A 70,093-nucleotide genomic window follows, 5' to 3' on the forward strand; every position below is an offset into this window, starting at 1 on the left:
ACAGTAGTTGTCAGATTTTGAGGACCTGCTCTGGGTCATGCTCTTGGTGACTTCCTCTCATTGAGGGGATACTCTGCCGGTTTGATGGACGAGGAACCTGAGATCCAGAGATCTTGAGCACCTTCTCCAGATTACCCCAAAAGGGAGTGGAGGGGTTGGGATCTGAACCAGAATCTCTCTCCCATGCCTGAATTCTCTTCCAGTGTCATCAATGTCTCTGAGGAAGCCTGAAACCAGTGCGAGTCCCCAGCTTCGCAGGGGACAGACTGACCCACCATCCCGCTCACAGCTCCCACCCAGAAACAGGCTATTTTCCACATGAACTTGAGATAAACTCGTCAGTCATTCCTCCTGATGTGAACTAGAGTACACGACTACCATAGAGAAAGGCTGAGTGCCAAAGAATTGATGCTTTCGAACTGTGTTGCTGCAGGAGACTCTTGCAAGTCCCTTGGGCTGCAAGGAGATCCAACCAGTCCATCCTAAAGGAGATCAGTCCTGAGTGTTCATTGGAAGGACTGATGCTGAAGCTGAAGCTCCAATACTTTGGCCACCTGGTCCAAAGAGCCGACTCCTTGGCAAAGACCCTGATGCTGGGAAAGATGGAGGGCAGGAGGAGAAGGGGATGACAGAGGATGAGATGGTTGGATGGCATCACTGACGCAATGGACATGAGTTGAGCAAACTGCGGGAGTTGGTGATGGACAGGGAAGCCTGGCGTGCTGTAGTCCACGGGGTCGCAAAGAATCACACGACTTAGCAACTGAACAGCTGCCATAGAAAACTGGGAAAGTGCTGGGAGCAGAGACGCACATGGTGAGCCTCGCGCTCCGAGCAGGCCCGAGAGAAGTGCCAGGGCCGCACTGCCGTGGGCCTTCTGACGTCCGTCTGCACCTTCCACGTGGCCCCTTCATGCTCTGCTGTCTTCCCGCAGAACAAGTGAAGAGGCGCTGCCCCACATTTCTTGTGTTCCTTCTGGAAAACAGAGGAGCCCGCGTTTGATGGGCACAGTGGCCAGCACGGAGGTGAGGCTGGATCAGAGCCACAAAGAGCCTGCCCCGTGCCCACCCCTCCCAGAAGGAGGAACGCCCTGCACTGACCCGCCCACTGCCAGTCACTGTCCTCGTCTTCTCTTGACTTCTGGAAGTTTCCAAACCATTTCCTTTCTTTACGGGCAGTGCCCGGTTCTGTCCCACGGCAGCGTCCTCTGTATCACTTCCTGCAATGGTGTCTGTCTGCCTGGAGCCTGGAGCCCAGGTCAAGCCAGTGGGTGAATGCTCCAGCCACTCTGGGGCCTTGTCTGTAGCCTCAATGTGCACACACACACACACACACACACACACACACACACACGCCCAGCTGGGCTCAGGCCCGGGACCAAGGATGCAGCAGCTCCGGAGGAGAGCCTCCCCACAACGGGTGCGGGCCCCATGGTTCACACTGCCTGCTGCCCCCCGAGGGCTTACCTGGCACTGCCTGCCCCCCGCCCGCCCAGCCAGAGCCCGCCCGTCCCGTCCTCTAATGAGACAGCCTCCCCCCAGTGACGGCCCATGTGCGTGTACAGATCAATTTGTCTCCACTGAGGGGAGAGAATTGCAAAGCAAACCAATTATGCGCGTTCCACTGCACTCGGGGCACGCAGACCAAGGGGTCGGAGGGATTTGCTTCCTCCCTCTCTCGGGATGACCGCTGACCGCCCCAGGGAGAAACGTGATGCTCCAGGTCCTGGGGAAGAGCTGCCCAGCTCCTCTTCCCTCGGATGGTCAGGTGGTCCCACACGCAGATGCTGACAGAGGACCAGCCATCACTCGGAAAGTGTCTGCATCATTTCCTGGGGCGGCCCTAACAGAGCACCGCAAACTGGACAGCAAGGAGGTCAAACCAGTCCATCCTAAAGGAAATCAACCCTGAATATTCATTGAAAGGACTGGTGCTGACGCTGAAGCTCCGATAATCTGGTCATCTGATGCGAAGAACCAATTCATTGGAAAAGACCCTGATGCTGTGCAAGACTGAGGGCAGGAGGAGAAGGGGATGACAGAGGAGGAGATAGTTGGATGGCATCACTGACTCGATGGACATGAGTTTGAGCAAGCTCCGGGAGTTGGTGATGGACCAGGAAGCCTGACGTGCTGAGGTCCACGGGGTCTCAAAGAGTCGGACACGACTGAGCGACTGAACAACGAACAAAACCAACAGAAACTCCTCTCTCTCGGGCTGGAGGCCAGGAGCCTGAGGCCTGGGTGAGGGCAGGGTTGGACCAACTCAGAGGCTGTCAGGAGAGGTCCTCCCAGGCTCCTCCAGCTCCGGGGGGCCCGTGGTCCCTCAGTTCACGGCTGCCTCCCTCCCTCTCTGCCTTTGTCGTCACGTGGCCTCTCCCTGTGCCGGCATCTCTCTTCCTCTTAGAAGGACGCCGGTCACTGGATTAGGACCCAGCCAGTCCTGCACGACCCCACCTTAACCTGACTGCACCTGCGAGGACCCTCGTTCCAGATAAGTACCTGGGGCTCGGACGTCAGCTAACCCTCCCACCACCCACGAGAGCCAGCATCCTCCACCCGTGGACACTCCAGGGAGGGAGGCCAGGTGAACGCTGGGGCCTTGCAGGCGTCACCTCCGCTGGGCTCTCCAGGAGGGCCGCGTGACCAGGGGTGCAGCCAGGCCGGGCGCTCGGGGCCACAGGGAGACCCGCACAGCTGACTCCAAGCCCTCGGACGCCTCCAAGTACCTGACGTTGCCCTGCAGTCCCCGCTGCCGCCGCTGCACAGGCCGGGGGCCCCTCGGGGTCTGGTAGCTGCCCGCAGCACTCAGCTGGGAGCCCAACGCGTGGGGGCTGCTGACAGCAAAGGTCAACGCCAGAAGACGCGTTGGACACTGGGCCCAACTGCAGCTCAACTGGACACTGCGACTAGAGCCCAGGCCTCAGTTTCCCCCCATCCTACAGCCTGAGTGATGGGAAGGACCAGGTCTGAGGCCTCCCGCCATCTCCAGCTCGGGGGCCCCCCAGCCCTGGGCGGGAGCTCAACCCACCCCCTCACCCATCCTGGGATCAGGGCACCTGGAGGCTGCTGCTGCTGAGGGCTCAAGCTGCCTGGTGTTCAGGTCTGCCCAGGTCCCAGCAGAAAGAACGTGCCCCCGACGCTTGTGCACGCAGAGGGCTTCTGCCCCAAGGCCATGAGGCCACGGGGGACTGGGGTGAGGAGGGGGGCTGTCCATGCTTTTCTCCATCTCGTTCCGAAACAGCCCGTGAGGACAATGTTATTATCATCCCATTTTCTGGATGAGTAGGTGGAGGTGGAGAGTCCCTTGTGTCACTTGCCTGGGGCTGCTCGTCCGGGAGGCCATGGGGCTGGCCCGACCATGGCCTTGGAGTCCAACTGGGAGGCTGCAGACACGAGACTCAGCAGCCTCTTCCGCTGTCTCTCCATCAGCAGGAAGCTGGGCGCCCCGCAGGCCTCTCCACTCTGACACTGCACCGTGGCCTCAGCCGCCTCCCTGGAGACCCGCCTCCAGCGTGCTCATCCTTGGAGCCTCTCGCAGAGCCTGCTTCTGGGGCTGGAGGCAGCTGACAAGAGGCCTCCCTCTTTGCTGCAGACGCCTGGCACGGAATCTGCCCCCAACCCCTCTCAGAATGCATATTATCAGGGAGGTAGTCAGAGAAGAAAAACTGTAGAGTCAGCGGGGAGGGAGAAAGCCACTCTGGCTAGGTGGTGGTGAAGCTCCGGAAGGAGGCAGGCCCTGCACTGGGTCAGGGTTTCACAGGCCGCCCCCCGCCCATTTCTATTGACTGTTCTTCAGGAGTCCTGATTGGGTGCAGACGTAGCTAGCCTCAGACATCTCCTGGCCCTTGTCTGCATGGTCCTCCTCCCTGAATCCTGCACCTGGGAAACCAGAGCACCTTGTAAGCATCAGCCATGGGGGCTGAGCTCCAGACTCCCAGACCCCCATCCTTGGCGCCCGCAGTTCGGTTCGTCACCGCCGACGCTGGTGGAGCGGGATCACGGGTCTCGGTGGTGCTGGTGGCCCGCACCATCCCGTGGGCTGGACGGAGGCCTGTCATCCCAACACCACTGCCATCTTGGTAAGACGTCATGGTTCTGGCTCAGCTGGCAGAGACGCGGACGGGCTGAGACAGACTTTGATTCTCTTTATTGAATTGGGCGCTATTGGATTTATGAAACGCAACTTTCCGATGACAAAAAAAAATTATCTGTGGGTCCCAATAAAGATGAACGCAGCTCAGAGCTCGCTGCAAAGGCAATTTTGGCCACTCATCCAGCTCAGGGGCTGTTATCGCCCCCGGGGATGGTGTCATCTGCAGGGTTGGGATATAAAGTGCCCTTTTGGATTTTTCTTAAGCTTGCATTAGAAAATTGTGGATAAATTTAATCTTGGCTAAAAGGTAAAGATAGTCCACAGCCAAAGGGCAAGGCCAGAATCACATGGCAATTGCTGCGCTTTATGTCCAATCATACGCAAACTAAGAGGGGAAAATAGGGTTCTCCAGACTAATCAATTACATTTGAGTAATTGATCGTATTTTATTATTGATGAAAGCCCGTAATATGTGAGTTAGAAGAAAGTAAGTTCTCGAAAGATTAGATTTGTATACGAAAATGGAAGGGAAAAAAATGACTCTCATAAAACCATCTGAGAGTGGTTTATGGCTTAATGCAGAGTGGGGCATGGAGACTGGCCCCAGATTGCTCTCCCCTCTCCCCATGGACTGCCCACCTGAGGAGGAAGGAGCTAAATGTTCAGCAGAGGGGAGGGTGGTGAGCCCACAGGAGCGGCCGGGAGGTGGAAGTGTCCTCATGGGGAGATGTGACCCAAGAAATGGGTGCCCTTAGAGGAAGTGCTTTTTCATAATGAAAACATTGAGACAGCGATGGCCTTCCTGTAAGGGGGTGACCGTCCCACCCTTCAAGGCATTAAAGCAAACTTTGTAAGACTGGCCATCAGAGATGTGGAGGGCAGGTTCTGCTTGAGCAGAGTTGTCTCTAGAAGACCCCCAAGGTCATTTCCAATCGAGAGTCTAGGACTCTATTTATGTGGCAGCCTGGATGGGAGGGGTGGTCTGGGGGAGAATGGACCCGTGTATGTATGGCTGGGTCCCTCCACTGCTCACCTGAAGCTCACCACGCTGTTAATAGGCTATATCCCAGGACAAAATTAGAAGTTTTCAAAAGGGGTCTAGGATTTAGAGTGGAGAAGGAAATGGCAACTCACTCCAGTATTCTTGCCTGGAGAACCCCGAGGACAGAGGAGCCTGGTGGGCTGCCGTCTACGGGGTCGTACAGAGTGGGACACAACTGAAGTGACTTAGCATGCATGCATGCATTGGAGAAGGAAATGGCAACCCACTCCAGTGTTCTGGAGAATCCCAGGGACGGGGGAGCCTGGTGGGCTGCCGTTTATGGGGTCGCACAGAGTCGGACACGACTGAAGTGACTTAGCAGCATCAGCAGGATTTTGAGAGGGCCACCAACCCGGGCTATGGGTGGGCTGCAAGGGGCCGTGAGCAAGTGTGCACTCCTGGCATCAGTGAAGGCCCCCCACAGCCCTGAGCCTTGCTCAGCCCCTGCCCCTGTTCCCAAGGCGAGTCCCCCACACCCTCTCCTTCCCAGCACCCCCCCCACTGACCCCACAGCTTCTCCTGCTTCACAAGGAAAATAGAGGCTCTGCCATTCCCTGGGCTTGAGGCTGCCCCCCGCAACACACACACACCCCCCGAGCCTGGGCGGAACCAAGAGCCCTCAGCACCCGCGTCTCCGACCCCCTGGCCCTGCCCTGTCCCCCCCTCCTCCCAGTCCCTAAGGCAGCAGCCGACAGGCCAAGAGGGCTCGGGAAACGCTTGGTGTGGAATCAGGCCATGTCTCCTCCTCCTCCTCCTCCGGGGAGACGAGGCCCCTCGGATGACCCGGCTCCATCCTCTGGCGAGCGCCAGCATCCATCTAGTCGGCCCGGGAAAGCCTGGCCAGCGCCCCAGGGCACCCCCAGCCCTGCCCACCCCCCGCCACTCCCCAGGCACGTCCGGCTTTCAGCCTGTTTCCCACTCACTCATCCCTTTTTCTACGAGCATCACGGATGCACTGGCCTCTCCCAGGGGCCTAGCTCATGGTCAGCAGGCGCCGGAGGACGTGCGACAGGCGTCACCCGACCAAGGATGGGTGTGCCCCAGACCCCCTCCCACAGACCGTGAATCCCCTCAGCGCTGCACGTCCACCAGTGAGCACTGCCCACTGCCCGTCACTCCATCCCTCAGGGCTCCTTCCCGCAAGCCTTCTCTCTGCCCTTTGTGAAAAACAGAGGCAAAATCCAGATACCATCAAATTCACCATTTTAAAGTGTATGGTGGCTTTTATTACATTGTTCCCAGAGTCGTACAAGCATCACCACCGTCTAATTCCAGGACATTAGCATCACCCCTGAAAGCAGACCCCCCACCTCCACCCCCCAGCCCTTGGTACCCTTGTTTCCATCTGCTGTCTGGTAGGTGATCTGTTCAAGTTACCAACTTCTTCTTAGGTTAAGTTTTATCATTTATACTTATTTTGATTTATTTTATACATTTAATTTGTATGTTTTTCAGGACGTCACCTCTTTTTCTCCAGGTCAGTTTTATGGCCATCAAGTTACGTGAAACTTCCGGTAAAAAAAATTATTTTTAATCTCTTCCAATTTTTTAGTTATAGTCTTTTTCTTGCTTTCAGTCATGTTTATCTTACTCTCTGTATCTCTTAATCAGGTTTGTGAGAAATTTATGTGTTTGCTTGGTCTTTTTAAAGAATGTGCTCTGAAAAAAAAACAACTCAGAATCCGCTCTGAGATTTGTGTATACTTTCTACTCTTCTGATTTCTTTTCTTTATCTTTTTTCTCTATCATTTTCCCCTTCTTATATTCTGGGTTTTGCTTTTTTTTTTTTTGATTATACATTCTTCATGTGATAAATTAATTCCTATATTTTTAGTCTTTCCTCTTCAAGGATGAATGTACCTAAAGCTTACATTTTTCTCAGCTCTGTGTCCCATTGAGATGCTTTCCTTGTCCCCTCTCTTAGATGAGTTATTAATTTCAGTTTTCGTTTCCATTTTCCTCTAAGCATGTAGTACAGAGTCTAATAGCTTTCCAAAATCCTTTTCCTTTCTATGGTAACAGGGCTCTCCGTTTTCATTGGGCACATCCCCACCCAGGATAAAAACTACAGCTCCCAGCAACCCCTAGGCTAGGCAACCATGTGACTGACTTCTGGCCAATGGGATGTGAGCGGAAGTGATGCAGAATGTTGGGGACCAGGTGGATGAGGGCGGCCCCTGGGGTGGTCGAGCATCAAGACCATGGTGCCCGAGATCTCGTGGACTGTCCTGCTGTCTGACCACCACCCAGCCCAGACTTTTAAGTCACTTTTCTGTTGGTTCTCTGCCGTGCAGCTAAATCCATTCTCGACGATAAAGCATAATTTAAAGAGTGTGCCTCTTACTTTCCAAGGAGTGAAGGGTTGGGGTTTGTGGGGGCGGGGAGGGGCGGTGTTATCAAAATTTTATATATTAGTTATAATTTTTCTAGAACATGGCTAGAGAAAATCTCAGCCTTTCGATTTTTTCTAAAGTTTTACTCTGTGACTAAGTACATTATCAATTTTCATTAACAGTCAGCGGCTCTTGAACGTATAATCTCTACGTGAAGCATGAAATGTTTTGTATACATCTGTTAGATTGTGTTTGCTGATATGTGATCCCATTTCTCTAACGCTTGGTTTCTTTATTTATCATCTGCTAGCTTGGTCTGATTCTGAAATGGTACATTGCAATTCCTGTTGGAATTCATTACGTTCTCGTATTTTTAAATACCTTGGTTTTATACAGTTAGCTGCCAAGTTGATTAGAATACAGATTTGATTATTTTATCTTACTCATAAATTGTTCTTTTAATCCTTCAAAATGTCTCTTTCCCATTTAATGTTTTTGATTTTCAGTTCCACCTTCTCTAGACTAAAAATGATGCCCTTGCTCTCCTTTTATCTGCATTTCTTGGCAACCTTTCAACATCTCTTTATTCTCAAGTATTCTTTACCACTCACTTGAAAGATGCCTCTTTAACAGAATGTAAAAAAAAGAGTATACACACACACACACACACACACACACACACACTGAATCACTCTATACACCTGAAACTAACACATCATTTTAAATCAACTATACTTCAATTAAAAAAACTTTTTAAAGAATAAAGGAAATAAAATACATACAGCCGTTTTACAACCCAGATTGGTGGTCTCTGCTCTTTAGCAGGGAACTCAGCCCAGGTACAGTGCTGGGGTCTGCATTTCACGCCTTTCACGTTCTCTGTGCTGTTTCTTTCCCTCGCTGTGGGATCTTTGGCTTTTTCCACTTTCTGCAGCTGTCCACCCCACATCCTTTCTCCCCATCAGCTTCTGTGAATGATCTGGGCTCCGCTTCCCACCAGGGGTCACCTTCCTTCTCCTGCCTCCACATCGAACTCCTGGTTCTGCATTAGCAGACAAAAGCAAGACCCACCAATGACCCCCAAGTGCAAGTTCTGCTCCCTTTGGAGCCTCTGCTGGGGCCCCAACGCCATGCAGGAGAGGCAGGACCAGCTCTCACGGCCAGGAGCTACCGAGTTAGCCCTGCGATGACCTACTCGGGTCTCCTTATTCTCACTGAAATCCCAGGTCCCCATGGAGCCGACCTCAGTTTCGGTCTCACAGTGACCACAGTAGGAAGACTCCTGCTTTCAGGCTCCACTATGTCGGGGCTCTCTGTCTCAAGTGGGTGATGTATTCCCTTGATCCTCCCCAAATCGGGGAGCCTCTTTCTCTGTGACCCATGAATTCTATCTGTAGAGAGCGTAAAAGAGGGGCAAATAGCACAGACCCACCCCAAACCCCGGCTGTGTGACTGTGAGTAAGTTACTTAACCTCTCTGGGCCTATAAAACAGGGAGGATTCTGATACTCATCAGTGAGAGGTGACGAATGAAGCTCATACACGTAAAGCAGTTTGAGCAGCACCAGCACAGGGAAAGCTTTCTGTGGGCGTCGCTATTATTCTGATCACTGATTACAAGTATCCATGTCGTGTCATGTCGCAAAGAGTACGGCTGAGTACAATTACTCACTGTGGGAGAAATGTCAAGATTGCTGGGAGAGATGTCAACAACCGCAGGCATGCAGAAGATATCATCCTAATGGCAGAAAGTGAAGAGAAACTAAAGAGCCTCTAGGTGAAGGTGAAAGAGGAGAGTGAAAAAGCTGGCTTAAAACTCAACATTCAGAAAATGAAGATCATGGCATCCAGTTCCATCATTTCATGGCAAATAGATGGGAAAACAATGGAAACAGTGATAAACTTTATTTTCTAGGGCTCTAAAATCACCACAGACAGTGACTGCAGCCGTGAAATTAGAAGATGCTCACTCCTCAGAAGAAAAGCTATGACCAACCTAGACAGAGTGTTAAAAGCTTAGACATCATTTTGCTGACAAAGGTCCATAGAAGTCAAAGCTTTAGTTTTTCTAGTAGTCATGTATGGATGTGAGAATTGGGCCATAAAGAAGGCTGAATGCCCAAGAAGTGATGCTTTTGAACTGTGGTGTTGGAGAAGACTCTTGAGAGTCCCTTGGACTGCAAGGAGATCCAACCAGTCCATCCTAAAGGAGATCAGTCCTGGGTGTTCATTGGAAGGACTGATGTTGAAGCTGAAGCTCCTATCCTTTGGCCACGGGATGCAAAGAGTTCACTCATTTGAAAAAACCCTGCTGCTAGGAAGGATTGAGGGCAGGAGGAGAAGGGGATGATGGGATGAGATGGTTGGATGGCATCACCGACTCAATGGACATGGGTTTGAGCAAACTCTGGGAGATGGTGAAGGACAGGGAAGCCTGGTTTGCCGTGGTTCATGGGGTCGCAAAGAGTCGGACACGACTGAGCGACTGAACAGCAATAATTGGGGTGCAGGAGTGCCAAGCAGGGTCCTTGCCACTTAGCACTCTGTAGACATTGGCCCACATCTCCTAGTGTCTCAGAGTAACAAATGGGAAGTCCAAGTCCAATCTGATGCCTTTTCTTTTTATAAAAAATGTATATGACTGCACCATTCTTTTTTTTTAATATATTTATATGGCTGTGCTGGATCTTAGCTATAGCACGTGGGAACTTCGCTGCCACGTGTGGCGTCTAAGTTGCAGCATTCAGGATATGGCTCCCTGGCCAGGAATTGAACCCAAGCCCCCTGCACTGGGGGCACACCACTGGACCACCAGAGAAGTCCCTGCTTTTTTCTTTGTAAGATTTTTTTGGTCCTCTGTGGAAGCTTGCAAGACTTTCACTTTTCCCTGAGAGTTCAGAAAATACATCTGATTATATCTGGTGTGTTTTCTCCATCAGTCCTGCCTTGGACCTATGAGCTCTTTCAGTCTGCCGTCACAAATCCATCATTAGTTCCATTTTTTTCCTACTACTTGGTTTTTCCCCTAGTATTTGCACACAGGGCTGATGGGTCTGTCCTCAACATCTCTTTTCCTGTGGCTTTCTCTCGGTGATATATTTGTCCTTGGCCTTTCCAGACACTAATTCACAACCATTCTCTGCTGGCCCTCAGCTGCATGGCCTCAGGATGAATAAAAGCTAATAATCTGACCTTGTATCCTTAACAGGTTATTTCTCAGCACAAAAGCAACAGACAAAAAAGGAAAATCTTAAACTGTTTTCCGTCATCACATGGCCAGTGGAGGGGTGGTGTTGTCTGAGGTTAGTGGGTATGCATTTGGAATAAAGCAAATGATTGATTATAACAAGTACACACTTGATCTCTCCCATCGTTGTGGAAACTCAGGCTTCTCAGAGTAGCACGGGGGGCCAAGTAATCCTGAACTTGGATTGGAGTCATGCACATGAACCCATCTGTGCTTCCCCTACAAAGGAACCCTGTTTTCAGCTCTGTCCTCTTCAGGGTCTGGAAGCTGTGATCACCGCCCCCACTGCCCCCCACCCACCCCCAACACGGAGAAGAGGGCAGTGAGCAGTTGGGTGCAGAGTTGACATTTTGCAAACACCGTTTCCCACGTTAGAAACCAGGAGACTTGAAAAGGTGGGAGGGACCCCGGCTCAGGGCGAGGCCAGAGGGCGAGGGCGTGGCCGAGGACCCCCAGGCTCTTTAAAGGACAGAGGAGCCACTGTGGGCTCTCTGCTGTCCGCAGACGGTGTGGGCGCCAGTCGGGGGCTGGGGTGTCTCTCAGATGTCAGTCTCCCTGCCCCTGTCCTCACCTCCAGTGCCTGAAGCGTGAACTGTCTCCGCCTCTCAGACTGACCCGGGAGGTGGCCGTGATCAGCGGAGCCGGTGAGAGGTGTGGGGAGAGCGGGAACCCTGCACGGGGCCCTGCAGGAGGGACTCAGCTGGCACCACCCATACACCACAAGGTTCTGAACTCATCACACAAGCTCTCGGGTGACACCCATATCTATGCGGCAAGGATGGGGTGCCCGGTACACAGTGGGGTCGGATAAACGCTGATCTTCGGGACCGCTGGCCCGTGGCTGAATGTGGGGCAGAGGGACTCCAAGAGCCGTGGTGTTTGGCCAGAGCTCCGGATCACCCCCAGGACGCACACACATGCCTCGCCTGCAAACCGTGAAACGCTGCTCAGGGCCCAGACTGTGTGACGGGAGGAGGCCCGCGCCCCCTCCTACACCTACCCCTGCAAAAAGCATCACCGCCTGGCACCGGGAGCATGCCTGTTCCTGTCGGCTTTGGTCCAGGCTGGCAGGAAGTGATCCCACAATGCTGATGGGCAAGGGCAGGGGAGTGCGGGGGGCGGGGGGGGGGGGGCAGGCTGATATTCAGCTGAAATGAAGCCACTGCTCTGGCAGGATACCAGTCCCCACTTCTGTGTGGGGTCATCCTTGCCCAGGACAGGGACTAGGGATGCAGAGGGACCCCCAAGAACACAGCCAGGAGCCAGCCTCCTTTTAGGGATTGAATTGGGTCCCTCCCACCACCCCCCACTCCCCGGAATTTATATGTTGGAGTCCTAAGCTCCAGTGCCTGTGAACGCAATTATATCTGGAGACAGCAGGGATCAAATCAAATGGGGCCCTCAGGGTGGGCCCCCATCCAATAAGACATATAAACAGAGGACATTGGGATAGAGAGACAGACAGGGGTGGAGGGAGCAGGATGAAAAGACACGGGATGGGGACAGCCGTCTAGACGCCAAGGACACAGGCCTGGAGCAGAAGGAGCCTGCCGACACCCTGACTCGGACTCCCAGCCTCCAAGACCAGGAGACGAGTGCGCGTGGTCTGCAGGGCTTTGCTATGTAGCCCTCGCTGACCAGCACGCCCTCTCTACGGGCCTCCTCTGTTCGGCCTTCTCACTTCCTGTCTGACAGATACCAGGACAGACAGACGCACCGAACTTCAGAGGTGGACGAAGACAGGGCCCTGCGGGGACCTAAGATGCTTTCATCACAGGATGAGGAGGGGGTTGAGGAGGGACCCTCCCTGCTGGAGTCAGGTGACTGCTGGGCGATACTTTTTGCCAGCTCACCTGCCCTGGAGACTATGATCACCCTGGCACCTGCTGGGGGTCAGACAATGCCCCGCTCCCCAACCAGGCTCCCCCCAAGCTTTCCCCCACCTCCCACCTGCATCGACATCCTCCCAGACACACAGCTGTCAGTCTCAGCTCCCAGCCCAGCACCACCCTCTCCGTGTGGCCTCGGGGCATCCCGTCCCCTGCTGAACCTCGGCTTTCCATCTATAGCGTCGAGGCCCCTCTGGATTCAAGGCCTCCCTTTCTGGGAATGGGCTGAGCACAGAAGGGTTGGCAGGGCTGCCCTGGGACGGCCGCCTGGGGGCCAGAGGCGCCTGTGCCTGGGACCCTGGAGGCGGGCAGGACAGGCGGGCCTCTTTCCTCCAGTGGCCACGCCGGGCTGTGTGCACAGAGCCTCTCATCGCGGTGGGAGGGGAAGAGAAACACTTTAATGAGATGGAGGCGGCTTCATGGGACGCCTCTGGAAGACGGATCAAGAGCAGGAGACGACGTGGCCCGCGTGTCCGGCAGGGCCGGGAAGCCTAGTACTTGAGCAGCCAGCGAGGCTGGTGCTGGCCCAGCGACGTGAAGTAGGACCACCACCAGGGCTTGCTGCCGCCTGTCGTGGGCTGTCTCCGGGCCCCCAGGGGATCCTGGTCGGGCTCCTGGGGCTCCTCTCCGGGCCAACCCCTCCGGGACCCAGGAAGGAACTTCTGGGGTCCAGTCCTCAGCGGCTGGAGAATGAAGTCCACGCGGCCAGCCCTCTTCATCCGGGCGGGGATGATGACTTTCTTGATGACCTTGGAGTAGCCGGGGGCTTGAGCGATGACGATGTGGGCCCCGGGGGGCAGCAGTCTCCAGTAGTCACCATCTGGGGCTGCAGACACATGGAAGAAGAGCGGCTCTCGGACCTGGGCTCACACAGCCTTGAGACGGAGGGCACTGGGGGCCAGGGGGAATCCACCTGGAGGGCAGCAGACTCCAAGGGTGCACTCGCCTCTGCGTGGGCCTGGAATGTGCTTCCTACCACCTCCCTCTGTCAAACTCCTATTCATCCCTCAAAGCCCTGCCTAGGCACAACTCCTCTCTGAAGCCTTCACAGTCCATCCCACTCCACACACTGCCCCCACCCCACACACAATTAACAAGCCCTCCTTTTTCTGGACTGTTTCCTCCAGGAGCACACATGACAGGGTATTTTTCAAACCAGCTTTGAAATCCCTGAGGGCACCCAGAGCCCACGAGGACACACAGCTTATCAGTGGGATAGAAGCTCTGGGATATGAACTAACAGGCTCCCTCCACAATGGTGGTGTCTGCCCAACCGTCGCTTCTCGAGGAACGCAGAATCCACATCGACGGTCATTAGCAGTCAGGACCTGCGTGTGTCCCTACCCACTGGGCTCAATGCTGCAGGAGACACAGCTCGAGGTGGACACGGACCCCCAGGGCCACCCAGCCCCGCCCTCCCCTCAGGCCAGCAGTGGACAGATGGAGCAGGGGCCCACACTCAGAGCCCCGCGGGAGCCCCCAGGAAATGCTCACCAGTGGTGATGTCGTGGCGGATGCCCTTGACTAAGATCCGGGCGTTCTTGACCGGCTTGCCAAATTTGTCCATCACCATGCCTTTGATGCCCCGGTGTACCTGAGCGGACCAAGGACAGGCTGGGGATACGGTTCGCACCCACCTAAGGGCCCGGCAGCCCGCCCAGCCTGTCTCCAGGGAAACCCTCGTCTGTGAAGTGAGGGTGAGCAGTGAGAGCCCACCGCCGGGGTCCTCCCCCAGTGACAATCAACCCCATTCCGCGTGTGCGAATGGCCCACAGTGCCAGCTCGGGGGAGTCTGGCCGATAACGTCGCCTGAGCCCTGAGCGGCAGACCCCTCGTGCCCACCTGTGAACACATCTGAGCCTCCTGCCTGGGTAACAAGGGCCGGTGTGGCCAGGGTCCCGAAGGCAGCGGGAGGACACGGGCCCGAAGGTTGGGACCCTGATGTCGGTCCCAGCCAGGCACCAACTGGCTCTCTGACCTCGGGCAAGCTACCTGGGTGTCTCGGCCCCGCTCCCCATCTGTATCAGAGGGTTGCTATGCCCGCCTCGGGCAGTGAGGATTAGTACAGTAAGAATTAGCGCGAGCTGCAGGCAGGGCAGCCCCACCCTCTCGGGGGGCTGGTCCTAAGCACGGGCGGTGTCCAAGCAGACGCCCCGCAGCTCATGCACACGTCACCATCCGGCCAAGAAGCCACACTTGGCAAAGAAAGCACCTCCCAGAGCCTCTGCACAGTTCTCCTAAAACGATGTGCAACGAACAAGCTGAGCACCCTGGCTCTATCAGTTGGAAACAACCAGAGGTCGACCCTCCTCAGGTCAGAGGAGGCCAGGACACCTGGGTGGGAAGGGCAACTCAGCCTGGGGAGCTGTTCTGTCCCTGAAGGCTGCCCCTCCCTCCTCCAGGGCCGCCCAGGGATGCCAGCCTCCATCCCAGCCCTTCCTCTGCTCACAACGCCTGACCTATTCCTCTCCCCTTTCCAGACACGGCTCACACTCCTCTTCCTCCAGGAAGCCCTCCCCAATGATCGCTCACATCAGGGGCCTCCTTGGGGAACCCACAGTCCTGGTTTCCCTACTCCCAGCTCTGATCTCACTGTGATGTCACCGTCTGCCTTTTCCCTTGCCCCCTAACCCGAAAGCAGAGGCCAGACACACAGAAGGACCTCCAGGGAGCTCTTGGTCTGTCCCTGCTCTCAGGCGGATGGTCACCGTCCTGCAGAAGCAGGCACACTGAGCTCTCAGGCAGAGGAGGAGAGATGCCCCCCCACCACCCCGCCACCTCAACCAGAGGGAGGTGGACGCCACCCCCCAGGCCTGGTCAGGATCACTTGGGGAAAGGCCTCAGTGGACGTGACAGACAGATTCTTATCAGAAGACCCGGGCAGCTGTCCTGGGGACCATCCTGGGGGGCAGCCAGGCTCGGCCACATGCTGCCCGGCCGTCCGCAGTATCGCGCTTGCTATTAAATCTTTATGCCCCGAGCCTTCACATGCAATATCCGCAGAGCGATCCCAGCCCCATTTAAGGCTCCTTAAAAGTCATTTCCACCAGACGGCCGTAAAACGGGGCGTGTGAAGAGGCCTGGCTGGGAGCCATTATTGATGCTGACTGGCCCCAAGCAGCAAGGTCGCTGGCACAGCCGCCAAGGAGGACCCCACGCTGACAATGTCCAGTTGTCATCCGGGGCCTTGCTCCCTCCCTATTGCCGGAGCTGCAGGCCCAGAGGCTCGGCTCACTCCCCGTTGGGAGGAAGTTCCTGATCTTTCTAGAAGGGAGGGACCTCGACAACGGAACTGGGGCTTGGGGCAGGCAGATCTGAGTTCCAGTGGCCGATGACATCGGACCAGCGCAGTCACTCTCTGACCCTCTCTCTCTGTCTCCTCCTCTGGCTATATCAGAGCCCCCGTGGTCCTGGATGGGAGCCCAGGGACCCCCGACCGGCACGATCCTTCCCCAGCACCATCGTTCCTCCAACTGAACATTGAGCCCCATCTCCCAGCCAGGCCTAGTGGCAGGATTCGACGCCGCGTGGCTGGGGCTGGGGGTAGGGGGCCCCGACTGTAAAGTGCTGCTCACTCAGCCCCTCGCTGTCTCCCTCGGGCAATCCTGCTCCTCTCTTCGGATCTGCTCCTCACTGGGACGTGGCAGCAACACGCCATTTTTATGATTCTTAAAGATGCTCGGGAAGAAGCAAAAAGCAGAGGCTTCTCACAAAACCACCGTTATCACTCTCCATTTTGCATGTCCCTGGCACGAGTGTTACCCTATTCAGATCAGAACAGCATCCCCGGCAGGGGGGAGGGTCCACGCTGCAGAACCTGAGGGCCGGGGCAGGGCTGGGAGGGGTGGCAGGACCTCGGCACTCACTGGGTCCCCACACGGTCACTGGGCCACCGGGAGTCTCGGTTCTCTGGGTCTGGTGAGGGGTGACTTTAGACATACTCTCTGAGGCCCCCTCACTCAAGGCACGCTTATTTCTGGAGGCTCTCAGCCCATGATGAGGGGGTCACCCCTCAATCCTGTTGCCCCACTCCCACCCCAGGAGCCCGTGTCCTCCCCTCCGAGCCTGAGGGGCAGATGCACCCAGGCCCTGCCTCACGACCCCGCACGCTGCTGCCAGCTGTCCCCTCCAGGCCTGCTCCCAGGCTCACCCATTCCCAAGGCTGCGCCCCTCACTCTGGCCATGGGACCCTCGATGGTCTAAACACCCCCACTGAATTATAACCCATGCCACCCCCTCTGCCAAGAGGGTCCCTGTCCCATGGCATGACCTCCCCTACTTCTCCTGGGTGCCTCCTTCCTCCAAGGAGAGCTGTGGCCTCCAAGGCTGGGTCAGGGGCCCCTGCACTCCCCTCACAGAGACCCCTGCTGCACTGGGCACCCTGATGTATGCCCCCCCGGCATCCCCAGCCACGCCGAGGCTGGGCCTAGGGGAGGAGAGCGGTCCGGTGAGCCTTCGCTCATAAACACAGACGGTTAACGAAAAAGCAAGTACAGTATAACCATGTGACCGCGTGGACGCCGAGCCCCACTGTCCGGTGTCCCAGTCCAGGGGGTCGCTCGCTGCAGGGCCCAGGTCTGGGCCCCCCTCCCCACACCAGGCCCCAGGTGGGGTCGGGGCACAGCGCCCAGAGCTCACCATCTCCATGAAGTTCAGCAGCGGCTCCTTGTTGTGCTGCCAGATCGTGTAGAGGGCCTCCTCCGGGGGGAACTTCACGCAGCCCAGCTCCACCGTGATCTCAAAGCAGTTGCTATGCAGGTAGTTGAAGTCGGACATGCCTGCAGCACAGCAGGGTGGAGGCAGCTGAGTGAGTGGGACCCCAGGCTGGGCAGCTGGGAGGGGCCGGTCCTATCCCGGCCTCCCAGCCGGACAGACGGAGGCAGACAGCTCCCACCCAAGGTCCCAGGGAAGGGGGGACTGGGCTGGGGAACAAGTGGTCTGACACCCCCATCCACGGGCTCCCCTACCATCTGTATGGCCCATCGCAGGGTAAGGAACTCGCCCACCTCCAGCAGAGAAGCTGGGCTCACACTAGGGGTCACACATGACCCTGGGGTCCAAGCTGCGGCCCTTGCCCCAGCCTGATAACTGATAACAGCGTCCATTTACCTGGACAGTCCCAAGAACAGTCCAGGGAGGAAGGTTTTATGACCTCCATCTCTGGGGGAGCCCAGCCCAGGGAGGCTGATGGCTGACCTGGGAGGCTGCAGAGGCTTTGGAGTAGGTTGGTCTGACCACCGTCTCCCCCCACCAACCCCGAGTCTACCCTCTACCCTAACTGCATGGGAGGTCTTGTACAGCAGAAGCTTCCAGGCAGCTCTGGGGCCTGGACCTTCAGAGCTTCAGGGCCTCCTCCAAGCCCTGGCAGCCAGCAGCCACCTTTCATGAGTTACTGTTCAAGTCCTCAGTGAAGCCACACCCCACCCGCTACAGATGGCCCCTTTGTCCCTGGCCACTGGCCCCTAACCCTCCTGAGTTCATGCCCTGTGGGTGGGGAGCCCGACTTGCCTCTCCCAGGCTCAGCCCCGCAGTGGGCCCTTTACAGACCCCACTGAGAGATCATGATTGAGACTTGAAGCCCTCCCCCCGAGGATCAGGGGACCCATGTGTCTGGGTCCTGGAGAGAGAGAAGCCGCACTGCCCCCTCTGGGGGAAGGACCACATGTGCCACCACGGGCAGCAGGGGCGCTGGGTGAACATGGCTTTGGAACAGGAGCTGAGGTGCCGCCCTGTCCAGCCCCCAGGAGAAGTCGGGGGACAGGCAGGCTGAGTCCCAGCTCTGCCACGTGCCGAGGCCCTCGAGCTGGCCCTTTTCTTGTCTGAGCCCAATTTCCCTTATTGTCAAAGGACATGAATACTCAGCGTCATGCCAGCGTGGAGGGGTGGCCAGCAGCACATGGAGGCCTGTGGGCTCAGCCCTCAGGGACCCCATGACGCAGGGAGTCACCTGCTCCCGCATTTCAGAGAAACAACGAATACAGTTTCACTGTAAGAACATCCCACACGGTTGGACCTTAGTATTTATATAGTACTAAACGCCCTTCCTCACTTCTCTAAAACTCCAGCTTCACGGACAATCCTGTACTCCATCAAGCAATCCTACAAAACCCGCAAAAGGCGAACTGGTCACGGGTGGGATCATGAGATGGTAATTGACCATTAAGTAAACCGCAGAAAAGGCAACAGGAAGTCTGGCCCTTCCAGGACACAGGAACTTTCCCCCTCTCCAGCCCCAGTCCAGCCCTGACCCCCCAGTCTAGCCCTTCCCCGGGCCAGCTGCGCTCCGCCCCGCCCCGGGCCCCGCCCCGGGCCCCGCGCCTTCCCTCTCGGCTCCCATGGGCTCCGGCCCGCCCAGGCCCCGCCTCCACCCGAGGCCCCGCCCGTCTAGGCCCCGCCCCATCCAGGCCACACCCACGCCCAGCCCAGCCCCAGGTCCCGCCCCTACCCAGGCCCCGCCCCCGCCTACCCCGCGCACCGTCTACCCCGCGCACCGTCAGCCCCGCGCACCTCCGGTGAAGCTGTACCAGTCCGCCCCATTGATGATGCTGCCCCTCTTCAGGAAGTTGCCCCCACACCTGTTCTCCGACCTGTCCATCATCATAGGGTGCACGTCGGCATAGGCTCGGGCCAGCAACTTGAACATCTGGAAGGGAGACGGAGAGGTCCCCGCGAGGGCTGAGGTGGGCGCCCTGCGGGATGCCCTCTGAGCTGGGGGCGGAGGGTGAGGCGGAAGGTACCTCCTGTGGGCGGGACCGCCGCAGGGAACGCTTGCAGCTCAGGTGGGAGGGGGGCGGTGTCCTTGCCGCGGGCCCAGCATGTGCAAAGGCCCGGAGGTGGGTACACCGACATGTCACGGAGCCCTGCACACCAGGCTAGGGAGCGTGGGCTTCCCCTCGAGAAGGGGTCGCCCTGCAGGGACGCTGGCAGGATTCTGGAGGTTGGTTTTGCAATTTATGAAGCATTTCCTGCCGTTGTGCAGAGGACAGGCCTTGGAGGTAAGCAGGTGGGGAAGTGGGGGGCTGGGATGGTCTCATTTTTACCGCCTTCATCGCCCACGTGAACGTCTATGGTATTCACCACTTCATCTCCCCAGGGGACACCAGCCGCTGCAGGAGCCCACCCGCCTGCTGCCATAACCTGTCCCCAGTTTCCACTGCGTCTGGTGGTCCCACACAGGACTGCCACCCCCTGAGCGGGAGGGAGCCTGGGGGCAGGGCCTGGAGGGTGGCCAGGATTCCTGGGGGGATGCAGAGCCCCTCCCCCACTGGCCTCCCCCAGCCCAGAGTTCCCCTCATGACACCCCTCACCCCCGCAGGCCCCAGGTCCTCCTCCTAGACTAGACTCAGCCACCTGTATGTCCCAGTACCAGACACAGGTCTGACCCAGGGTGGAGGCTCCAAGCAAGGGCCAGATGGATGAGCAGTGAGCCTGCCCTGGGCCTGTTAAAGGCCCCCGGACCCCAGGAGAGGTGTGTCCTTTCATGAGGACCCTTCTTTAAGAAAAGGGGAGGTGGGCAGGTGGGGTCAGCAATGAGCAGCTGCTCCAGGCCAGAGTGAGGTCTCTCCTGGCGACTCAGACCCAGGGCCTGCGGTTTGGAGAAGGATGCATCCAGTTTCTCGGGGTAAGGCTGCAGTTTCAACTTGGTCCCACAGACACAACCCAAGTCCCCCAAATACAAGCCTGTGGGCATCTTGCAGTCACCAAGGTCAGCAAGCGAGGACTGCCATCCCGCCAGCAGCCGCTGCCACCTGTGGTCAGCATCAGCCGTTTCAGGCAGGCACCCAGGTGCTTTTGGGGTTGTTTCTGGAACTCCGCCTGGTACCCACCTCTCTGGTACCCACCACCCATCTGAAGAGTCGGACCTTGGCTGGTGGGGTTGCCCCTCTCCAAGGTCTGCCCTCCAGATCCTCCCTCCGGGTCTCTCTCCATCCTGCCCTGGAGCCTCCGGTCACCTGTCAGTCAGCCCCTCAGGAGAGCAGAGAAAGTGCCCACCACCCCAGGGTGCTCGAGCCCCAGGCTGGCTGGGATCAGGCCTGCCCTGGGGGCAGGAGCTCTGCCCAGGTGCCAGGTGTGGGTGGGTGGGGAAGACACAGAGATCATGATCACTCCCAAAGAAACAAGATGGGATGCAGTGGGCTGCTAGGAGGGGCAGACATGGACTGGCTGGAGCCCAGGAACATGGGCCAGGGTCAGAAAGAAGGGCCAGCCAGCCAGGGACCTGGATAAACTAGCTCCTTCCCACTGCAGGGTGGGCTGGGCCAGGGAGGGCCTGGACAGCAGGACAGAGCTTGAGCAGGGCTGGGAGCAGGCTTTTGGCAGAAGGGGCAAGTGTGTAGGGGGACAGAGGGGCAAGGTAGGCAGCCCTGGCTGGCCTGGGAGCCTTGAATGCTGCCCTGAGGCACCAGCCCGCATCCACTGGGGACCAGGGAAGCTTGGGCGTGTGACTTGGACATCCTGCTCAGGCCCTCCTCCTGCTCCCCCACTCCCCAAGCCTCTCCTGGGACCCTGGTTTCCACAGAGACCACCGCTGGCTGCAGGTCTGAAGGCTGATCGATCGGTGATTGATGGCTGGTGGGGAAGGCGCTTGGTGTTCTGACTCTGTGGGGACTCGTTGAGGTGGATTTCGCCCCTAGAGGCTTCTTCACGCGTCTGCCCCTGAGAGCCAGAGACCCTGAGCCTGGTGCCCAGGGGCTCCTGCTGCCTGGAGGACACGGCCTCACCCAGATGCTGACCCTGCCCTCTGATGCCACAGCCACAGGGGGTGCAGGTCTGGCACAGGGGAGACAGCCAGCCACTCCAGGAGTACTTGCAGAGCTCCAAGCATAGAAGCCGGCACCGCTCCAGGTACTAGGCGTGTGCTGGTTGTAGGAGTGAGTGAGTGAGTGAGTGAGTGAGTGAGTAAGTGTATGAGTGAGTGAGTGAGTGAGTGTATGAGTGAGTGAGTGAGTGAGTGAGTGAGTGAGTGGGTGACTGAGTAAGGGAATGAGTGAGGGAGGGAGGGAATGAATGAATGAGTGGATGAGTGAATAAATGGGTGAGTGGGTGAATTAATGAGTGAATGAGCGATGAATGAGTGAGGAAATGAATGAGTGATGGATGGGTGAGTGAATGAATGAGTGGTGAGTGAATGAATGAATAAGTGAGTGAGTGAATTAGTAAGTGAATTAGTGCATGAATGGGTATGTGATGAGTGAGTGAATAAATGAATGAGTGAGTAACTGAGTGAATGAATGACTAATTGAGGGAATCAGTGAGGGAGGGAGGGAGTGAATGAGTGGATGGGTGAATAAATGACTGAGTGGGTGAATTTATGAATGAGTGAATGAATTAGTGAGTGAGTGAATGAGTGAGGAATGAGGACATGAATGACTGAGTGATGAATGAGTGAATGAGTGGGTAAACTGAGTAAATGAGTGGTGAATGAGTGAGTGTGTGGGTGAATGAATGAGTGAGTGGGTGAATTAATGAATGAGTGAGTGAGTGATGAGTGAGTGGATGACTGGGTGAGTGGGTGAGTGAATGGGTGAGTGAGTGGGTGAATGGGTATGTGATGAGTGAATGGGGAGGTGATGAGTGAGTGGGTGAGTTAATGAATGAGTGAGTGAATGAATTAGTGAGTGAGCGAATGAGTGATGGAATGAGGACATGCATGACTGAGTGATGAATGAGTGAATGAGTGGGTAAACTGAGTAAATGAGTGGTGAATGAGTGAGTGGCTGAGTGAATGAGTAAGTGGGTGACTGGGTGAGGGCTGAGTGAATGGGTGAGTGAGTGGGTGAGTGGGTGACTGGGTGAGAGGCTGAGTGAATGGGTGAGTGAGTGGGTGAGTGAGTGGGTGAGTGAGTGGGTGGCTGGGTGAGTGAGTGGGTGAGTGAGTGGGTGACTGGGTGAGGGCTGAGTGAATGGGTGAGTGAGTGGGTGAGTGGGTGACTGGGTGAGAGGCTGAGTGAATGGGTGAGTGAGTGGGTGAGTGAGTGGGTGAGTGACTGGGTGAGTGAGTGGGTGAGTGAGTGGGTGACTGGGTGAGTGAGTGGGTGACTGGGTGAGTGAGTGGGTGAGTGAGTGGGTGACTGGGTGAGGGCTGAGTGAATGGGTGAGTGAGTGGGTGACTGGGTGAGAGGCTGAGTGAATGGGTGAGTGAGTGGGTGAGTGAGTGGGTGAGTGAATGGGTGAGTGAGTGGGTGACTGGGTGAGTGAGTGGGTGACTGGGTGAGTGAGTGGGTGAGTGAGTGGGTGACTGGGTGAGGGCTGAGTGAATGGGTGAGTGAGTGGGTGACTGGGTGAGTGGCTGAGTGAATGGGTGAGTGAGTGGGTGAGTGGGTGAGGGCTGAGTGAATGGGTGAGTGAGTGGGTGAGTGAGTGGGTGAGTGAATGGGTGAGTGAGTGGGTGAGTGAGTGGGTGACTGGGTGAGTGAGTGGGTGAGTGAGTGGGTGACTGGGTGAGAGGCTGAGTGAATGGGTGAGTGAGTGGGTGACTGGGTGAGGGCTGAGTGAATGGGTGAGTGAGTGGGTGACTGGGTGAGTGGCTGAGTGAGTGGGTGAGTGAGTGGGTGAGTGAGTGGGTGACTGGGTGAGTGGCTGGGTGACTGGGTGAGTGCTGAGTGAATGGGTGAGTGAGTGGGTGAGTGAGTGGGTGACTGGGTGAGTGGCTGAGTGAATGGGTGAGTGAGTGGGTGAGTGGGTGACTGGGTGAGAGGCTGAGTGAATGGGTGAGTGAGTGGGTGAGTGAGTGGGTGAGTGAATGGGTGAGTGAGTGGGTGAGTAAGTGGGTGAGTGAGTGGGTGACTGGGTGAGTGGCTGAGTGAGTGGGTGAGTGAGTGGGTGAGTGAGTGGGTGACTGGGTGAGTGGCTGGGTGACTGGGTGAGTGGCTGAGTGAATGGGTGAGTGGCTGAGTGAGTGGGTGAGTGGGTGACTGGGTGAGAAGCTGAGTGAATGGGTGAGTGAGTGGGTGACTGGGTGAGTGGGTGAGTGAATGGGTGAGTGAGTGGGTGAATGGGTATGTGATGAGTGAATGGGGAGGTGATGAGTGAGTGGGTGAGTTAATGAATGAGTGAGTGAATGAATTAGTGAGTGAGCAAATGAGTGATGGAATGAGGACATGCATGATTGAGTGATGAATGAGTGAATGAGTGGGTAAACTGAGTAAATGAGTGGTGAATGAGTGAGTGGCTGAGTGAATGAGTAAGTGGGTGACTGGGTGAGGGCTGAGTGAATGGGTGAGTGAGTGGGTGAGTGGGTGACTGGGTGAGAGGCTGAGTGAATGGGTGAGTGAGTGGGTGAGTGAGTGGGTGAGTGAGTGGGTGACTGGGTGAGTGAGTGGGTGAGTGAGTGGGTGACTGGGTGAGGGCTGAGTGAATGGGTGAGTGAGTGGGTGACTGGGTGAGAGGCTGAGTGAATGGGTGAGTGAGTGGGTGAGTGAGTGGGTGAGTGAATGGGTGAGTGAGTGGGTGAGTGAGTGGGTGACTGGGTGAGTGAGTGGGTGAGTGAGTGGGTGACTGGGTGAGGGCTGAGTGAATGGGTGAGTGAGTGGGTGAGTGGGTGAGGGCTGAGTGAATGGGTGAGTGAGTGGGTGACTGGGTGAGTGAGTGGGTGACTGGGTGAGAGGCTGAGTGAATGGGTGAGTGAGTGGGTGACTGGGTGAGGGCTGAGTGAATGGGTGAGTGAGTGGGTGAGTGGGTGAGTGAATGGGTGAGTGAGTGGGTGACTGGGTGAGGGCTGAGTGAATGGGTGAGTGAGTGGGTGAGTGGGTGAGGGCTGAGTGAATGGGTGAGTGAGTGGGTGACTGGGTGAGGGCTGAGTGAATGGGTGAGTGAGTGGGTGAGTGGGTGAGTGGGTGAGTGAATGGGTGAGTGAGTGGGTGACTGGGTGAGTGGGTGAGTGGCTGAGTGAGTGGGTGAGTGAGTGGGTGACTGGGTGAGTGGCTGAGTGAATGGGTGAGTGAGTGGGTGACTGGGTGAGTGGCTGAGTGAGTGGGTGAGTGAGTGGGTGACTGGGTGAGTGGCTGAGTGAGTGGGTGAGTGAGTGGGTGAGTGAGTGGGTGACTGGGTGAGTGGCTGGGTGACTGGGTGAGTGGCTGAGTGAATGGGTGAGTGGCTGAGTGAGTGGGTGAGTGGGTGACTGGGTGAGAAGCTGAGTGAATGGGTGAGTGAGTGGGTGACTGGGTGAGTGACTGGGTGAATGAGTGGGTGACTGGGTGAGTGAGTGGGTGAGTGAGTGGGTGACTGGGTGAGTGAGTGGGTGAGTGAGTGGGTGACTGGGTGAGTAAGTGGGTGACTGGGTGAGGGCTGAGTGAATGGGTGAGTGAGTGGGTGAGTGGGTGACTGGGTGAGTGGCTGAGTGAGTGGGTGAGTGAGTGGGTGACTGGGTGAGTGGCTGAGTGAATGGGTGAGTGAGTGGGTGACTGGGTGAGTGGCTGAGTGAGTGGGTGAGTGAGTGGGTGACTGGGTGAGTGGCTGAGTGAGTGGGTGAGTGAGTGGGTGACTGGGTGAGTGGCTGAGTGAATGGGTGAGTGAGTGGGTGACTGGGTGAGTGGCTGAGTGAGTGGGTGAGTGAGTGGGTGACTGGGTGAGTGGCTGAGTGAGTGGGTGAGTGAGTGGGTGAGTGAGTGGGTGACTGGGTGAGTGGCTGGGTGACTGGGTGAGTGGCTGAGTGAATGGGTGAGTGGCTGAGTGAGTGGGTGAGTGGGTGACTGGGTGAGAAGCTGAGTGAATGGGTGAGTGAGTGGGTGACTGGGTGAGTGACTGGGTGAATGAGTGGGTGACTGGGTGAGTGAGTGGGTGAGTGAGTGGGTGACTGGGTGAGTGAGTGGGTGAGTGAGTGGGTGACTGGGTGAGTAAGTGGGTGACTGGGTGAGGGCTGAGTGAATGGGTGAGTGAGTGGGTGAGTGGGTGACTGGGTGAGTGGCTGAGTGAATGGGTGAGTGAGTGGGTGACTGGGTGAGTGGCTGGGTGACTGGGTGAGTGGCTGAGTGAATGGGTGAGTGAGTGGGTGACTGGGTGAGTGGCTGAGTGAATGGGTGAGTGGCTGAGTGAGTGGGTGAGTGGGTGACTGGGTGAGTGAGTGGGTGACTGGGTGAGTGGCTGAGTGAATGGGTGAGTGAGTGGGTGACTGGGTGAGGGCTGAGTGAATGGGTGAGTGGCTGAGTGAGTAGGTGAGTGGGTGACTGGGTGAGTGAGTGGGTGACTGGGTGAGTGGCTGAGTGAATGGGTGAGTGAGTGGGTGACTGGGTGAGTGGCTGAGTGAATGGGTGAGTGGCTGAGTGAGTAGGTGAGTGGGTGACTGGGTGAGAGGCTGAGTGAATGGGTGAGTGAGTGGGTGACTGGGTGAGTGGCTGAGTGAGTGGCTGAGTGAATGGGTGAGTGAGTGGGTGACTGGGTGAGGGACTGGATGAGTGGCTGAGTGACTGGGCATGTGATGAATGACAGAGAGGCGGGGGGTGTCAAAACGGATGCGGGCAGGGACAGTCACTGGGGACACACAGGTGACACACAGACAGTGCAGCCCCCCAGGTGAGCAGAACTCCCCCCAGAACTCCTCCGGTGCTGCAGGAGGTGGGCTCAGCCTGTGCCCGCTTGGCTCCCCAGCTCCCACTGCCCACAGCCCTGAGCCTCACTCCTGGGAGCCTGGGGGTGTCCCCACCTGATTCTTCAGCTCCACAGGGGTGGCTGGCCCTGGAGGACGCCCTTCTCAAAGTCCACCCTCAGGCTGTGGGCCCCCCGCCCCCCCACACACACACATACACCCTATCCTCGCTTGTCCCCGGCCTCCCGGGCAGCCCCCTGTCCTGGCCGAGGCCACACCTCCTCATCCTTGCCCGAGTCTGGCTCCATCTCCCCCCAGGCGAGGGCCTGCAGCTCAGGGCCCCGTCCTCTTCACGGCGGTGGGTTGGGGGAGAACTGCTGCACCCTCAGGGGGCTGGGTGAGGCAGGGGGGGACCCCTGAGGGACCACGGGAGCAGAATAAGATGGGGGCCGACCCGGGCACTTGTCCATCCAGGACCGCCCTACGCTCCCCGCCCTGCCCCCAGTACCGTGGGGAAGGTCTGAGAAGGTGTCAGCGGCCAGGCCTGTCCCTCGGCCCTGAGTCTGGACCTGCAGCGGGCCCACTTGGTGGCCAAGCCTTAGTGACCTGGCTCAGACCTGCTGGAGCCTCCCCGCGCTGGTCAGGGGAAGACCTGTAAGCTCCGTCCTCCTGCAAGGGTGGGAAACTCCTGCTCCTAGCCGGGCACAAACGGCCCTGGGGGCTGGGGGTCATCAGGGCAGTTTGCGCAACTCAGCTCCAGGGGGTGACGCAGCAAAGCTCGCTCCCCCTCCCTGGCCTCGGGCTCCTCAGCTCCCATGCCCTTCCAGAAGGCCAGCTCTGGTGTCCATCAGGGCAGGGGGTGCCCCCAGAGAAGGGAAGAATGTGACCAGAGAGGGGTCCAGCCAGCATCCCAGGTCTCATCCCCTGCTGCTCTGACCAGTGGGGGAAACGGGCCTCCTCCGGGCCCAGGTGACCAGAACTCCTAGTTGGACCCCACTGCTTCCCAGAGTGCCTGAGAAGTGAAAGAAGTCGCTCAGTCATGTCTGACTCTCTGCAACCCCGTGGACTGTCCATAGGCTTCTCCAGGCCAGAATACTGGAGTGGGGAGCTGTTCCCTTTTTCAGGGGATCTTCCCAACCCAGGAACCGAACCCAGGTCTCCCGCATTGCAAGCGGATTCTTTACCAGCTGAGCCACCAGGGAAACCCAAGAAGACTGGAGGAGTGGGTAACCTTTCCCTTCTCCAGGAGATCTTCCCAACCCAGGGATGGAATCCAGGTCTCCCGCAGGCACTGCGGGCAGATTCTTTACCAGCTGAGCCATCAGGGAAGTGCCTGACCCTTAGCAAACCGCCCTGCCCACAACAGTGGGGAGGCGCTAGGAGCCGGCCGGGCGCCATGCACAGCACAGTACTGCCCTCTGCCGGCACCGCCCGGGGCCGCGCCCTCCCCTGGGACATAACACAGGGGTTGCCTGTGTGGGGAGGGCACTCAGCCAGGGTCCCCACCCCAGGAGCTCCCAGAGGAGACACTGATGGAAGGTGGGGTGGCCAGAGGAGGGAGGGAGGGAGCTGGCTGGAAGACTTCCTGGAGGAGGGGGCTTGGAGCTGGGTCTGGAAGGCTCCGAATGGTTCAGAAGGCTGGAAGGCTTCACTCGCCTCCGGACCCGAAGGACTTCTGGCCCCCCGAGGGCACCACCCACCGCACACCCGCCCAGCCTCTCACCTTCTCGTCGGGCGTGGGAGAAAACATCTTCTCCTCCTGGGGATGCTTGGAGAAGTCGAAGGGATAGGACACCACCAGGTCACCCCCGTGGAGGCTGGCTGAGAGCACGAAGGGGATGGTCCGCATCCACTTCATTATTGCCTTTGTCTCAGGGGCCACCTGCCCGGGGGGGCGGGAAGGAGACAGTCGTAGGGGCCAGGCGCATCCCTGCCAATCACTCAGCCCCACACCCGAGCTTTAGGATTCCGCCCGGGCCCCACCCCACGGGGTGTTCCCCAAGTGCCCATCCTGAGCCTGGAACTCTCCTCCCCCACCTCCTGAGGATGCCACCTCCTCCAGGCAGCCCTCCCACACACCGTCACCAGGCACCTGCCAGGTTCTGGGTGCTTTCAGTAGGGGCAGGACCCCCCGAGGGTCCTCGGAATAACCAGAGGCCCTCAAGGGCGGCAGCGGGCTCCTACCTTACCCCACCAGTAGTGCTGGGGGATGGCGATGTGGTCACTGCGCGCGCCGCGGACCGAGGCCAGGCGATAGTACTCGGACGTCAGGTCAGGGAAGTTTCGGTTCAGGTCCAGGTTCTGTGCATTCTGCCTGCCGCTGGTCCACCCATTGTAGCCGGCACCCTGAACCACAGGACGGCCCCCAGCCAGGGGTCAGCATGCCCACGGAGGCGCGAGGCTGGGCTGAGAGTCACGGCGGGCAGGGTTCTCTCTGGTTTCATGAGATGAACTCTGGAGCTCATCAGCCACCTCCCTGACCTCCAGGCTGGCCCTCCAACCTCAGGCCCCGCGCCGGCTGGCTGTGCCCTGCCTGGGGTGCCCCACGTCAAAGATGCACAGCTCACTGCCCACGCCCTGCAGGCCCTGCTCAGGGTCACCTCCTCCAAGAGGCCCTCCGCTCTGGCTAGCGCACGCCCTGGCTCCTCCCGCCCACCCCCGTTTCATCCTGTTTCTACAGGGCAGGTCACCTTTTAAGCCACCGCAGAATAACCATCATCGGTCCCCACGCCAAGCAGGACTTTGTCCATATGAATGCCCGCTGAGTCCCCATTACCCAGCACTGCAGGTACACAGAGCCTCCACAACTGTGAGTGGGTGAACGGACAGGGTGTGTGGAAGGCAGAGGCCGTGGAGCTGGCGTGGGGGCACTCACCTCTGCGGCCGCCACCTCGTAGCCGTCGGGGTTCATGGAGGGTAGCAGGTGGATGCGGGTCGTGTTGAGCAGGCGCTGGATTCGGGGGTTGCCCAGCAGGTACTCGGAGCAGAGGTACTGGGCTAGGTAGATGAGCATCTCGCGGCCTGCCACCTCGTTGCCGTGGATGTTGCCGATGAGCTTCACCTCCGGCTCCACTGTGGGTGGAAGGGGGTACAGTGACCTGGGGGTCGTCTCCAGGGTCCCCGGAAACTTGAGGGCCCACATGGCAAGGGCAGCCTGTTGTTATGGAACCGATTCATGCTTATTCTGGCCCAAGTGTCTCTGTGATTAATGAGGTCTCATCAAGGCCACCACTTTCGTTGAGCTCAACAATGATGTAGAACCTTAAATACTAGTGTGATGGATCAACGATAATTGATTAGTAATCATATAGATTATCATCAGCCTGTGTGAATTTCATTCACGGCCACTCCTTGCACTTGTGCAATAGAGGAGAGTGGACACTGGTGCTTAGACGGGAAGATAGGTGGCCCTCGAGTGAAGGGATGGATAGATGGAGGGATGGGTAGTTGGGTAGATGGAAGGAAGGAAGACAGATGGAAGGATGGCTGGATGGAAGGGTGAGTGGAAGAATGGATGGATGGATGAGGATGGAGTGAAGATGGGTGGGTGGAAGGATCGCTGGGTGGAAGGAGGAAAAGAATGAAGGAAGAGAGAAGGATGGAAGAAAGGAGGAAAAGAAAGAAAGAAGGAATGAAGGTGGGTGGAAGGATACGTGGGTGGAAGAATGGGTGGATACGTGGACAGGTGGATGGAGCCCAGGGTCTTGCTAACGTGGACCCAGGATGAGTCGCCTCTCCTTTCTGAGCCCCGCACAGAACACGTGGAAAATGGCCTCTCTCTCCCAGGCTGAGTGCAGCCCCGTCCCTCCCACAACCCCAGCACACAGATGCCCCAGAGGCCGTCACACCAGTCACCGCCCTTGGCCCCTCACAAAGGACACCTCCCAACCCCGTGTTCCACAGCTGTGCCCACTCAAGTGCGAGTCCCGCCTTCAGCCCAGAGCTGGAGGGGGAGCCGGGCAGGGTGGGCCTTGGAGGCAGGGGTGAGGCTCGATGGCCTCTGACCCCCAATGGGAGATGGGGCTCTGGGCACACGAAGTCCATGCTGCAGAAGCCACCCAGATGCAAAATGGGCTGAGTGCAGTCAGACCAGCAAAGGGGGCCGGAGCCGCTTCGCCAAGACGAGGGCCATGTTTCAGTACTTGGTACTGACCACGGCCAGATCGGACTGATCCTGTCCGACCCGCAGGGTCTCGGGCACAGGCGAGCTGAGGGGCCGGGGAGAAGGCCTGGGACCCTGTGCCCAGCTGCTCTTGGTGCCCCAGAGCCGGGGGTGCTCATCTTTGCCTCCCAGGAAACAGGCCGACCAGCCAGGGCGCCGAGTCTTTGCCAGAACATCGGGGTTTCCGGGGCCGGACCCCCACTCCCCACCCCGGAGCCCAGCGCCTTTTCCTTGACCTGCCCCTGAAGTTGCTTCACGGTCATTTTTTCCAGCATCTGCACTGCAGGCTGGAAGGGCCTTCCCAGTCACGGCAGGTGAACCAGGACTGGGGCAGGGTCTGACCGCCCTGAGGCCTGCAAGAGCGCGGCTCCAGGGACAGTAAGATCCAGCCCTTCCCACGTGGCTCCCCAGCTCCAAACTGGACCTAGCCTCCAAGGAGCTGAAATGGACTTGGGTTTTAAATAAACGGGAAGACGCTCTGTGAATTCGGACCAAGCCACTCAAAGGAGGAGCTGTCAGGGACCAGGACCCAGCGCCCACATACCTGCCTGGAGTCCAGGTGCACCAGGGCAAGGTTGCAGAAACAACAAAACGCACAGTTAAGTTTTTCACTAGAGATGCACAAGGCCCAATGGGCCTGCGGTCACCGTACACCCCTCACTTCAAGCCCCGCGACGCCTGCAGCCCACACCTACAGGGCCATGACCCTCCTGGCCGCCTCCTCCCCAACGCCCAGCGTGGCTGTGGCAGTGGGCGCACACACCTGGTGGGATGTGGCCAGCACCCCAGTGCCCCCAGCAAGCCCCAAATCCCCACCCACCCCGTCCCCCAAACATGGGGGGCTTTGATTAGGACCGGGAACCGGCTCGTGTGCCCCAAGGCCAAGCGGGCTGGTGCCTTCTCCCAGCCCAGACCACTCACCCTGCCCCACCCCCACCAACAGCGGCAGCGGCTTACTCAGCTCGTGCTGGCCAGGCCGGCTTGAGAACTCGATGACCAGCAGGTCCCGGCCGTCGAAGCTGCGCCCGATGCTGTAGGTCTTGGAGATGTGGGCGCAGCGGGCCGCCGTCCGCTTCAGCACGCGCACCATCTGGGCGTAGGAGTGGTGAGTGAACTGAATGAAGGTGTGCGGGTGGCTCGAGGGCAGTGCCTCCTCGATGTCCAGGCCTCCTGGGGGCGGAGGGGGAGGTGGGCACGGGCACCAGGGGTCAGCTTGGGGCTGCCGCGGCCCTCACCCCCACCCCCGGCCCCGCCCTGGGGAGCCTGGGGTGTCGGGACCCCCACAGGCCCCTCGGATGGCTCCCCAGACATGACGTGTCTGCGTTTGTAATTAAAGTTCCCTTTGTGAAGCCTGACGTGGGCAGCGAGTCACAGCCCCCGGCAGGCGTACACAGCCACGCAGCTCCTAGCATGGGTGAAGAGCAGGCGTATGTGGTTAGTCTGGAAATTTCGTAACATACAGAGCAGCAGAATACAAGGCAGAGGCATAGGGACAGGGTCCTCAAGGAAAACCACGGTTTGGCGGCCTTCTGACTTTGGGTGATTCTGTGTCCCCGGGTGTCGGGCGTCCGTGGTGATGGGGTAGGGAGCGGGGAGGGAGAGGGGTAGCAAAGGTGTGTTTTATCCCCCAAATTTGCAAAGCTTGCTCAGGAGACAGTCTGGGCTTCCAGGCGTAGGTAGGCTGTCTATCACAGCCATCCCCAGACCAGCTGGCGGGACCCCTCCCGCTCACAGGAGCACCCCAAGGCCGGCCCAGGGGCTCCCTGCCGCCCCCTCCCGTGGGGTATCTGCACGGGAAGATGCAGGTCCCAGCGGGCTGGTCTTGGAGGGCAGGGGCACTAACAGTGGACAGTTTTCCCAAGCGTCTCACTTGCCCTGTGGTTTCGTTTCTGCTCAAAATGGTTTCTGAGGGAGAAGAAAGCAGACGGAACCATCAATTTGGTGGCAGACTGGCCCAAAATAAACTCCCTCCAGCCCACTCTGCGGGCTTCCCCGGGGCAGGCAGGCGGGCCTGGCCCCACAGCGATGTCAGGCTCCTTTCCTCTGCCTCTCAGGCCCCACCCGGCCACACTTCCTGCTTCTTCCCGGGCGGACAGTCCCTGTCTGCCTGTAAAGTGCGGCCCATGGACCACTGAGTCACAAAGAAGTTGCAGGTAGATGGCACTCCCATTTCCCTCCCAGATTCAGCTCCAGGATCAGTGAGTGAGTGGCCGAGCGGGAAGCCAGGGCTCGCTGGGGGCCAGCCCGAGGCGCCCCTGAGAGCCACCCCCCACCACCTTGGTTGCCAGGCGGGAGCCATGGACACAGCGGGCACCTGAGAACCATCAAGTGCGTGGACTGATCGACCCATCCATCCGTCAGTGGCCAGCCTGGCTCACACCAGCCCCCACCCTGCTGCTGGTGGCCTTCCCAGAGCCTCCACTTGGTCATCTGTGAAACGGCTGCACCCGTATTCAGGGTCACTGTGGGGTCTTAATGAGACAACGCGTGTGTGACACTTGACCCCAGATCACGTGGACTTCCCTGGGAGCTTTGTGACATCACTGTGTGAGACGCCAGAAGCCACTGTCCCACACTGCCTGGTGTCACACACTGGCCACGGGTGGCTATTTGCACTTAAGCTCAAATTCATTACAATCAAGGAAAATCAAACTTAAATCCCCAGTCACCTGAGCCACGTTCCCAACTCTCAGGAGCTGCGTGCGGCCCGGGGGCTGCGGTCCGGGCCAGCACAGAGGGCTCTCCTCGTGGGCCACCGAGGCTCCCACTGTTACTGCAGCCATCCCGTCTCACTCACTCAGGAAGCCTAGCCGGGGGCAGGGAGGCCTGCAGAGGCACTCGTCACCCATCCCCCCACATCGCAGCCACGTGTCCCCCGGGAGCCCCTTGCACTCCCCCGGAGACGGGGGGCTCACTACCACCCCAGGCTGCCCATTCCACACCTCCACTCACTTGTCTGAGAAACCAAAGCCCGTTTCTGCAGCCCCTCCGGGCGGCTCCCCTGAGCCCACAGGGTTCCCCGGACCCCGCTCTGAGATGTCTGGCTGCCACTCCAGCCAACATCCCACGTGTGATCTTTCAGGAGCGGCCACAGGCGATCACAGGCTTTGCCAGGCAGGCCTCAAGAGGGACAGGCTCCCCCACACCAGTACCCCACGGTTCTCTGAGGGGCGGGAGAGTGCCACCCAGGACTCAGGCCCCTCACATCTCTGCCCTCCCAGCCGGGCTCCTGCGCCCAGGGCCTCCGCCTTGGCCGAGGCACTGCCCTCCCAACGCGTGTCCTGTGGGCCCGCCCGGCCACCCAGCTGCTCACCACCGCAGGGCCCCCCCGGAGCCCACCTCGCAGCTTCTCCAGGGGGTCGTAGCAGTCTTCCTCCGGGCCCGAGAAGTAGCGGCCGCAGTCGAGGAAGTAGGGCCAGGCCATGTCGATGGCGTCGAAGGCGGGCTGGCAGGCCTCGCGCAGCGCCCCGCAGACGTGGCGGCAGGGCCTCCGCACGCGGCCGCCCTCGCAGCGCGGGGCCAGCACGGCGCAGCCCAGCAGGCGCAGGTCGGGGTTGCACTGGCCCTCCAGGAGGTGATGCAGCACGCTCAGCAGGACGTACTCGGGGCTGGACTCCACGGCCGCCCGGGACCGGTGCTGCAGCAGCGTGGGGAAGGCCGTCCGGTTGTAGGCGACGTCGCTGCAGCTCTGCAGCTGCAGGTCCACGCACGTGGCTGGTGGGAGGGGGGGACGGCGGGGTCACCGGGGCGCTCCCTCCCACGATGACCTCCCCCCCAGGATGTGCTCAGACACCTGCCTAGTAAGCACCACTCTGCTCAAGCCAACCCCACTCAGGACCGGAACCTGCAGGGATGGGCAGCACGGAGAAGCCAGGACAAGGCCCACGGCGGAGGGAGCCAGGGCCTTCGGGAGGACCAGAGACGGCCCCCAGGCTGACCCGTGAGAGGGCCCGGCAGGCCGCTCTGGGTCTCAGCTTCCATGTCCATGGACTGGGTCCAGGAAAGCCAGCCCAGCCAAGGGGTTGCCTCGTTAAGGCACATGGTTGAGTTCTGTTCAGCAAAAATATTGTCCTACTTGAAAAAAATAATTCTTTACCAGCTTCCCTGGTGGCTCAGCTCATAAAGAATCTGCCTGCAATGCTGGAGACCTGGGTTTGATGCCTGGGCTGGGACGATCCCCTGGAGAAGGGAATGGCTACCCACTCCAGTATTCTGGCCTGAGAATTTCACAGACTACACAGTCCCTGGGATAGCAGAGAGTCGGACACGACTGGGTCACTTTCACTTTCACTTAAACATAAAAAAATCCAGTCCTGCTCAGAATACCCCAACACCCAAATCTGGCAGGAGGAGCCTTGAAAATATGCCTGCCCTGAGCACCTCCGATACACCAGATCCACATCCCAGGAGATCCGTGCTCCCTTCCTCACTTTAGGGACGAGGAACTCAGGGCCAGGTGGGGAGGGGCTTGTCCCAGCCGTGGACTCCGCAGGTGCCGAGAACACACAGGGTGCAGAGCCAGCCAGCGCGGCACACGCGCACGTCAGGTCAGACCCCAGACCTCCTCGAGCCCGCCTGGGGTGGGGGCGTGAAGAGGGAGGGATGGAAGAGACCTCCTGCTGGAGCCCAGGGCAGAGCCAGGGGTGGGAGCCCAACTGCATAGAGGGAAGGGCCTCCCTTTCTTGTTTTGCCTGATTTCTTGCTCTTTTCATTGGGTCTGTGTTTGATCGACGGGCCCTCTTACTCATCACCCACTGCAGAACCCCAGGTTCTGCCCCCCCAAAGGCTTCGACAGCGTGGAGGGCCTGCATTCACTCCCACAAAACAAAATCGGGTGGTCGAGGTACGTACCGCTGTCCGCAGCTGCCGACCCTGGGCATCCACCTGTGGAGAGAAAGGGCGACACCGTCAGTTGTCCCCAAATCCCGCTGCTCCTCACAGGGCCGGTCCCCCAGGCCCTCCTACCCTCCCCACCACAGCTGCCCTCTGACGTCCACGTGGCCGTCCCCCTCATCCCACGAGCGGAAAGACTGAGTCTCAGGTCACTCGGCTTCCCTAACAGAAGGCAGAGCCCTGACTTGAACTGCTGGCCAATCGCCGCGGTGTGAATACATCCACTGGGGCCGATTCTAGCTTCCTGCAGCTGAACCAGTTCTCCCCAGATTCCCACGTTTTACCAAGCAGCCCTCAGAGCCTGTACCAGGCCCCCTATCCCCAACTCTGACCCCTCGGGATTCCTCGTCCCCCCAAGACTCACGCGGGCTATGGCCCTCTCCCCTCCGGGACACCCTGCAGTGGGCCGGCCCGTTTCCTGAGACGAGGACGTACCCACAAACTGTCCTTGGAACCGTGAGCTCCAGGGTCCTGCCCAAGCCCCGCACATGTGAACCAACAGTGAGACCCTGGGAAGCCCACTGAAACCAATTAACCAACGCCGCCGGCTAGGTGCCCCCCACCCCCCGTCAGAGGCAGGACCCGAGGGCTTTGGGAGAGCCAAGAGAGATGGAAATCAGATCTGTGGCTCAGCTGGTGCGGTGGATGGGCAGGTGGGGGGTGGAAGTGCAGGAAACAAGAAATCAGAAGTGGGTGCAGAGGGAGGTGGGGGGCGGGCAGAGAGACAGGAAGAGCGGGGAAGGAGCTGGGACCAGAGGGGAAGTGTCCCAAGCCCAATCTTCATCTGGAACCCAGGCCTGGACCACGGTCCAACAAGGATGGAGGCTGCTTCTTAGGACTCACTTCACAACCCCGGGTCACGGAAGCCTGCCCAAGCACACGTGAGCCCCCAGCGGGGGGATACAGGTGGGGGGTCCTGTTAGGCTAGCGGAGCAGCCGCCTCTACACATAGTACCCCCGACATAGACCACGGTTCCCCCACCGAGGACGGGGCAGCCACAGCCCCTGAACCCCCGCAGACCAACTCCCTAAGCTGTCTCGGGAAGGAGACGTTCAAGGCGTCCTGTCACCAAGGACTCCAGGTGTCCCAGCCGGCTGGAACCACTCGGGCAATTTTCCTGAAGCATCCAGGCAACAGGGCTTCCCCTCAACACGACAGAGAGGGCTGCAGCTGCCCGCCACCCCGCCCTGGGTGCCCCTGCTACGTGCGCTGGGACGGGGCTGGCGGTGGGTGAGAACCCCAGGCGCCCTGAGCCCCCTGCTGGCCTGGCAACTTCCAAGCACGTGCCCGACTCCCATCACCCGACTCCAAGCCTTTCCCGTCTAAGCTGTTCCCAGGTTGCGTCCACTGCCCTCTGCAGCCCAAGGAGGCGTGAAGACGAACCAAAACATGGAAATAAAGGAAGGACAGGAAACCGCCCTTGTCTCTGCTTGGACGCTGTGCTATCTGCCCATCTGTGTTCGGGGAACATACGAATGGATCCAGTCGGAGCTGGACCCCCCTGGGAGCATTCATGCCCAGCGCTCACACACAGAATTCACACTCACTGACCCATGTGACGCCACACCTGTCAACTCAGGAGCCCCAGGCCTCCCCAGATCAACGGCTCCCGCCAAGGCCCCGCCCCTCCTCACACCTGTATCCGGATGCCAAGTCTGTGCCTGCCGCGTGCTAGGCCAGAGCCAAGCGGGGCAAACCTGAAGACGCACTCAGACTTGGCGAGCAGAACTCCCACTGGCCCTGGGGCGTCTGCTGGCCGCAGGAAAATGTGGACAGAGGAGGCCGGAACACAGCAGTTACCCACACGCCAGCTCCTTCAAAACATCAGGCCCACTCAGCTGCCTGGACGTGAGTGGATTTGACAAGCGGATCCCTCCTGGTTGCACGTGGCTTCAAGCCTCCCCAAGTCACAGATGAGAAAGCTGAAGCTCGGGAATTAAGCTCCTCTCTGGGCCTCGGTCTCCCCATCTGTAAAATGGGGGTGATAACAGGAGTACCCACTGTTGCTCACAGGTGGCGCTAGTGGTAAAGAATCCGCCCGCCAGTGCAGGAGATGCCAGAGACGCTGGTTCCGTCCCTGGGTTGGGCAGATCCCCAGGAGGAGGAAATGGCAACCCACTCCAGGATTCTTGCCTGGAGAATCCCATGGACAGAGGAGTCTGGAGGGCTCCAGTCCATGGGGTCACAAAGAGACGGACACGACTGGGCGACTTGGCACCATTTTACTGGAGGGTCCCACGAAGGGGCGCTGACGGCAGGGTCTAGTGAGGGTCTAGTGAGGGTCTACTGAGGGCCCAGCACACAGTGGCTCGGGGTGGCCCAGGAAGGAGGGGGCACGGCCCCTTGTGACCCACCCACAAGATTGCAGTGCCCAGTGGGATGGACAGGGGGGCAGCATCTACCGACGAGGTAACTGACGCCTCCAACGTGGCTATCAGGAGCAAGAGAGAGACGGCGGGCTCACCTCCCGGGACGGCCGTAACAAAGACCCACAGGTTGGTGGAACAGGCCTTGATCCTCTCCCGGTTCTGAAGGCCATGACACCCTGGCTGGCAGGCCACGCCCCTCCGCAGGATTGGGGAAGAGTCCTCCTGGGCCCCCAGCAACCCTCAACTGAGGCCACATCACCCCAATCCCTGCCTCTGTCACCCGTGTTCCTTCCGGTGTGCTGTGCCCAAATTCCCACCTTCTTCCAAGGACAGCAGTCACGGGGTTCAGAGCCCAGCCTGTGCCTTCCTCCTAATGTAGCCAAACCCGCAAAGGCCCCGGGTCCCAGTCAAGTCACAGTCATAGGCATGGGGGAGGGTGCCTAGGACTTCAACCTATCTTTGGGGGACTCAAAACAACAAGCAAGCCCCACTGGGGGCCTTGGGGGAGCTCGGGCCGGGGTGGGGTCGAGAGGACACCCCATCCAGGATGGTAGCCACCAGCCCCGCGTGAGCATTGAGCACCTGAAATGCCGTGACTTGAAACGGACGTGTGTTTCAGGTGTAAAATACCAACTTGCAGACCTGGCACTAAAAAAAGAATGCAAAATAGTTCATTCGTGATTTTTATATTGATGACAAAGCACCAGAACGATACTGCACATGCGTGCTAAGTCACTTCAGTCATGTCTGACTCTCTAGGGCCCCACGGACTGCAGCCCGCCAGGCTCCTCTGTGCATGGGATTCTCCAGGCGAGAATACTGGAGTGGGTTGCCGTGCCCTCCTCCAGGGGACCTTCTGGACCCAGGGATTGAACCCAGGTCTCTTGCATCTCCTACCTTGGCAGGCAGCTTCTTTACCACTAGCACCACCTGGGAAGCCCCAATATTGTGTATATATCAGGTTAAATAAAATTCATTCTTAAATTTAATTTCACCTGTTTCTCATTATCTCTTGTGAGTAGCTTTTGGGAAACGTTAGGCGATGTTTTTGGGGTTGGCATCAGCGTGTTGGACAGCGCTTGTCCAAAGGCTGCTTTTGAGCAGTCCACATGTGACCGTTACACCTCTTGACCACAAGGTGTCAGCGTGTCTTCAACCAAGGGAGCAAGACTGCCGGGGGTGGGGGTGTCTTAGATGGGCAACAAGAAGAGGATGAGGGCAGAGAGGTCAGCTCATCGACCCAAGGACACATAGCGGTCCAGAGAATTCAGGATTTGAACCCAGACCTGCATGGCCCCTCAAAGCATGGAAACTGCCTCAAATTCCAGGCTCCTGATAAAGACTTGGAGGAAGGCAAGGGACAGGCAGGGGGGAGGGTCTAGGCCTGCCTGCTCTGAGCCCATGGACAGTAAGACAGGAAGGACAAGGACAGTCCTGGACATAGCGGCCTGGAGTCAAGCTGCCCGGCCCTGCCCTCGTCACTCTGCGGTCTGGAAAAGGCACTGGGCTTCCATGGACCACACATGCTCAACTGTCAGGAGATCCCACTGGAAAAAGGGATTATTCTAGAAAAAGGCACTGATGCCGCCATGGAGGGGAAGACAGAGACCCAACCTGCCCGAGCCTCCAGGTGAGAAAGGGGCAGCCTGGGTCCAGAGGAGGGTCTGCACTTCTCCCTGGGAAAAGGGCAGGTCAGGGAGAGCTTCCTGGAGGAGGGGGTCTGTGCTCCCTGACAAGCCTATAGTAGTGGACACTTCCGGGGGTCTCGGGGGAGGCTCCATCCATGACACCCTCTGCATGACCTTCTGCATCCCGCGTGTGCACACAAGTGTGGGCACACACTCAGACACACCCAGACACACGGCCCGGCCTGGTGCCTTTCTGTAGAAAGTGGGGAGGGAAGAGGTGAAGGTGGGACAGAGGTGGAGAGAAAATTCAACTTGAGCTGAGAGAGAAGGAAAGGGAGAGAGGGGCTTGGCACATTGCAGGGACTCTGCTCCTGGCACAACCCACTTGACTGGTGCCAGCAAATTCTCGGGTGTCCACAAACCTCCGGCGCTTGAGAGACTCAGAATCCGACACGCCCAGACCCCAGTGTGGGAGGGAACCCCCCCGGCCATCTGGGTCACAGGTGTCTGCCGCTAAGGACCCTGAGGGCGGTGGACCAGACGCACCCTCACCTTTCAATGTGAAGGGAAACAGGCCCACCCAGAAGGCAGTGTGGTGAGGACCACAGCCCAGGCCCCAGCTGGCCCCCTGTCCCCACCCCACACCCCCATTCCCAGGTGCCTCCCATCACCCTCCCGGGGGGCAGCCCCTGGACGCTCCCTGAGTCCCACCGTCCCCCTGCCCCCAGAATCCTCCAGGAGCACCCCCTTTCCCCATCAGGGACCGCTCCCCCTCCCTGGCCCTCTGCACCAGCTTCTGGAGACGCCACTGTCCACATCACGGAGTTGGGAGGAAGGGGTCCAGAGACTGCCCCCTTCCTGGAAGGACTGGGGACCTCGGATGCCCTCCCTTCCTGCAAAGTCCCGGCACCTGCTCCCTTGGACCCCACCTGCAGGACACCCCCTCTGCCCCGCTCCGCCATAGGTGCCCAGACCGAGAAGAAGCCCCTGCTGGAGCCCTGGGTGCCGAGAGCTGGGCATCTCCGTTGACCCCCAACCTGCGTGTGCGCTCCACCCCAGGGTCCCAGCTTGGATGCGCTCAGCGAACCAGGCGCCCCCTCCTGTGCAGACCCCCAGATCCAGGGTTCACAGGGTGCCCACTTGGGGGACGTTCTCTGGAGCCCCGGGTCACGCGGGGTAAAGTTGGCGGTTCCGGGGGCGCCGAGTTCCACCCCCGGGGCCGGGAGGTCCCGCCTTACCCTCGGGGCCCCAGGCGGGCTCGCACCCGGGCCGGGCGGCGGCGAGGACCAGCATGGTGAGGAGCAGCGGCGGCGGGGGCCGCATGGTGGGCGGCGGGCAGGGCGGCCGGGCGAGTGATGTGGCACTCGGGCCGGGGCGCAGCGCCGCTCGGCTCCCGCCCCCCGCGGGCGCGGAGTCGGGTTACAGCGGCGGCGCCAGGAACCGCGCGCCTAGCGGTGAGCGCGCCCGCTTCCGGAGGCCGCCGCTCCGCCCCCAGGGGTGAGAGCCCCCGGTGGGGCTGGGTTCCGCCTCCCACATGACCTCCCGATCCTCCGCTGATACTGCCTACTAACCCCTATTTCTGGACCGAGGGGCCTGTGAGGGAGCCGGGGAGGCGGGGGCCTGGCCTGCCCTGGACCAGACCGTCCGGGGGGCCAGGCCTATTACCCCCAGCTCCGGGCCTTAGTCCCAGCAAGGGAGTGATGGAGTGTCCCCACTATGCCCCCCTGCCACAGGCTGGGGGATGCACCTCAAAGGTCTATTCCATGACCTTGGGCGCCCCCCCCCCACCCCCGATCTCTGAGCCTGCACCCTGTGGAGAAGTCCCCTCCCCGCAGGACATGGGCGGGGGTCTGACCCCAAGGATCCGCAGTGAAATGTGGCAATCCTAAACTGGACGCCTTAAAGGAGCTGATGGACGCCCAGGTGGTGGCATACATGTTTTCCAGGATGTCTCCACCCGCCACACACCCCCAGAAGCTGGGAGCCCAGCATAGGCACCCCAACTCCAGGGTGTTGGAGTGCAAACCCCTGTCTGCACCTGGGGCTCTGAGACAGCCCCTTCCCACTCCCCTCCCCTCCCCCAGTCTCCTGCCTGCATCACCCGCAGTCATCTGGGAGGAGGCCTCAGGGCCCTGGGAGGAGGGAGGCCCAGGACCTCAGCCCCCAGGTGAGGAAAAAGGTGGTTGCTAGAGCCCCTCTCTGCTCCCAGGGTCAGGACTCCTCTGGAGTTCAGCCAACACCTGTGAAACCACCGCCTCCACGGAGCTGGACAGGTGCTCACTCTGCTTTCCAGATGTGCACACATCTACCCGCCGGCCGCTGCACACAGCCCCACCGCTGAGGTCCAGCTGCTGCCTGGGCACTGGGGACGCTGCGGGCCAGACACGGAGGTCCTCAGCCCAGCACTGTCCCTGGGCCAGGTTCCTCCCGAGCTGGGCCACTGGCTCAGACCATCTTTGGAGCCAGGAGCCTCTGTGGGTCTCCTTTACCAACTGTCCTGGTCGGCGAGGAGGCCGGACCCTGGAATCCCTTGACACTCAGTCCTGAGGCACAGGACGCACAGCTTAGCCCAGAAGCTGGCATGGCAACGCGGTGCACGTGGGCAGAAGGCGTCGATCCATCCTCAGCTCAGAGAAGGAGCTGCTCACTCCACACGTGTCAGCACCTCCGGAGCCTAGGAGTTTCCACGCTGCCCTCGGCCCACCAGGACTGCAGCCTCATCCTTCCAGAACCCCCTGGCCTTGCCCTGCCAGACTCTGGGCACATTCCTTTGATTTCTCCCCTGAGGTTTCTGGCCCTGGGTGAATGCTAGACCCCAGGCTTCCTGAGTGCCAGCTGGTGATGCCTGTTCCTGAGGAGGTGTGTTCCCACCCCTGTGTACCAACGTGGGCGCAGATGAGTCTCCTGGCTGTCCCCTCCTGCAAGTGGGTGCACTTCTAATCCTGAGCCCTTAGCTTCACGCCTCCGATTACAGTCCTCCGGTCGGGTTGGTTCTTCTGTCTGAGCAGTGCATAAAAATAACAAGACAGCTTTAAACCAGAGGCATTTCAGATTGGATGAGAAAGAGCAGTGTTAGCTGTTGTTGTTTTTAAAGACATAGGGAGAAGAATTTGGTAATCCCCTCTAGGATCACCCTCTTTCCTCCCCAGTAAAGTTGGAAGGAACAACCTCTTGCAAAATCTTTTTAGCCAAGAGAGTCTGACCCACCAGATGAAGCATCGGGGACAAGTCAGAGGCAAGGTTAACCCTTTCCAAGAGCCAAATCCTCACCACCCACTGAATCCCAGCCAGCCAAGCCAGCCCGCTGGACAGTGGGCCAGAGGCATGAGACCTGCGGTTCAGAATGGGGCAGGTGAGCCAGCAGAGGCAACGGGGCCTGAGTCTGCAAGGACTCGGCTGCCTGAGCCAGGGGACCAGCCGAAGAGGCAGCCTGTGGAATAAGACACCATGTGGTGAGAAGCTGCACGGGGCCTCGGCAAAGAACAGAGACTCTGCCATCGCTCACCTGCCACTTCACCAACTCGCAGCCAGAGACTGACCCCAGCAAGGGGCTCTCAGTGACCAGGCGGGGTTGGCTCAGCAGCCAGGAGCCTGTGGGTGATTGGGGGGCCACTCCCCGGTCAGTCTGGAGATGCTTTCCTGAGCACCCCCTCTTTCAGTGCCTGGCTGAAGCATTAAGGTATGGGGGAACCACCAGGACCCCACTCCACCAGCCACACCTCCCCATGCCGTGTCTGGGACGGCAGTGAAACTTACCGTGTTTAGTTCAAGCAGGAGGACTCTCCAAACACAGGCTCAGGGCTGACCCTGTGGGCCCGGAGAGACACAACCCACTCCCACGTGGCCCTCTGCCTGGAGTTGTTGGCGGGGAAGCCGGCAGCCTCCCCCTGTGCAGGGGTGCGTGGTTCCCACCCTGTGGGTCTCAGGTCCTCCGGACATCGGAGAACTGAGCGCCCCTCCCCGCACACGTGGTGCGGGGTCCGCTCGGGGTCATCCCGGAGGCCCAGCCGGGGACCCGCACTCCGGCTCACGGACAGCTGGCTTCAATCTACGGTAAAGGCAGCGTCTTCTCCTTCCCAGAGAAGTGGGAGACCCTTTGAATAAAGTATTTATCAGTTCACAGAGTTCCTGGGACAGGAACCCGTTTTGCAATATGTTTCAGTGCACGTGGAAAGGATCTTTAAAAAAAAAAAGACCACAAGCCCGGGATGAAAGACAACACGGTGAGTAAGCCACATCAGCTGACAGAGCGAATGTTCTAGAATGCCAGGCACAGACACGACTAACAGCACTCCTCCGGGAGGGGCCTGTGCCTGAGCAGCCTTCTGGACAATTCCGCAGGGACTCCGGGGAAGGCAGAAGACGGAGAGGAAGACCCGCCCCCTCCAGTAAGTGCAGTCCCTTTCCCGCTGTGGCGTTTTCCATGGGACACGATACACACGTGTCCTCAAATGGATTTAAGGCCATAAGAGCAGATTGTAACCGGGCAGGGCTGTGCCCGAGTGGCATGGGGTCCAAGCCCCACTGGCTGGCATGTTTCTCCCGCCCCAGAGAAGATCCCAGGAGGAAGAGAGGGTTTAACCTATAGGTTGACAGCCTGGCCGTGAAGTCGCAGACAAGGGGACCACGCTCTCCTTTGCAAGCATTGGGGGTTCCCCAGGGGGCCCCCAAGGGGCTCTAGGTCAATGCGCCTACTGTGAACCAGGGCAGTGAGCCAGTCACCACCTCTCACACCTGCAGCCACCGCCCCCCCCCCCCCACACCCCAGCCCAAGGCTGGAATTATTATGGCTTTCATTGAACCTCCTCGGTGGTTTATGTTTTAACTGCTCCCTGACCCGCTATCTATAGTTATTATTCCCTCAAATAATTTGCTTTATTTGAATTGCATCTTATAATTTACAAAGCACTTAAATATATCCTGCTGTGGGGAGGTGCTGGAGAAGTCAGCCGCCAAGGACACCCAGTGAGTTGGAAACGAACTCCAACTAACTAAGAGCCTGGCTCCACCAGGCTCTCAACTGTTACTAACGCCTGAAGCGGCCAGAAGTGCTGACAGTCATGTGTGTGTGTGTGTGTGTGTGTGTGTGTGTGTGTGAGGAAGGAATGAACGCCTCTCCCTGGCCAGTGCTGCGGGCTTTGCAGGGTCCATGGATGAGGCATCCCCCGATTCAATCACAACGCCCACCCCTGTTTCTGCAGGGGAAACGTGGAGCCGGAAGAAAGGAAACAGCGATGAACAGAACTGAGGAGGGAATCAAGCCCATCCACTCATTCATTCGCTCACTTGCCAGGTAGAACCCCATCCTCTGAGGACCTACTTCTGTCTGAGCACCCTTCTCTCCTGGCACCGTGAACCGTGACAGATGGGCACTCAGCTCCCGAACACCGTGCCTTGGGTCCAGCTGGAGACGATGACACAGTGGCTGGCTCCACCGGGGATGGGACCACTGGGCCAAGGACGAGGCTGCCACTCAAACGAAGCCCCGCCCTCTCTGGGCTTCGGGGCTGAGCTGACGGGCTGCAGTCAGGGAGGGCGGCCTCAGCTCCCCCCATCTCCCCCAGACTGCTGCTCTGGATGCCTGGACTCTACCGGCTGCCATAACTCTCCTGACCACCTTGCAACCATAACGGAAGGTTCAACGGGACCCTTGAGAGGTGCGGACAGGGCCCACATGCTCTTGTATCCTCGTCAGAAAAGACTGGGACCCAGATGTTTTTTTACATGCTTCCCCAGTCAAGACTGGAGAAAGAAACGGCAACCCACTCCAGGATTCTTGCCTGGAGAATCAATGCCATGGACAGAGGAGCCTGGGGGGGCCACAGTCCATGAGGTCACACAGAGTCAGACCCGACTGTAACAACTTAGCATGCCAGTCAAGATGCTGGCCCTTTGTAGGAAATAGACCCCAAAGAAGGCAGACAGGATGCAGGTGTGACCAGTGAGTCCAGCCCCCACGCATCACGAGGAATAGAATGGGAACACAGGGAGCAGACGACAAGACTTCCCAGGGGACCCACTCCTGCGCTCGCTGGAGCCTCCCACCCCGACGTGAGGCGTGGGAGCCGCAAACTAGACTCTCCACGGGATTAGCTCCTGCCCCTGGGCGATGTTAATAACCAGGCTGGAAACCCCAGGTGGCTCGCTTGGGCCGCCCCAGCAGACCCGGAGCGAGGGTGCCACCTTACCTGTAACGACAGCTCTCCCTTTACAGGAGACCTGCTGCTCACTGGGTACCGCAGAGGGTGCCTGCCGACCCACCACCTTGAAAGCATCGCGACAGCCTCCGAAAGGAGGTGGGGAAACTGAGGCTCAGAGAGGGCAAGCCGCTGCCCCGGGGCTGCCTTGCAGCCGTGAGCCCAGCCCCCGTCATCGCCTCCACTCCGCAGCTGCCGCCCTCCACGACCTCCGCCCCAAGTCGAGCGGCCGTTTCGGGTCCCGAGCAATGGTCTGCTGGGCTCCACGGAGGCCTGGCTGGGCCCTCAGTCTGTGTCCAGAGAGCGGCTCTGGGTGGGCGCTGGGTGTGAGGGTCTCCTCAGCAGCAGCCAGTTGGGTATGCAGCCAGGACCTAGGGGGACTGCGGGCAGAGAGGGAGGTCCACAGAGGGGGTCGGCCGCTGCCTCAGAACTTGGGCACTTGCCCAGGAGGTCGCGGTGGGCACCAACGATGCCGAAGTTTAAGAACTGATGGTGACAGAGAACATGAGCTCCGCTGGCCTGCTGGGCCGCTGGGTGGGTGGTCTGGCAGTGGTGACCACCTTCAAACACGCACTCCTGTGCTCTCGAGGTTCGGAAGGTTCTAGAACCACAGAGGAGTGCAGCTGGCAGACGGGACAGTAGCTGGGTGAGTGGCTCTGGGCCCCAGCATGGGTGTCCAGGGAGCGGCCTCGAGGCCCTGAGTCTGGGAACAGCACAGCTTACTGTCTGGAAAGAGCTGCCAACTCCAGCTGTGGAAACTCAGGCACGTGTTTAGTGGCTCAGCCCTGTCCGACTCTGCGACCCCATGGGCTGCAACCCGCCAGGCTCCTCTTGTCTGTAGGGATTCTCCAGGCAAGAATACTGGACTGGGTTGCCATGCCCTCCTCCGGGGCATCTTCTCGACCCAGGGATCAAACCCAGGTTTCCCGCATTGTAGGCAGATTCTTTACTGTCCGAGCCATGAGGGAAGGCCAAGAACACAGGAGTGGATTGCCGAGCCCTCCTCTAGGGGATCTTCCTCACCAGGAAGATCCTACATTGGGTCTGGGTCTCCTACTTTGCAGGCAGATTCTTTACCAGCTGAGCCCCCAGGGAAGCGCACACACATATACACACACACACGCGTGCACCCATGAGCTTGCACACATGTGCTCACACACACACACATGCACACGTGTGCACACACAGAGATGATCTTGGGTCAGATAAACTGCTGACCCACAGAGAAGCCTTCCTTCATCCACAAAGGCTCCCATGCAGTCTCCTCAGACTAGAGTCCTCGCCAGGCTTCCTGTGGGGAAGCACAGCTCCCGGGATCCAGGAGAAACCCACGCCACACCCGAGCCAAGAGCCCCGAGACTCAGCCCTGAGCACAGACTCTCACCCGGAGCTTGACAGGGAGGAGAGAGCCCACCGCCTGCCGCAGCAGCTCCGCGGCCCCCGGCTTGTGGAGAACGCCCACCTCCTCCAGCAACGCCTTGCAAACGGAACGGCCTGAGGAGACGGTCAGCCTGGACAGACGGGCTGACCTTGCAGGAGATCCCAGAAGAACCACGTGTGAACAAAGCCCGGAGCCAGGACCCACATTCTGACTGGTTCTCTCCCCTGGGGCAGCAGCCTGGGCCATGGGGCACCCAGCCCCCTGGGACCCAGTCCTCCCAGGGGGCTGGGAGGACCACCTGGGGGATCTGACCACAGCAGGGCCCTGGTCTCAGAGTAAGAAGCCCAAGAACGCAGACCCACACGACCCTTATCACAAGACGGTGACCGTGGTCCCCAGCTGGCCCCAAACATGTCTCTTCCCCAGTCTCCTACAAGCTTCAGGCCAGGGTCTCCAGGGAATGGTGTGGGAGGAGGAGCAAAGAGACCACTCACCCAACTGGAAGAGTCTTGAGGTCCCAACCCAGCCATCCACCCCTGTTCCCCGCAACCTATGACCAGGGCATGCTGAGTCTCAGGCCGGGGTTGCTCCCAGTCTGCCTAACTGAGTTTGAAAACTTCTTAGGATGAGAAACAGCTCATCCTGCTCAGATAGACTCCGTACCTGCCTGTACCTGGGTCAGCCTCCCTGGATGGGGACTGGTGACATCCCAGCCCCAGTGCCTTTGTCAAGAGCTGAGATGTGGCTAGTGCCTCAGACATGGAGGAGGGGGCTGTGAATGTCGTATTCCCTTCGGGGCCCATCTGGAAGACCTCAGAGGCTGATGAGCCAGAGGGCCCCCTTCCCCCTCACCCCAGGAACTCCCAGGTGAGGGGTTTGACAGCCAGGGCCCAACTAGTCCTAGACCCACAACATATGGGGCAAAGCGGGTGATGCTCATCTTCCTAGCATCCCAGCACCTTCCCCTGGAGGCCCCACTTCTGCTCATGGAGGCAGCTCACACACACACACACACACACACACACACACACACACACACACACGCTGCAGGGCAACGAGAGGGCAGGGTCAGAGACAGGCCTGGAGAGAGGAGCCCGACAGGGAGCTGGGCTTCTTTTGTAAAGGTGGTGTAATGGAGGCTTGGGGGGGGCAGGAAGGAGGGGATGATCGTTGTTTCCCCCTTCCCCCTCTAAGCCCCTCCCTGCCTGCCCCCCAATCCCACACTCTTCCTTCCGCCCAGAGGGAACCAAGGTCAAGGTCCCTGAGGGAGGAGCAGACTGACCCCTTGGTGAGGAGGAGCCTTCTGGACCATCAGGGGCGTGAGGAGGGGGCAGCATGGGGCAGGGGCTACGGGAGCTCCATGCGTGGGAAGGGGGAGGTGACCCCTAGCTGTGACCCCAGCTGGAGAGTCAGTGGGTGTAGGCATGCCAAGCAGTGAGCAGACAGAGCCCGACACTTGAGTCCCCAGTTAGGAAACCGGCTCAGCAGGGCAGAAATGGGGCCTGTTCAGATCCACTTGCAGGAGGGGCGTGGTGATGCCCCACATTCGGACAGAAGGAAGGCACCCCCTCCCCGCCGCCTTCTCCACTCCTCACAGACCTCAGTTCAGCTCAGTCGCTCAGTCGTGTCCGACTCTTTGCGACCCCATGGACTGCAACACGCCAGGACTTCCTGTCCATCACCAACTCCCGGAGTTTGCTCAAACTCATGTCCATCGAGTCGGTGATATCATCCAACCATCTCATCCTCTGTCGGCCCCTTCTCCTCCCACCTTCAATCTTTCCCAGCATCAGGGTCTTTTCAGAGCTTGGCACAAAAGCTCCTCTCCACCTCAGACACATACTTCACAGGGTCATTGCTGAGAAGACTTCAGGTGTGTGGGTGCATGGAGCGTACAAACAAGCCAATGTGGAAACGCGTAAGCAGTGTGCAGGGGAGGCCGGTTCTGCAACGCCTGAGCCGATGAGGGCGCCCGCAGGCTCCTCTGGGCGACCTGCCAAGGGAGTAACAGCAGTTCGGATGTCGCCCTCCAGACCAGGAGGGAAGCACGGCTCTCTGCACCTCACCTACGCGGCGAGGACGTTGCTCCGGGGGAAGTGGCCACACGCCACCCGCAGCAGCACGTTGATGGAAGCCAGACTGAGCTCCGCGAACAAGCGGCGGGAGAAGCAGTGGCGTGGAGGCCAAGGAAGCGAAGCGCCGCCGGCGTTGGGACACAGACGGCAGGCGCGGCGAGCAGGACGCGAAGGTTCCAGGAGCCCCGCCACGAGCAGGAGGAGCGCGCAAGGAGCGCGAAGGCCAGAGGCAGTCCCCACGCCCGGACCAGCAGCAGGAGCCGGGCGAAGGGTGCCAGCGCCACGCAGCGGGAAACCCACTGCCGGCCCCTCGTCCGCGCTCAGGGCCACCACGGTCAGCGCCGCCTTGAAGGCCAAGAAAGCGTCCAGGAGGCCGACGGCCTGGCACGCGCCAGCCTCTACCGGTGACCGCCGGCGCAGCCCGCCGAGCAGCAGGAAGAGCAAGCCCAGCGCCGCCAGCAGCCGGTGGCCCAGGAACCCGCTCACCAGGAAGACGCCTGAGGCGCGCGCGCGCACGCAGCTTAGTTCTGTAGGCGCAGAGCAGCACCAGCGCGCTGGACAGCGGCGGTGCCGCCCACACCGGAGCCAGCAGCCCCGCCAGCAGGGCCTCTCCCCGGCCCTTGGTGCTAGCAGCTCTCCAGGTGTCCCGCTGGCGCCAAGGGCGGCAGGGGATCGACCCGGTGCGAGAAAGCGCGGCGAGGGAGCGGGCTCTGCCAAGAAGTCCCAAGATACGGAGGCGCGCTCGGAGCGGCGGCCAGCGGCGTAGTCACGATGTGACCACCAAAACCCAGCCCACAGGACACTCGCTTCTCTGGAACACACAAAGCCAAGTTGACTAATGATATTGCGTCGTGTGGATGGAGTGTTCAAGCAGAGTGGTGCCCTGCCAGAGATGAAATTTGTGAGGTTTTGTTCTGTTTCTCTTTTCTGTAGAGGGAGAATTTATCTGCTTCTTCAAGGTATGGATGGAGCATGATGTCAGGTAAAACAGCCTAGAAAAATTTTATATAAAAAACACATAAGGTTTAGCAGCGCTGCGGAGCTGGGCGCCTCCCGGGCTGCGGAACGCCGCCGCCCTGGCCACCGCCCGTGGCGCTGTCCGTGGTGCTGAAAGTACTCGCCATCTCCGCGCCTGGCACCGTCTGGGGGCGCTGAAGTTAGGTGGGAGGGCGCGGGGTGCAAGGGGGCACAGAGGTCTCATGCTTGTTGCTTTGTCTTTCCTCCTCCCGTCGTGGAGTTGGAAGAAGGGAGCTCTGCGCCCATCTGCTCTGGACCAGGTGGGTCCTTGCTGTGGTAACACCTTCACGGGAGGTTCCGCGGTGACTCATGACGGTTGAAATGCTAGCCAGCCGGTCAGCTCCTCCTCTGATGCCTGTCACCATGCGCCTCACCCTCCAATGCACTGGCACAAAACTGGAGGTGTTTGTGGGGTGCTCTGAGCTAGGGAGAATGAGGAGGCAGGGATCTGTGCAGGGCAGGCAGAGGGTCTTACACGGAGGGAATTAGAGAAAGCACTCACTGGCCGGGTCGTGTTCCCCTTCCCCAAGCCCCACCCAGCTCAGGGTCAGAGACTGCATCCATGCTTGTTGAATCGAGAAGCGTGGCAAAAAGTGGAAACAAGATTGGAGGAGCAGTGAGGGAAGGAAGGAGATGAGGAAGGGAAGGTAAGGAGGAGGACCTTAGGAGATGGAGTGGGGAGGAAGAGAAAGGCAGAGAGAGAGAGGGTGACAACTTGGGAGGGGTGGTGCCCAGCCTCCTGCAGTCTGGAAACACTTTTGGAGCTGCTTCTGTGGCTCTTGGAGCCCCTCAGAAGGGGATCTTTCTCTCCCCACGCCCTCTGACCGCTGTTGGCTGCTGAACCTAGTCACCCTGTGGGAGTCTTCCAATCCCTTCAATGGCCGGTTAGCAGGGCAAGGATGAGGGAAGGTGTGTGGAGGCCCCTGGTTCCAGGAACCCTCTTAGCATCTTCCCTGCAGCGGCAGCTCCAGCTTAGCAGCCAGAAGCCAGACCTTCATCTCAGCTTTCCCCACCCCCTCTTACCCATCCTCACCCAGAGGCTCTGCCAGCATAGCCTTTTCTGAAGAACAAAGTGTGACTAGTGGGGAGGGGGCTCACCCTCCTGGGGGTCTTCCTGGTGCCAGCGATGTAAAGCCTGGAGAGAAGGCAGAGGACTGGAGGAAGCACAGCAGGGCAGACTGGTCTCATCTCCCCACCTCCTAACCTCGGCAGGTCTCCTGACCTCCTGGGCTCCCTTTTCTCAGGTGTGCAATGGATATTGACAGCTAGTAATTGCATCTGCTTTGTTGCTTTTGAACTGTGGTGTTGGAGAAGACTCTTGAGAGTCCCTTGGACTGCAAGGAGATCCAACCAGTCCATCCTGAAGGAAATCAGTCCTGAATTTTCATTGGAAGGACTGATGCTGAAGCTGAAACTCCAATACTTTGGCCACCTGATGTGAAGAACCGACTCACTAGAAAAGACCCTGATGCTGGGAAAGATTGAGGGCAGGAGGAGAAGGGACAACGGAGGATGAGACTGTTGGATGGCATCACCGACTCAATGGGCATGAGTTTGAGTAAACTCTGGGAGTTAGTGATGGACAGAGAGGCCTGGCATGCTGCAGTCCATGGGGTCGCAGAGAGTCGGACATGACTGAGCAACTGAAGTGAACCGAACTGAGCATGTGTAAAGGGTCATATGGACCCTACACAGACTTTGGAGATTAAACAAGAGTCCTCTTCTGTGAGTGACAGTAGTCCAAGATGGGACCTCCCTGCCCAGAGGCATCTGCATGCTCGAAGCATGTCTACATGGATGGCCATAAAACAGAACACCACAAGGCTGGGAAACAGCCCCATGCCAGGCTGTGAACCAACCACAGAGGCCTGGCACCCCAATCCCCATGCAATCTGGTTCCCCAGTGTTGAGGAGCCCCCTCACTTCTGTTTCCATGAAAACAGATTCACTGTGGGAAGAAGCGGGGAACAGAGACAAGGCAGTGACCCTCCCTTCCTCCACCTCCCTCCTTTCTGCACACACACCATTTAGCAAGTGGCCACCACTTCGTCTGGGTTGGGGGTTAACCTCTGGGGAGGGTCTCAGTCCATGCAGGCCACTATGAGAGAACACACAGACATGTGGCTCATAGACATATGGATCTATTTCTCCCAGGTCTGGGGGGCGGAGCAAGGCCAGGGCTCTCTCTTTTGAGTTGCAGGCGTCTCATGTCTTCACCTGTGGGGGTAGTGAGGGAGCTTGGCGGGGTCTCTCTTGTAATAACACGAGTCCCATTGGGGAGGATCCTGAAAGTCCCCCCTCTTGATACCACACATTGGAGGTTAGAATTTGAATGCGTGAATTTGGGGGGATGCAAACATTCAGATCACAGCCCATGGAGACTTTGGTTATATTTCCACTGAAGATTCTTGTAAAGAAAATGTAGATGATGTGGAGAGTAGGAAGGAGGTGACGTGTGAGGCTATAGAAAGTCCTCAAGCTGAGATTCATCTCCATGGAAACAGAATTTTAAATAAATCCTCCACTTGTTCCTTCATCTGTTCATTCAGGAAATATCTGCTGTTGGTCTGAAGACATGAATGGACAAAATAAGAGCTCAGTGATGTGAAGATGGTGACAACAATGGTGATGGTGATTATGATAGTCTTGTTCTGATGGGTTGGGGCCTTGCTCAGTAAATCTTTCATCAAATTTTCTGTTGAAGGGCGGGGCTGTGTTCCCACCCTGATGTTTGGCCTGGGGCCAAACTATGGTAAGGGTAATGACTAATGGTGACCTCCTTGAAAAGGACAAAGTTCCGTCTAGTCAAAGTTATGGTTTTTCCGGTAGTCATGTATGGATGCGAGAGTTGGACCCTAAAAAAAGCTGAGCACTGAAGAATTGATGCTTTTAAACTGTGGTATTGGAGAAGACTCTCGAGAGTCACTTGGACTTCAAGGATGTCAAACCAGTCAATCCTAAAGGAAATCAGTTCTGTATATTCATTGGAAGGACTGATGCTGAAGCTGAAGCTCCGATACTTTGGCCACCTGATGGGAAGAGCTGACTCATTGGAAAAGACCCTGATGCTGGGAAAGACTGAAGGCGAGAGAAGGGGATGACAGAGGATGAGACGGTTGGATGGCATCACTGACTCAATGGACATGAGTTTGAGAAAGCTCTGGGAGTTGGTGATGGACAGGGAAGGCCTGACGTGCTGCAGTCCATGGGGTCGCAAAGAGTCAGACACAACTGAGCAAATGAATTGAACTGAACTGATTGTGATGGTGAGGATGATGGTAGTGATGATGGTGAGGAAGATGGTGACTGTATAAGGATGATGGTGATGATGGCGGCCCTGACCGTCGTGCTGATGAGGAGGGTGATGGCGCTGTCCTGACGTCAGTATACACGTTTATGAGCACCCATCAAGTTCTAGGCACCAGATCAGTCTTTGGATATATCACTCCAGTTAATCCTCTCACCCACGAGGTAGATATTGCAATTGTCTTTATTTTACTGATGGTGAAATTGAGGCACAGAAAGCATAAAAACTCACCCAAGATCTAGCAGGTTTTTGGTGCAACATGGCTGTTTCTGTCAGTGGGTTTCCTTGAGAATGACTGAGGCCCCACGGGAAAAGGTTGGGTGTGATGCCAGGCCAGGAAGGCTTGGCGGCCGGGGGTGGGGGAAAAGGGCCTTCTTTGAGACAGGAGGTCAAGGGGTGAACAGAGCAGGGAGGCAGGTCACTGCCCATCAAACAGGCTGCCCCACAGACCAGGGTGAGGTTTGGTCAGATGTGTAGTGCCCACAGGGCTTTCCAGGGGGCACTTGTGGTAAAGAACTTGTCTGCCAATGCAGGAGACGCAAGAGACATGGGTTTGATCTCTGGGTCAGGAATGTCCCCTGGAGGAGGGCATGGCAACCTACTCCAGTATTTTTGCCTGGAGTATCCCATGGACAGAGGAGCCTGGAGGGTTACAGTCCCCAGGGTTGCAAAGAGTCGGACACGACTGAGCAACTGAACTGAGACTGAACTAAGATGACTGTGGGCTTTAACCACATCTGCAGATACCTTCACAGCAAAATCTAGATTTGCATTTGACTGAACAGCTGGGATCTATAGCCTGGGCAAGACGACACATAACACTGGCCATCACAACAGACACCAAGTTTAGCCAATGGTGAGATGTTACACGCCCCTCATCCGAGTCAGAACAGTCAAGGCACTGTCTTTGGCGGCCCAGCTGTCTCCCAGACCAGCCCCTCGAGGCTGAGGTTTGCATCTGGGTCTTCCTTCCATCCTAGGAGGCGAGGTGTTCCGGGAGACACTGCTGCCCTCAAATGTGTGGGTGGCACCTGCCAGGCCCAGAGCTCTGGGCGGGGCCCTGGTACCCACAGCACATCGGGAGAAGCTCAGGTCTCTTAATTCGTCTGATCCTGTGCTGTCCATTCCCTGCTAAGGGTCAGCTGTATTCCCAGGTGCCCTGTGACACCACTCCATCCATCTCTGAGCTCCAATGGTATCTCTTTCCTCCCATCCCCCCAGCAAAACATACCCACCCGGTCCCGTCCCTAAGACCTGGCCCAGTGGCGGCTGACGCAGAGCCCCGTGAGCCCTCCCCACCCACTTTCTAACTTGGGGTCCCCTCAGTGCAGCCTCTGCCTTCTCGGGGAGCTTCAGGGTCCTGACCCACAGGCCAGCCCGAGGTGTGGAGGGGATGCTGGACTCCAGGCTGAAACTGAGCAGAACCCCAGGAGGCCTTCCCTAGAACAGAGCCTCCCCGCCTCCTCTTTGCAGAAAACCTTTAGCCGCCTAGGCCTTCCTCAAGTTCCAAAGAGCAAAGTCAATCAAATGGTGAGAAGATGCTGCAACAAAGGAACAGAGTCAAGCAAGACAAAAAAAAAAAAAAGTTTAGCTGTGAAAGCAAAGTCTAGGACCTTCCGTTCCTCTGTAAGGGCCGCAGACAACATCCTGAGCTGTGTCCTTGAGCTGTTCTGCAGATGCTTTCCCTCCTGAGGAAAGAAAGTGAACTGCATTGCAGGCTGCCAGCCAGCCTGCAGACCCCAGACTGTTTGGAACCTGAAGGTGATGGCTGAGATTCCCGAGTAACCACCCAGTTACCTCTTCATCAACCAGTCAGAGAATTGTGCACAAGCTGATCACATACCCCAAGACCCCCTTCCTCAGGTTACCTTTAAAAGCCCTTCGCTGAAACCCATCAGGAAGTCCAGATCTTTTGAACATGAGCCGCCTGTTCACCTGTCGGTCAGAAAAAGAACAAGCCAAACTCTGCTGAACTAGTAATCCTGGGAAGGAGCGGGGTGAGCTGAACCCCAGCTCTCGTTCATCCACACTCGCACTGAATAACCAGCCACTGAGCGCCCGCTCTGGGCCAGGCACCCTCAGGACCCCAGCGTCTACACAGCAGTGTGGACCTCGGGGTCTACACCAACCCATCACAGAACCGTGGCTGCCGGCTTCCCTCCAGGAGGGGCAGATACAGACCCCAACCATGCAGTGAGGCGCGGGCTGGAGAGAAGTGGACGAGGACGTCAGGGCAAGTTCTTAGAGGGCGGGGCATCTGGGTCAGGGGCCTAGCCAGGTGAAGATGTAGGAGTGTTCTCAGCAAAGGGGAGAGCGTGCCCGCAAGAAACTGTCTGAGAGGTACAATAAAGTGAAAGTGAAGTCTCTCAGTCGTGTCACTCTTTGCGACCCCGTGGACTGTAGCCCACCAGGCGCCTCTATCCATGGGATTCTCCAGGCAAGAATACTGGAGTGGGTTGCCATTTCCTTCTCCAGGGGATCTTCCCAACCCAGAGATCAAACCTGGGTCTCCCTTTACCCTCTGAGTCACCAGAGAAGCCCACAGCTTCTCAGAAATTGGGCTTGATATCCAAAGTTGGGAGGGGTCTTGCTTTAAAGGGCTCTTTCAGTTGTGGTGCCGAAGGTGCGTTGGAGGGGTGTGGGGGAGTCCCCACGCTGGTGAAAAGTGACCCTTCCTGGCTGGTGAGAAGAAAGGGCCTGAGAGCTGGCGGGGAAAGAAAGTCATGAGTCCCATTTCACAGATGAGAGAACTGAGGCCAGCAGGACCCGCGCCCCCCTCCCCCCACACACACACCATCTTGGCTTCTGTTCCATCATATCGGCTCTGGGACATGTCACTTCTCTCTCTACACATCGAGAGAGATGTGGTGTTGGAAAAGACTCTTGAGAGTCCCTCGGACTGCAAGGAGATCCAACCAGTCCATCCTAAAGGAAATCAGCCCTGAATATTCATTGAAAGGACTGATGCTGAAGCTGAAGCTCCAATACTTTGGTCACCTGATGCGAAGAGCTGATTCATTTGAAAAGACCCTGATGGTGGGAAAGATTGAAGGCGGGAGGAGAAGGGGATGACAGAGGATGAGATGGTCGGATGGCATCATCGACTCGATGGACATGACTTTGAGCAAGCTCCGGGAGTTGGTGACGGACAGGGAAGCCTGGCATGCTGCAGTCCATGGGGTCGCAAAGAGTTGGACACGACTGAGCAGCTGTACTGAATTGAACTGAACACATCAAGGAGGCCTGGCTCTCTGAAAACCTTCTGGAGACTTGAAGTTCCTATCTGGAACCTGCTTTCTGCGTCCTCACAGAACGCAGCGGCCACCCCCACCCCGCAGTGAGGAGAAGGGATGCTGGGACTCCGCCCAGCAGTAAAGGGCTCCCATCGCTCCTGCCTCCTGACCCTGACGCCCAGCCTAGCGGGGAGGAACGCTCAGAAAGTTTGAAAGGGATGAAAAATACTCAGAAAATCTGGCAGTAAGCAAAGTGGAATGAGAGAAAGAGGAGATAACACATACAGAGTCTGGTAATGTAACTCTAGGAAACATTGTCCCAAGTTCCTACTGAACCAAGTTACACAAGGAAAAAGGGAAGACTGCTTCCTCGTCATTGGTTGGGAAAATTGCTTCCCAGAGGAATGGGGAAACCATCCCACCAGAGGTTAAAAAGAGGTTTTGTCCTTGGCACAGAAATCCAGGTTTTTGGCTCCAGGAGACGGTGGTGTGGCTTCGGAGGTGTGGACGCGCAGAGGTCCAGGGCCGTTCACCACACAGACCTGGAGATGCTCCTTCCCACATAAGCAGAGGCCAGAAGCCAGAAAACCACGGTGTGTGTTGACACTTAGGGCTCTGGGAATCTGTTCAGGCTTCTCTCTGCATTCACAGAAAGAGAAGATACAGGGTCGTGTATCACACACCGTGGTAGGATCTCACTGTGAACCTAGGTCTGTGTGAGCGGGTGTACGTGGAGGCGCGTGTGGGGGTGATTTGTGTGAACCCAGAAAACACCGGCATGAGGTTCACCTTAAGTTTCCACAGTGATTTCTCTAGGAACCAGATGTGGTCTGATTTTTAAAAATTCTTTCTAATCTCCTATACATTTCCTTTTACTTCTTATTTTTTAAAAATTCTATTTAAAAACAAAAACAAAAATGCTCTTTTCAAAACAGTTCTCTACAAAGTCACCCACAGAGAAGCCTTGGGAAAATATGCATCTGTTCTTTTACCACCTGCATTGAAGCCCAGCTTGAGGTCGCTTGCTCTGCAGCCCGGGTGATGGGTGGCCAGATGCCCCTGCCAAAAGCTGCTTCTCCCAGAAGTCTCCTCCCGGTGTAGGCCTGCCCTGGGGGTGGGAGGGGGCTCCAAGAATTGGGCAGTTCTGAAAATTCAGTCCACAGAGCTTGGGCTGGGTGGGGGTTGCGGTGGCCTGGAAATGAGCAGGGCCCTGGGGTGACTCCTGCGGGGATGGGTGAGTGGGACTTCATGTAAACAAGGGGCTTCCAGCTCCTGTTTAGTTATATGTTTGTTGCCTGCACTGCCTCAGAAAATGTTGTTGGTGCTAAGTCGTGTCTGACTCTTTGTGACCCCATGGACTGCAGCACGCCAGGCTTCCCTGTCCTTCACCATCTCCCAGAGCTTGCTCAAACCGATGTCCATTCAGTCAGTGATGCCATCCAACCACCATCCTCTGTCGTCCCCTTCTCCTCCTGCCTTCAACCTTTCCCAACATCAGGGTCTTTTCCAATGAGTCGTCTCTTTGCATCAGGTGGCCAAAGTACTGGAACTTCAGCATCAGTCCTTTCCATGAATATTCAGGGCTGATTTCCTTTAGGATGGACTGGTTTGAACTCCTTGCAGTCCAAGGGATTCTCAAGAGTCTCCTCCAGCCACACAGTTTGAAACCATCAATTCTTTGGCACTCAGCTTTCTCTGTGGTCCAACTCTCACATTCATGCATGACTACTGGGAAAACCACAGCTCATATCTTCATCGTCTCCATCTCAGTGATGAGAAGTCCACACTCAGCGTCTCAGGCAGCCAGAATGTGGTCCCCCTGGAACGCAGGGTCCTCTTCTGAGCTCACGGGTTGTGGCTCACTCTCCATCCTGGCCACGTGGTCCTCCACCTCCAGAGTCAGTTACACAGAACACAGACGCACACAGTTACACAGAAGATAGACGCCCTATCTTCAGGAGGAGCCCTGATGAAATCAAGCCCAGCTAGGTGCACTCCGTTTCTTGAAGTCAGGCATGAAATCCCATCAGATTCTTGGGCCCGGCCCACATTCCAGGGCAGCTGATGATCTCAGCGTGCACACGAGGGTTAGGACCTTGGGGCCGCTCAGGACGCTGCCTTCTGCCCCCGCCACTCCTGCACGCAGCCTCATTCTCACCCCGAGCTCTAGGCAGGGACCACCACCCCCGGAGGAACCTGCCCAGGTTCTCAGCCACTCAGGCACGATCAGCAGGGCTGTGACCAGTGCTCATCTTTAGCCTGGCCCTGCAGCACTGGCTGCTTCCTGCCTCCACACAGCTGCCTCCAGTGCCGACCTGGCCTGGCCAGGCAGGGAGGTCAGGGCCAGGAGGTCAGAAGGCAATGTAACTGCAGGAACCTGGGCCCTGGGCCCTGGCTGAGGAGGACATGGTCCAAGATCCTCACTGCGGGGCACCTGCACCCCTGAGACCACATTGAGTGCCTGGAAGGCTCCCAGAACCCCTCCTCTCCCATTTTTCAAGAGCCGGAGGCCCTCCTGGAAGGGGCGGCTAATGCAGGAAACAGCTGGTCTGGAGGCTTGGCCCCGCTGGACAGCTGAGGTGGCAGCCTGGCCTGGCTCCCTGGGGCTCACTCCAGTCCAGCTGCCCTGGAATCTGGGCCAGGCCCCAGTTCTGCGGTTTTGGATGTTACAGCGTGCCCTTGGCCTTGGCCCATAAAACCATCCCGTCCTCATTTTATGGGCAGGACACGGGGGCCTAAGGGTCTTTTCCTTACATGCACTTCTCATTCAGTCTTCACCACCACCCTGGAAGAAGGGGCTCGTCCCCCTTTCAAGCCCCAGAAAGCAGATCCGCTGGGGGTGATGGGGAGAGTGGAGGCCTCGGGCGAGTTACTGGTGAGTATCAGGGTCTCACTTGTGGTCAGGCACTGCCCCCAGGCTGGCCACGGCTGGGCCCAGGGCAGAGAGTAGACCCATCACGGCTCCCACCTTCAGGCGCTAACAGCAGAAATGCTGGTGCAGCTGGGGGGCTGGGGGCCAAGGCCCCCCTTCACCAGCAGCAGGTTTGCCGACGAGCAGCCCCAGACTTCACTGGCCACTTGGGGACCTCTCTGTACATCACTTGGAGGTAAAAGGTACCCCAGCTTGACAGATCCCTGCAGGTCAGATAGACCTCGTCCTCTGCATTTGCTGGAGACCACCCCACGTCTAGGAGTGGAGACCCCCAGAAACCTGCCTCTGCCCACTTCCCGCCGGCTTGGGCCCTGCCAGGAGTGGACTTGATAGGCGGCACTTCTCAGCTGAGCCCTGACCCTCAGCCCACCTCCTCCCCTGCATGCCTCCTTCCCGTGGCCGCCACTGAGGCGGCCCCGAGTCCCTCCCATCCAGGGCAGCTCCGTCCTCCCACCACCCCCAAATCCTCGGAGCACCTGTGACTCCTCCCACCCCCTTCTCCTTGGATATCAGCTTTCACTTGAATGCTTCCAAGCATGGGGAACTCACTCATGTATAAGGGAGTTCAGCCCCTAATTTGAATGTTTTGGAACTTCTTCCTCTTATCCATTCCATTCCATTCCAGGTTCTGCTGTTCAGGCTGGCTCTGACCTTCTTCAGGTCTCACCTCCAGGAAATCACAGACCCTTCCTCAGCCTGGAGAACGTGGGCCAACAATCCCATGCACCCCATCCCCTATCCTGTCACTGCTAGGTAATCACCTGCTCACACGAGGCTTCCCACTAAACTCTGGGCACAGGTTTCATATCTTAACAGCACCATGCCCCATACAAGGCTCCAAGCTGCACCCCCCAAACCCCAATCATTAATTCACATTCTCCCTGTGAAAGCCACACAGAAAGTCTCAAGTTTTGATTCTCAAGAAGAAAATAGCCTGCTTTCCTGCATGCACACGCCTCCCTTTCCCAGAGGAACTGGCATTCACAAGCCAGGAACAAAGCATGGCTGGCCCCCAGCAATGCCGTCTTCCCAATAAAAGAACTAAGTGGACATACGCTGCCCCCATTTTATAGACAGGGCAGTTGTGTCTCAGTTTTTTACTAGATAATGAAAGTCAAGACACCAATTAGGATTTTGCTTAGCTGCATAAGACAGAAACCCACGTCAATAGCTCAACAAGAGGCAGGTTTCATCTCTCCCATATGAAAGTCCAGAGGGAAGAAAAATCAGGGGAAGTAGGCAGCTCCATGGTCATCAGGGACCCAAGCACCATCTTTTGTTTCACTATCCTTAGAGAATGACTTACATCTTCAAGTTCTCCTCCTGGCCCAAAATGACTGCTGGAGCTCCAGCCATCGCATTCTGATTCCAGGCAGAAAGCAGAAAGAAGAGGAAAGGAAGGAAAGAGGATATAGACAGACAGCCTGTACTCTTTTAAAATTTATTTATTTTTATCTGTGCTGGGTCCTTATTGCTGTGCAGACTTTTCTCTAGTTGCAGAGAGTGGGGGCTACTCTCCAGCTGTGGTGCACAGGCTTCCCATCATGGTGGCTTCTCTTGTGCAGAGCATGGGTTCTAGGGTGTAAGAGTTTCAGTAGTTGTGGCACGTGGGCTCAGGAGTTGCCAAAACTGGGCTCTAGAGCACAGGCTTAGTAGCTGTGGCACCTGGTTTTGTTGCTCCAAAACATGTGGAAGCTAGGAAATGGAGTGTTTTGATAGTATATTACCACTGTGCTGGGCGCTTGCTCCCAGTCTCACTCCTGTTTTGTGTGATGGGGACATGTCTCAGGTTCCCAAGCCAGGAGGCCTCCAGGTAGGCTCCAGCAGTGGGATATGTGGATGGGGAGGGGTAGGTGGAGAAGCAAACTCTCTGCTATCCTGGTTTCACTCAGCGTCTCTGGGCACCCGAGGTGACGGCAGTGATAGCCTCACAGTGGTTTGCACACGTCAAGGCGGCGATTCTTTGGTGGGCCCAGAGCTGGCTGTGACGGCGTCTCCACTGTGTGCACAGACTCGGGACTCAGTCCAGCCTCTGATCCCAGGCATCGTCTCCTTCTCCCCAGCTCCTATAACCCTTCCAACCCTGTGACCAGCACCTTATTCAATTCCTTCTGTTTGAATACCTGATGGGCTTCTGTTTCCCAGACCAGGGAATTGAAAATCAGCTTCTCATGACAGCTGAGGTGGTTTTAGGTGCAGACAGCTACAAACAAAGGCTCACAATGAAATTAGAAAGCTCCAAGTGTTCCCCCATGCCTGGGACCTCAGGGAACCAGGAAAGCCCAGAGACATCACGAAGAGGAAGGAACTTAGATCCAGACACCATGACACTGTTTCTGAACCCCCAGCTCACCCTAGGACTGCATGTATGTGGAGCTGATCTACATCAAGTGATGGGCGGCTGAGAATGGTAATGGTGGTGGCTGAGATGGACAGTGAAAAAGCTGGCTTAAAACTCAACACTCAAAAAACAAAGATCATGGCATCTGGTCCCATCACTTCATGGCAAATAGATAGGGAAACAATGGAAACAGTGACAAACTTTATTTTCTTGGGCTCCAAAATCACTGTGGACAGTGACCACAGCCAAGAAATTAAAAGACACTTGCTCCTTGGAAGGAAAGCTATGACAAACTTAGACAGCATATTCAAAAGCAGACCTGTCACTTTGATGACAAAGATCTATATAGTCAAAATTATGGTTTTTCCAGTATGCATGGATGTGAGAGTTGGACCACAAAGAAAGCTGAGCACCAAAGAATTGATGCTTTTGAACTGTGGTGCTGAAGACTCTTGAGAGTCCCTTGGACAGCAAGGAGATCAAACCAGTCCATCCTAAAGGAAATCAGTCCTGAATATTCATTGGAAGGACTGATGCTGAAGCTGAAACTCCGGTACTTTGGCCACCTGATGTGAAGAACCGACTCATTGGAAAAGACCCTGATGCTGGGAAAGATTGCAGGCAGGAGGAGAAGGGGATGACAGAGGATGAGCTGGCTGGATGGCATCACCAACTCAATAGACATGAGTTTGAGCAAACTGCAGGAGTAGGTGATGGACAGGGAAGCCTGACATGCTGCAGTCCATGGGGTCGCAAAGAGTTGGACACGACTGAGCCACTGAACTGACTAATTGACTGCCTCTTAGGTCCCGGATTGGCCACTGGGTGGTGCACACACAGGATAAGTCACTGCAAAGACTGAAAACAGAACTGATATTAAAACGATGACCTACAGAAAGCTGGTGGATTCTTATGAGCTGGACCCAGCTGCACCTGTTGCCTGCTATAACGAAATTATCGACATTCTGTACAGGATTTAAGCAAGACCCAGAGTCTCATAATAGTGATCTAAATGTCCAGGATACAATCCAGAATTACTTGGCATACGAAGAACCAGGAAAATTTCAGCTTGCCTAGGAAGAGACCCGGAGAAGGCCATGGCACCCCACTCCAGTACTCTTGCCTGGAAAATATCATGGATGGAGGAGCCTGGTGGGCTGCAGTCCATGGGGTCTCTAAGACACGACTGAGCGACTTCACTTTCACTTTTCACTTTCATGCATTGGAGAAGGAAATGGTAACCACTCCAGTGTTCTTGCCTGGAGAATCCCAGGGATGGGGGAGCCTGGTGGGCTGCCATCTATGGGGTCGCACAGAGTTGGACATGACTGAAGTGACTTAGCAGCAGCAGGAAGAGATCACCAACAGATCATGAAGACTCCAAGATGTCATAACTGTCTGATTAAAACTTCCAACCAAGTATTGCAAAAAATAACTCAAGAAGAAAAGGTGAACACTACTGAAGTGAAAGGAAAGAATACAAATCTAGACCAAAAAATAGAAGATATAAAGAAGAACTAGATGAAAATATTAGAGCTGAAGGAAAAATTTGCAAAATAAAACACTCATTGCATGTGCTTAGCAGCAGAACGGACATGATGGGAGAATGCGCGAGTGAGCCTGATGATAGAGCAATAAAAGTTATCCAACATGGACAAAAGAGATGAAAGAGATTTTAAAATGACCATAAAATCTGATTCTCTTCCATGATGAAATCACTTAATGAACTGGGACAGAACCTGATTAAGGACGTGTCCGAGACAAGCATGGCTATCGTCATGCTCCGTGGAGAAGACTGAATGCTTTCCCCTCAGATCAGCAACAAAGCGAGATCATCACCTTTACTGAACATCATTCTAGAGGTTCTAGCCAGGGCAATCAGGCAAGAAATATATAAAAGGCATCCAGATTGTAAAAGAAGAAGTAAAACTATCTCCATTCATGTATGACAAGATCTTATATACAGAAAATCCCAAGAATCCACAAAAACGTCTATTAGAGTAAGTAGAAAGCTGAGCAAGGTTGTAGGATATGCCATCAACATACAAAAATCAGTTGCATTCTTATACACTAGCCATGGACAATCCAAAAAAAAAATAATTCCTTCAATAGCATCAAAAATAATAAAATACTTAGGAATAAATTTAACCAAACCACTAAACAGTGTTGAAAGACATTAAAGACCTGTATAAATGTGAAGACATCTTGTGTTCATAGATTGGAAGGCTTAATATCTTAGGTGATACTCCCCCAAATGATCTACAGATTCAGTGCAGTCGCCATCAAAATTCCAATTGTCTGTTTTGCAGAAATGCACACACTAAACCTGAAATTCATTGAAAGGGAGGCCAAACAACCAAAACAACCTTTAAAAAAAAATTTAAAAATTGAGGGATGCACACTTCCCAACTTCAAAACTTACAACCAAGCTGGTGCCATTGAGACAGTGTGGTATTGGCTTGAAGGTAAAGACACAGATCACTGGAGTAAAATTGATAAACCAGAAATAATCTGTACAGTTACAGCCAACTGATTTTCTACAAGGACACTGAGACCATTCAGTGTGGGGAAAGACCAGTGTTCTTAACAGATTGTGGAGGAATAGCACATTAGTCACAATAGCCAAAAAGTGGAAACTGCTCACATGTCCGTCAACTAATGACACCTTTTAAAATCAAAATTTCAATTCCAGTACTTGTGATGGGTCTGTTTGTATTTATTCCTTCCTGGTTCAGTCTCGGAAGTTTGCACCTTCCTGAGAATGTGTCTGTTTGCTCTGGGCTCTCATTTCATTGGCATACAGTTTGCTTGCAGTAGTCTCTCATGATTCTTTGTACTTCTGTGGTATCAGCTGTAACTTCACCTTTTTCATTTCTAGTTTTATTGATTTGAACTCTTTTTTTTCTTGATGAGTTTGGCTAAAAGTTTATCAATTTTTTTTTAACCTTCTCAAAGAACCAGCTTTTAATTTCATTGACTTTTACTATTGTTTCATTGATTTCTGCTTTGATCTTTATTATTTCTTCCTTTCTACTACCTTTGAGTTTTGCTTATTCCTCTTTCTCTAGTTGCTTTGGGTATAAGGTTGAGTTGTTTATTTGAGACTTTCATTGTTTCCTGAGGTAAGATTGTTTTGCTATAAACTTCCCTCCTGAAATTGCTTTTGCTAAGTTCTATAGGTTTTGGCTCATTGTGTTTTCATGGTCATTTGTCTCTAGGTAATTTTTTTAATCTCCTTTGATTTCATCAGTGATGCATTGGTTGTTTAGCAAAATATTGCTTAGCCTCCATGTGTTTGTGTTTTTTACATCTTTCTTCCTGTATTTGATTTCTAATCTCACAGCATTGTGGTCAGAAAAGATGCTTGCTATGATTTCAATTTTCTTAAATTTTCCAAGACTTGTTTTGTGGCCTAGCGTGTGATCCATTCTGGAGAATATTCCCTGTGCACTTAAGAAGAAAGTATATTCTCCTATTTTTGGATGGATTGTCCTATGATTATCCATTAAGTCTACATGGTATAATGTGTCACTTAATGCTATGTTGCCTTATTAAGTTTCTGTCTGACTGATCTGTCCATTGGTGTAAGTGGGTGTTAAAGTCCCCCACTATCATTGTTGATCACTGTTACTGTTGATTTCCCCTCTTATGGCTACTAGCATTTGCCTTATATATTGAAGTGCTCTTTTGCTGGGTGCACACATATTTAGATGTTTAAGTGTGGTCTATTCATACAATAAGGCAAGACTATCCAGCCATTAAAAGGAATGATGCACTCACACAGGCTACAAAACGGGTGAATCTTTGAAACATGATGCTCAGTGCCTTGGGTGCTACAGCCCACGGGGTTGCAAGGAGTTGGACAAAACTTAGCAACTGAACAGCAGCAAAGTGAAAGAATTCAGACACAAAAGCCTTACATTATATGATTTCACTTATAAACCTCCATAAGAGGAAATCCATAGAGATAGAAGGCAGACTGGGGGTGCTAGGGGATGAGGAAGAGGGGGCATGACCACTGGAAGGTGTGGGGTTTCCTTTGGGGATCATAGAAATGCTCTGGAATTAGATCGCGGTGGCAATTGCACAACATTGTGAATATATTCAAAACCACCTAAGTGTGCACTTGAAAATGGCTAACATGGTGACTTCTGTGTTATGTGAATTACATCTCAATTAAAAAATTCAATTTAAAAAAATGGGGGAAAATGCACAAAGCTTCACAGACCTATGAGGAAATAAAGTAAGGTGAAATGCTTGTGTCATCAGAGTCCTAGGAGGAGAGGAGGAAGGGGGAAGTGCAGAAGAAAAAAAATCTCAAGAAATAATTGCTGAAAACTCCCCAAATTTGGCAAAAGACACAAGCTTGAGACAACCCAAATGTCTTCCAGGGGTAAAGAGATGAAGAGAGAGGCTGCATCTGCATGAGGAACCACCACCCAGCACATGAAGGGACTTGCCGCCAACACAGACAACTCCTTGTCTGGTCCCCAGGGCATGGCGCTGAGGAAGGAGATCCTCCAGGTCTCCTGGCCCCCTTTCTTTCATAACTGCTGCTTGGAGGCCTTCGTCAGATAATCCCACTGTTTTATTCCACTTTGTAAGACATTCTGGAAAAGACGTGAGGTGGTGATGGAGAGCAGGTCACTGGTTGCCAGAGCTCAGGACTGGGGGAGGCCACGGCAGCTCTGGAGTGGCTGACCGGACCACAGGGCCGAGGAGAGGAAGTACCAACTCCCAAGAGGGGAGAGTCCTGACAGTCGGCCTCCGACGTGTGGGCACCGCACGGGTCAAGGAAGGAGCTGGGGGTGGGGGGCACATGGAGAGGCCAGCACCAGCTCCCCAAGGAGCCACAGGAAGATGCAGAAGCAGGAGATGCCAAGGCTCCAGTGCCTGGGGAATGAGACCGTCACCCTCACTGCCTGTCCGCACTTCGCCGTGTCCACCTGCACCCCCTCCCCTCGAGCTCAGCCAGGCGGCCACCTGGCCCCCTCAGCTCATGTCTCAGCTTGTGGTGTCTTCAAAGGTGTCTTCAAAAAGGAGATGTTTGGCGCTGAGATGAAAGTGCTGCGTCTGGTCTCCCGGGCAGTGTTCTTTCTCTCTTAGCAGCGGGTAAAAGCGGAAGCGTCCCACAGCGGTCGTGTCTAAGTCTCAGTGGGATGTGCTGGTTGTTTACTCCTGAGGCTGCCATGGGCAGCGAGCCTGCTGGGTGTCCCCCAGTAAGCCAGTGGTGGGGGTTGGGAGGTGGGGTTCACTGAAGACCGAAGTCCCGGCCCAGGGCCGTGGACCCTGCAGTTCCACACAAGCAGGGTGAGTGAGGGTCCGCACTCTGAGCTCAACCCCAGCCTGATCTCCAGCCTCCCCAGACACCCGCCCTGCCCGAGCCCCTCCCCAGCCAGCTCCGGAGGCCTCCCCAGCCCTCACACCCCGGGAACACAGTCCTTCCTTCCTCTTAAACTGGGAATATTTGAGATTCCACACAATGCCCCATTGAACTTTTCCAGAAATTATTTCCTGAGCAGCAAATTCTTGAGCCTCTTTTGAAATGCATTTTCCGTCTGTCCTGCTTTCTCTGCCGCCCTTTGCCTCTCCCGTGGCCCAGAAACTTCTCTGGTTCACCGGAAGGCCTGCGTCCTTTTGAGCGGGGTTCCCTGGAAGGGCCTGATTTGAGAGGCTGTGAGTTTTCAACCTCCGTGGGTCCCACGAGCCTCCACGGAGACGGAGCCTGAACCTGTGTCCCTTCGGGAACAGCTCCCCCAGGAAGCCCTCCTGACCAGCACTCCAGGCCCCGGGGCAGCACCCAGGCGAGCTGTCTGTGGGGAAGAACCACCCCATCCCAAGCTGGGCCCTATAGGTCCTACTGCGCGTGCGCCTGGAGCCACGCCTCTGGGCTCTGCCCGGGGAACCGGCGTGTCTGCAGCAGGAGGCCATTCGATGAGCACGTGCTGCTGGGCAAACCGCGATAAAGTCTCCCAACACTTGCCGAGGACGCGGGACAAGCATTCACAGCCCCTGGTGCGGATTGTGCAGAATCACCCCTTGGGGCCTCTCAGCTCTGCTGTGTGCTGATCCCAGCGTGAGACACCCCAGGGAGCGTGGACGCCACGACCGCACTGATGCGGAAGGAGATGGGAGGGAGGTTCAGAACGGAGGGGCCGTATGTATCCCTATGGCTGATTCATGTTGAGGTTTGACAGAAAACAGCAAAATTCTGAAAAGCAATTATCCTTCAATTAAAAAAAAATTAAAAAATAGATAAGCAAAATAAATAAATAACACATGAGTGCACTGAGCCAAGAAGCGGGAGAAGGAGGCAGTGTGGGAGAGGAGGGCGGCGCTCCGCTTCCGGAAGGCGCCGGGAGCGCTGGGTACTGCTTCCGGGTCACGTGCGGTGTGACCGCCCCTCCGCGTGTGTCTGCAGCCTGCCACGCGGCATGTGCGTCGCTGTGCTCCCTTACGGTCTGGGCTTCCCCTTCCTGGTGAAGAAATCCTGCTGTCACCCGAGATCTCCTGGATGTTCTTCTCCGTGTCTTGGAGTCTGGCTTTTCCCATGCCGGCCTTGAATGCACCCAGAATGGGCTTCTGTGCGTGCTGTGAGATGGGGCTTTACCGCCTTGACTGCTCACTCAGATAGGTGATCATTTGGGCCCCATCTGTCAAAGTGCCTGCCTTTTCCACCCCTGAATGACAAAAGGAAGCCAATACCAGCTCTCTGACTTGGGGTCTAGAGTGCCCTCCCTCACCCCCGTCCCCCAACCAAATCCTATTCATCCCTCAACACCCAGCTGTGTGCCCACTGCTCCCAGGCAGACTTTTCTGATGCCACCTTAGTTTTGGTGCCTCTTTCCGGGCTCCCGCAACCTCTCTGCTTCCATCTGCCATGGCAGAAAACACTGGGAAATGCAGTCTGACCACCAGGGATTGGTTATAAAAGGTTGAATTCCTGCTCCTCTTTTAGCTGTGTGACTTTGGGCAAGTTCCCTAGCCTCTCTTATCTCAGTTTCTTTGTCTATAGTGAGTGAGTGAAATTCGCTCAGTCGTGTCCAACTCTTTTTGATCCCGTGGACTCTAGCCCACCAGGTTCCTCTGTCCATGGGAGTCTCCAGGCAAGAATACTGGAGAGGATTGCCACTCCCTTTTGCAGGGGATCTTCCCAACCTAGGGGTCGAACTCGCGTCTCCTGCCTTGCATCCTGCAATGCAGGTGGATTCTTTACCTTCTGAGCCACTAGGGAAGTCCTTAAAACAAGGGTAATAATATATGCCTTGAAGTTTGTTGCAAGTCTTAAATAAGGTCATCTTTATAAGCTTCCAGGAATATTAGAAAAGCTGCATAAGTGATCTTTATGGCTGTGGTGCTGACTATGGATGCTATACCCATCTCTTTCCTTGTCTGTCTCCCCCAGTAGACAGAGCGCTTCCTGGGGGTAGGAACTGGATCTGCCCCATAAAGGGTGTGGTTTGTGTTTGCTGAACAGAACACAGCCTGGCATCCCAGGACAAATGAGGGGACGCGGCCTTGGCCATCCCGGTGGGGAGGAGATGGTTAAACGGACAAGCGGCCTGGGCTTGGCTGGGAACGGGGCTCCAGTCCACGTGGCCACCCGGCTCCTTCCAGAGAGTCTCTTCACAGTGGAAACTTGCCCTGGCGCCCTCCCCGCTGGAGGCACGGCCCTGGAGGGCCCTGGAGAGACTTCTCCAGATGGCCCGCAGGCACTGCCGCTACATTCCTGCTGAGACCGCTCTCCGCCCACGGCGGCTGCCCTGAGCCCAGCGCAGAGGGTGGGCTGCCCACTGCCCCCTTGTTTCCCACCCCCTCCCATGCCTGTCGGCCCACCGGGGACACAGGGTCAGCATGGGGACCCAGGATGCTGACTTCCTCGCCTGCATTAAAGGGCAAAACGGGAAAGCTGAGGAGTTTCAAACCCACCGGTGCTTTCAACAAGACCTCCCTGGCCTCTCTGTGTCCAGCCGCTGATAGGAGCAGGGTGAGAAAGGACAGGGGCTGGCCCCCACCCTCCATATGTCAGAGCCCACCCGCGTCCTGGGCCAAGACCCCATTGCTGATAGAGGAGCTGACAGCCTCCAGGGGGGCCAGACCCAGACGCTCACACCAACACGGCACAGGGCAGCCGCTGTCCAACCCCAGAGGGTCTGTCCTCTCCACTCAGCATGTCCACACCGAGCTACCCACCTCCACCTGTCTTCAAGCAAACCCGGCTCTTCATGTCAAAGGGTAGTTCCCAGCAGAGCCCAGGTGTGAAAGTGTCCTTTCATCCATTCCTCCATCTATTCATTCATTCATTCATTCATCTCTCTGCGCCTCCATTTCTTCACCTGAAAAATGAGGACAATGATCGTGCCTGCCCCACAGGGATGGCGTGTGGATTACCTCCAGGAGAAAGAGGTCTTCACAGTTGTGCTCATCTGC

At 56.9% G+C, this 70,093-nt stretch overlaps 1 protein-coding gene across 1 annotated transcript; it reads right to left on the reverse strand.

Annotated features, from left to right (window-relative positions):
• Positions 1–12,984: 12,984 nt before the first annotated feature.
• Positions 12,985–40,510, reverse strand: CPZ (carboxypeptidase Z). The gene is made up of 11 exons (XM_061145142.1): positions 40,419–40,510; positions 35,141–35,173; positions 33,629–34,003; positions 31,247–31,459; positions 29,003–29,199; positions 28,312–28,473; positions 27,851–28,009; positions 19,113–19,248; positions 17,244–17,383; positions 14,100–14,199; positions 12,985–13,431 (listed from the first exon to the last, which is right to left on the reverse strand). Exons 1-11 carry the CDS (start codon positions 40,501–40,503, stop codon positions 13,097–13,099), a joined length of 1,935 nt encoding a protein of 644 aa, XP_061001125.1. The 5' UTR covers positions 40,504–40,510; the 3' UTR covers positions 12,985–13,096.
• Positions 40,511–70,093: the final 29,583 nt, after the last annotated feature.

Source organism: Dama dama, chromosome 6, assembly GCF_033118175.1.
Source record: "Dama dama isolate Ldn47 chromosome 6, ASM3311817v1, whole genome shotgun sequence".
NCBI lineage: Eukaryota > Metazoa > Chordata > Mammalia > Artiodactyla > Cervidae > Dama > Dama dama.

Bases quoted from the DNA above. Each gene is read 5' to 3' on its own strand.
- CPZ (XM_061145142.1), bottom strand. From the start codon at position 40,503: ATGCGGCCCCCGCCGCCGCTGCTCCTCACCATGCTGGTCCTCGCCGCC. The intron at 19,249-27,850 runs GTGAGAGGCTGG...TCTCCCTTCCAG, and splicing joins CTCCCACGCCCGACGAGAAG to ATGTTCAAGTTGCTGGCCCG. The intron at 13,432-14,099 runs GTGAGCATTTCC...ATGTGTCTGCAG, and splicing joins CCGCCACGACATCACCACTG to CCCCAGATGGTGACTACTGG.